The sequence below is a fragment of the Dermacentor albipictus genome, chromosome 1 (assembly GCF_038994185.2).
Source record: "Dermacentor albipictus isolate Rhodes 1998 colony chromosome 1, USDA_Dalb.pri_finalv2, whole genome shotgun sequence".
NCBI classification, from domain to species: Eukaryota; Metazoa; Arthropoda; class Arachnida; order Ixodida; family Ixodidae; genus Dermacentor; species Dermacentor albipictus.
This window is the reverse complement of record NC_091821.1, coordinates 15,110,411-15,182,499: the sequence shown is the minus strand read 5'-3', so window position 1 is coordinate 15,182,499 and position 72,089 is coordinate 15,110,411. Positions and strand designations below refer to the sequence as shown.

At 46.2% G+C, this 72,089-nt stretch overlaps 1 protein-coding gene across 1 annotated transcript; it reads left to right on the top strand.

Moving 5' to 3' along the window:
• The first annotated feature begins 21,273 nt into the window (after window positions 1-21,273).
• Window positions 21,274-56,401, top strand: LOC139054680 (cytochrome P450 4V2-like). Its single transcript, XM_070532096.1, has 11 exons — window positions 21,274-21,358; window positions 39,244-39,353; window positions 41,801-41,889; window positions 43,566-43,765; window positions 43,944-44,016; window positions 45,963-46,089; window positions 46,562-46,756; window positions 48,501-48,674; window positions 53,327-53,393; window positions 54,565-54,744; window positions 55,820-56,401. Exons 2-11 carry the CDS (start codon window positions 39,312-39,314, stop codon window positions 56,038-56,040), a joined length of 1,368 nt encoding a protein of 455 aa, XP_070388197.1. The 5' UTR covers window positions 21,274-21,358; window positions 39,244-39,311; the 3' UTR covers window positions 56,041-56,401.
• The last annotated feature ends 15,688 nt before the right edge of the window (window positions 56,402-72,089 follow it).

Here is a 72,089-nt window from a genome sequence, read left to right as displayed (position 1 = left end):
AGAGCATGGGTGTATTTGCGTATAATAAAACTTCTTGCGTGACCGTGTAACGTTTTCAAGCACTTTCGGCACGTTTACTACCTCATTCTGCCAACTCTTCTTTGCTGAGGGTCAATTTTAGCGTCATTCTTAAGCTTCCGTTGCATGCCGCCGCGATTTTCGACCAGCCACCACAAGCTAAGTAAGGAAAAGCCGACCAATCGCAGACGCCAGCACCACCCTCTTCATCCGGTTATCGGTTTTCAGTGCAGTGGCTCGGCGCCATCGAATCCCTCTCCACTTGAGCGTTCTCCTCGCTTCTTGTGAGCCAATTAGATACAACAAGCCGCTCAGTGTAGGCAATGTTATTCGTTTTTCAAGCAAACAAAAGGGACGTCCTATGAACGAGGAGAGCGTTTGATTGGTCTGTTCAGACAACCCTATGGGTGACCGCCCGGTGCTTGCGTCGGTGGTTACGCAAATTTGACGTCAGGAAATTGGAATAGAAACATATTGGAATAGTTTTACGTTATAGGGCCCCTTATCTGCTTTGCTTCAACATATTCCCCATTGTTCAGCCAGCGCAGTTACGTGGCGTACGTGATACCGACACTTAATGTCTCATAGGCTGCGAGACTTGAGCGCGTCGTGTCTTCTACAGCATTTGAACGCGTCGCCATTGCAGGAGCCTTATAGAAACTGAATTCGTATCAGCCTCAACCTGCGTGTTATCTTTTCAGATAGCAAGGCTGCGCTGCACATGTTACTCTGAGGGTTTCCCAAGGACAATTCCATTCGGCATGCATTACATGCACGTATATATTTAAAGAAAGTCGCATTTACCATCGTGTTCCAATGAGTACCGTCCCATATCGGCTTTGCAGGCAACGAGGCCACTGGCAGTATGGCACGCCAAGCGCTGCAGTTCAAACCAACGAAAACGGCTTCTAGGACGCAATAAGAACTATGAAGAAGGCCCCGTTAGGCTCCTTACGTGCACTGTGGTCTCCTGCGCATCATCGTCGTGTGATTAAGGGACTTAACCGAAATAATGCCAGTCTCCTGTATCGCATTCGTGCATAGTCAGCGCACACTCGAGCTTGGTGCTGCAAGACAGGACTTGAACCATCGTCGTCGTGTGAGCATTGTCAAGCTCTTGGTCACATTGAATATTACATACTGGAGAATATCCTGAATTTGAAGTAACACGTAATGTATTTATGGATGAACTGAAGCGCAAGATGTCGCAACACCTAAATTCAAGTGATATTTTCTTCACGCAAGGACATGGGATATTTAGGAGAGAGGTGCTTTGGCTCATCCTAAAGTCCCTCCGTGATACAGGGTTCGAAAGTGTGCGGTGAGCCGTGTGGGTCTATATTGGCCTAAGCCGCGATATCGGCGCGGCATGGACAATCGCGTAAGGGGAAACCGAACGTCGGCTTTTCCAACGCGCACCAAATAGCCGCACTAGTTTTGTTAAGCTGGACTGCGAAGTGTCTGAGACCGTATGGCGTTGGATAGGCGAAGTTCTCGAGGAGCAATTTCCGGCAACTTTTGCAAATCTAGGTCCGCCTGCAGCAAGCAACACCCCTCTTCAATCCTATCCTCCTCCCCTTCCCCTGAAAAAAGCTCCTTTTCTGTTTTTAGAATGGGGTAGGGAGTGGCATTTATTTTACAAGCGCTATGGACTTTACTTGAGTTGAAGAATTGAAGGAAAACGACATTGAAGGAAATGTCGCTTCCTTCAATTGAAGAATTGAAGGAAAGCAGAATTGAAGGAAAGCGACAGTTCTTCCAAACAAAATTAAGGCGATTGGGAACCAAGAAAAAGGTCAGTTATTTGATTCCACACAAGACCAGTAATGTTTTCAATGGCAGTCACAATAATTTCACACGGCATACGTGTGTGTGTGTGTGTGTTTGTGTTTGTGTTTGTGTGCGTGTTTGTGTGCGTGTGCGTGTGCGTGTGTGTGCGTGTGTGCGTGTGCGTGTGTGCGCGTGCGCGTGCGCGTGTGCGTGTATGTGTGTGTGTGTGTGTGTGTGTGTGTGTGTGTGTGTGTGTGTGTGTATGTGTGTGTGTGTGTGTGTGTGTGTGTGTGTGTGTGTGTGTGTGTGTGTGTGTGTGTGTGTGTGCACTGGAGTGGCTGCGACTGCTCGACTTCTATTCAGTACATTTCATGCAGTTTGGCCGCAACGGTACCTCATGGACTGTGCGAATTTTGTCTCTGCCAATACTAACAAATGCTAGTTCACATGTTTGGTCCATGGCATTTTCACTGGCAAAAAAAAAGGCAAAAGACAGAAATATCCTCTGCCATGGCCATAGCGGGCTTCTAGGTTTTCGCAGCCAGCGCGATCCCACAGCATGGTGTCGGCAGGCAAGTTGCGCCACCACCCCGACAGATCACGATACTTTTGCATAACACTGTACTATCGCAGTATGGCTCGAATTCAAAATCGTGAAGAACGTATTCTTAGATAGTTTGTAGTTCATTTGCTGCGTTATTCTGTGTAAGTGTAAATCATCGTGCCGCATGAGTAATTATCCTTCACAGCCGCCTCTTAACTGTTTTTATTAAATTTGTTCTGTTACTTCCCATGACTTTGTATGTCGCACTTGCCTTTTCTTTATGGTATGTTTTGTCTAAGTTTCTAAGTGCACCGGTTCAGAGGCTTCGTAACCGTTTCTGGGAAATATATTAAACGTCTTGTTATTATTGTTATTATTAGTCTCCAACCTCGCATTGGCATGGATCTGTTGTTTTCTTACTAATCGCTTCCTGTATACAGCTGTGGGAAATCATTGCTCAACGACTGCTAGCGTCATCCCTGGAGTACCACAGGGTTCCGTCCTCGGTCTCCTTCTCTTTCTCATCTTCATAAACGACCTTCCTAGTGGCATCGCAACCTGTGTCCGTCTTGTTGCAGATGACTGCGTAATTTATAGTCGCATTACAGACCCAACCGACCATGTAATGCTCCAAAAAGACACACACTTAACATAAACCTGGTGTTCCAATTCTTTAATGAAGCTTAACATCTCCAAATGTAAAGTTAAGCAGGTATCCAGTAAACGCTCCAACAAGGATCACCCGTACTGTTTAAACTCGACAGCCCTATCCACCATTGAATCATATCCTTATCTCGGTATCACTAGTAAGAGCAAGTAGACCTGGTCAGAACATATCAGAAAATTGCTATCGACACCACTAAATCACTTGGTTATGTCAGACGTGCCCTTGCCCTGTGTCCCTCATTCATAAGTAAACTAGCTTATGAAACTTTCATTCCAAGTAAACTTGAATACGCCTCAGTTATTTGGAGCCCGCACCAAGCTTACTCACTTAACATATTAGACTAAACACAAAATCGTGCCACTAGATTCATCACTTCCAAGTGTAGCCGTGAAGAAAGTGCCAATGCGATTGAATCATCCTTAGAACTCGAACCATTGGTTTTGCGTCAGAAAATCGCAAAGCTGTGCCTTTTCCAGCGACTATACTACACCTTCCCTCAACTACATGAAAAGCTTGTAATCCGACCAGCCTGTACTTCTCGTCACCTTTTTAACTCCTGCAGCATCCAGCGCTTCCATGGTTCAACATGTTCCTTTAATAAATCGCTTTTGCCTTACGCCATCGTAGAGTAGAACGATTTACCAGGTAAAGAAAGAGAGACAGATATAGAAGACAAATTTACCAGATAGTGTTGTCGACGAACGTAACCCCATTATCTTCAAACAGCTGCTTACTGATCACCTCAAACCCTAATCTTATAATTACTTTATTGTGTTTTTGGTCTTTTGCGATTGCCGTTTCACATTGTGACTATTCTGCTGATTTGCTTTTGCATTATATTCATGGCCTTTTTTTTTGTTCTCGTACGTACGAATCCATAGGCTGAGTTTTTTTAGGAAATTGTATTAATTTCTTTGTTTCTATTCTTACCTTCTATAACCCCCCCCCCTCTATGTAATAACCCGACAGGGCTCCTTTAAGAGAAAATAAATTATGGTGATGATGATGATCGTCACGCGCAACAGTATCGGCGCCTGATTTGTGTGATATTTAAAAATTAGAAAATTAGCTTAAATTCTGTGTTTCACGTACCAAAACCGCGATGTGAAGAGGCACGCCGAAGGGGGGAGGGGATCCTAATTAATTTTGAACACTTGGGTTTCTTTAGCGTGCGCCAAAAAGTACACAAGCGTTTCTGCATTTAGCCCCCATCGAAATGCGGCCGCCAACGCCGCGATCGAACAGTCTGCCTCAAGCTTAGCAGCGCGACGCCATAGGAAATGGGCTACTGAGTTGGGTTGCACAATAGTCTTGAACGCGTGGACTCTTGAGCAGGTTCGGTTTCGCCTCACGCGAGTGGCCTTAATTGACCTAGACCGAGATATCGGCGCAGCCTGGACAATCGCATGAGGCGAAACCGAACGTCGACTTTTGAACGCGTACAAGATAGCGGCCGCAGAACTCTTGGGAGGGACAGCAAACTTTGGTCTCATGCTGAAGACTCGACCGGCATAGTCCGGCAAAACTACATCACCGAAAGTGTGGGCGAGGTTGATGGATGTACGAGGCCTTCTTAAAATGAACGCACGAACATGCGGAAGCATACGCGCTACGTGTGGTTTAGCATTGCAGCTTGTTGGGGTAAACTGACTTGGAAAGCATATTGTTACGGGGATAACGAATATTTACAAATCATTAGGTTACAACAGCCACAAGCAGCGACGACTGATGCAAGGCTTTCTCGCGTGCCTCTGGCCACTTCGTCGCCGTCGTCTTCGTCCGACCGACAGTAACAGCTGTTCGCTGTCTCGAGTCATTTTTTTTGCGCCAGTGAACAAAGACCGAAAGAGGGACGATAGGTGACGCTTTCGCGGTTTCTTATGAATGTGAATGCGGAGATATCTACCCAGCGGTCGATTTAAGCATCTCTGGCCTCCTTGAAGCCCTTGGTTTCAGCGAGAGCAAGGACAAAGTAAACATGTCCGCAGAAGAGATTAGTAAACGGCGACTGGAAGAGATTGGTGGAAGAAAAGTAGGGAAACAACAAACAACGGAGGCATGCAAAAACATCGTTCGCAATAGGGGTTCAGAAAGTTTGGTTATGGGAATTAATCATAATTTTCTCTCCTTTCCTTTTCCTTTCTTTTCACTTTTTTTTCTTTTTTTTAACATAGGTAGTATACTAGGTACTATAATAACAAGAGCTTTGTGTCGCAACCCTCCACCCCTTTCCAAAGGGGACACTCAAAGCGTCCGTCCATCCGTCCACATCCATCCATCCACCCATCCATCCATCCGTCCGTCCGTCCGTCCGTACATCCATCCATCCATCCATCCATCCATCCGTCCGTCCTTCCGTCCGTTTGTCCGTCCGTCGCATTGTGTTCTCCTGTCCCTTTCTGTCCTTGTCCGCTGGCGCTAAAGATGCTTACCAAGTACGTGTGCTTGTTATGCGCCTGTTCTGCGTCCTCGTCTTCCACGCTCTTCCCTAAATCAAAGTGCCCTAGATCAAAGTAACAACTAGCACACGCCAGCGTCAGCTCGTCAAAACTACACTCGGTACCAGCGAGTACACCAAGATCATGAATATGATGTGTTTCGTATAACTTCCCCAAGGTCCTTGACTTAATATCGTCGAATGCCGTAGCTGCAACACAGAGCCTATGAATGCAACGCAAGCTCGACGGTCCGCTGATTGCAATATCCATGGCACTGACGGAAACGACGAGTCGGCGTCGCGCCTGTAAAGTTGGCTTCGCAGCGGTGCCGTTGAACATTTGACGCCATTTTCCACCTCGTGATAGCTCTCGGCGAATACCGGTGCAAGCGACGCCGGAAAAGTTATGCACAACTCTGCTCCCTGCGGGAGATATATTGGATATATAGGAACATTATCTGGGACCATTTTTCACCGCTCCGCCGCACTTGAAAGTACGAACCCGGCGGGCATTCGCGAGCATACAAACGGTATTTTTATGTCTCTGACCATCGTCTAAAGCGGACTTTTCGCGCGGATTTACGCGTGCCTTCAGACGTGTCGTTTATTCCTTGTTTGTTTAATTGTTTTATTTCTTTATTTTGCTGGATACAGATTGGTTCCGAGAACTATGCGGTGACTAATGCGTCATTGTCAAATGAATCACATTTGACACGATTATCTTTTTGATATGCTCACGATCAATAAGTACATCAGTTCCGTCTTCCATTTTAGAATATTAATAAACAATTCTTTGTGAGCATGTACGGCTATGCCGAAAGAGTATCTACTGTCTTCCCAAAAGTGCTGTTGTCGTGTTATTCAGTATATATATATATATATATATATATATATATATATATATATATATATATATATATATATATATATACATATATATATATATATATATATATATATATATACATATATATATATATATATATATATATATATATATATATATATATATATATATATATATATATATATATATATATATATATATGTACATCATTGCGTTTATTCAACCTTAAGGGCCCGAAGGCATTACACAAGGGGTGGGGGCGTACTTTAAGGTGGCAAAGCTTCATAAGAAAGTAACCAAGGAAAGGTGACATTGATTGTAATATATACAAAAGAAAGAGAAAAAATTACAAAAAAGAAGCAAAAGGAACCTATAAACAGTACCAACGAGGCGATAAATAAATATTAATAAGACAAGTGTGGTATTTAGGTGGTCACGTTGGTATTATCAAAATCGTTTAGTTTTTCGCGAAAGGTTCTGCGGTAGCTGCACGAAACAATATTATCCGGAAGTGCGTTCCGAAGTGTTACTGCACGCGGAAAGAATGGGCTGCTCATCGCCGTCGTCCGGCCCTTTATCGCCGCCAAGGGGCGAGTATGAGATAAACGGGATGATGTTCTGAACGGGCGTTTTAAGAGGGCGTGTCCTGAGTGGGTTAAGTAAGGAAAAGTGTGAAGAAGGCAAAGACAAGTTACGCGCCGTGAAGCAAGCAGTGGAAGAGACAAATTTGTTTTAAGGTGGTTACGCCCATATGTCTTGAATATTGTGACGTAATGAAGCGAGCAGCGCAGTTAATTTGTACGGGTTCTTGCGAGGGAGGCCAGATGTATGATGCGTACTCAAGTTTGGGTCGCACATACATTAATGGTATCTTCGACTGGTCGCCTGTATGCCCCGAAGCAGAGTCGGGTAGATCGGTCGTTTCCCGAGCTCAAAGGTAGGGGACAAGCGCGCAAGCCGAACGTGCGACTCGCTCTCGGAGGAGGAAACTGCCGATGCGAAACCACGTGACTACTGACAACGTCCGATGTTTCGCCTATCCAAAGCTCCCGGCGCTGCCGGAAAAACCGGCGGACGTGCCGGCAAGACGAACGTTCTTCGAGACGCCAGCATGCAGTGGCCTAGGTTGCCAAGGTTACGGTGGGCCGTCGCCAACAGCAGCGACGCGGCGCTGCGATGACGTTTCAATCTCGATGACTGCTCCGACGACAGGGCTCGGAGCGCCTCAGAGCGCTCCAAGATAGCGGAGAGCAATCGAGAAGAACCAGCCGAACGCATGGCGCGCACTCTCTTTCAACCAGCCGAAGACAACGCCGCTCGCGAGAGTGCTCCAGAGTGCTCAGAAACGACCAGCCGAAGATAGCATAAATGTGCTAGTTCTTTTTTTTTTTGACGATGTGGATCTTAAGTTACGTCGCAAATACCCTAGTGTGCGTGAAGCTTCACAGCTTCACGCACACTAGCTTCATGCTTCATATGCTTTACCCATGAAAGTAATGGCGTCATATGAACTCCTAGATATCTGTAAGTACGCGTGTGGTCGACAGCAACAGAGTTAATGCGATAAGCGTGGTGTATGGTGGTGTGTTTGCGCGGGAAAGATACTACTTTGCATTTAGTGAGATTTAGAGGCATATGCCATTTTTCGCACCAAGAATCGATAGTGTCAAGGTCGTGTTGTAGGGCGATTGTGTCCTTAGGTGTATGAAGAGGGTTAAGAGAACGTGATCATCTGCAAAAAGCCACAACTTCGTTGATATGTTAGTGGGTAGGTCATTTATGTAAATCAAGAAGCAACAGAGGAGATAAACCTGCGCCTTGGGGAACACCGGAAGTTACACTGGTAAGGGTTGACTGAAAATTGTTAGCATAGGTAAACTGAACGCGTCCTGTTAGAAAACTTTCTATCCATTTGATAATCTCGGGGTGGATAGCAAGGGAGGACAATTTTACAAGGAGATGACTGTGAGACACGCGATCAAAGGCTTTTGAAAAATCTAGGAATATTGCATCAATTTGAAGATAATCGTCCATGTGTAGTAGTAGGTCGTGCGTAAATTCGGCTAGTTGAGTTTCGCAAGACAGAGATTTACGAAAACCGTGTTATAAAGGGTAAAAATGAACTCACATATATATATATATATATATATATATATATATATATATATATATATATATATACACACCTTTGCCTTTGCATGCTCTTATCACAAGGAAGCCGTTATGGTTCATTTGCTGCACTACTACGTATGAATGAGCATGCGGCAGTATGCAAAAGAAACAACCGAAAAGTGGAGGACAAGACTAAAAAACTCAGGAAGCGATCTAAACTGGTTTGAACTAGCGCTTCGCAACACAAGACGTAGGAGATTTCGTGTTCACGTACTTTCTTGCACTCAATTGTGCCTTCGTGGTGCATTTCATTTAACTATACACTGCAACCTTGAAAAAGTATTGAGTTTCTAGCATGGCGTAATTGTATTCACAAGCTAACTGCCAATGAAATGTTTTGTTACATTTATTTTGCACCCTTTTTTTTGTTTTCTATAGCGAGCTGAACAATAAATAAAGAATTGGTGAGCACACAGTGAAATTTAGTTAGAGCCAGGCGATTGTAAATCAAATACGTCCATAAGCCCAATGCTACCCACAGTGATGGGAAAAGCAAAAGTTTTTTTCTTTTTTTTTTTACACTCTACACATGCCGGTAAGAATTTTCACGCTTCCAGAAAAACACGCGCGCGTCCCTTGCGATCGGCGTTCCGTGTCAGTCTCATCGACATTACCCGCGCCGATTAGAAATTCGTAAGCTCCATAGAATTGACATACTTTTTTCTGTGGGCAAGGCCAATAGACAGCCTCTACAAACTAGTAAGATCATAAACAGCGTTTTAAAGGCAGAAAAATCTCGATAATAACCGAGCACAGCGAAAGCTTGCGATGCGCGTCTTTGAGTTCGTAAACCTCTTTCGCCACCTGGCGACGGCTGTAGAAACTCGAGAGGGGCGGCAACGCGCTTGGGGCGCTCGTTTGGCCACCGCTCCTATTCTACCACCGTGACCTGGTGTAATACAATCGACTGCCATGCAAAGGGCCCAAGTACTGACGCTACGCGGCGCGCATCTCACTTCGCAAGGTAAGTGGCACGATACGATGCTAATGATGATGGTATCCGATTGGCGGTGACATAGTCACCTGGCCAGCTTTATTTAATCAGGTATACAAAATATATATATTTTCAATGGTATTTTTGTATGCACCTTTTTAAACTTCTTTTTTCTTCCTCAAACCTTCCTTAACTGCCTTGTACCACTCCCTGTGTTACTACATGGCTTACTACCTTGTGTAATAATGTGCAACTTCAATGCAAAATGTCCACGTATCGACACTACGTGGCGCGCATGTCACATCGCGTGTCTCCTTGCGCGCTAGGATGCGTTTTTAAGACATTTTTCCGCTGCATGCTAGCAAGCGCTGGCGTGGCTAAGTGCTTGAGTAGCTTACTCCCACGCAGTGGGCCCTAGTTCGCATCCGGCGGGACGTAAGTATCTTTTTGTCTCTCATTCCCGGCGATAGCTCTTACAGACACCGGAGGCGGTGGACACCATCGCCAACAGAAAGGGCTATCGGAAGGAGTCCGTAACAGCTTACGCTGCAAGAATAATATAATATCAATATTAAAAAGGAGGAGAAGAAAAACCTAGCAATAAGATATAGGTGCTTTCAGTCAGCCTAATGTTATTTTTTTTAACATAACGCAAACCAGCCGTGGTAGTTCAGTGGAGGCTTTGTGCTTCTGAGCACGGGGTCGCGCGTCCGATTTTCTGCAGCTGCGGCCGCTTTCTGATGTGGACAGAATACAAGACCAATTGCGTATTCAAACTAATGTGCACGTTAAAGAACCCCGGGTGGTCGAAATTTATCCAGAGTTGCTCAATACGGCGTCCCCCATAACCCATTGCGTAGTTGTTTCGGGACGTTAGCCACTGCAACATTAAGAAAGTATAATAATAAAACCGAAAGAAGAGAGGGCTAGCAAGCGTCTCATAAAGTGTGCACCACACCCACTTGCTAGAGAAGCCCTCTTGACGCTGTTTAATATGCATTTCAATAGTTTTCTGTGGAAAACAGGAAGCAGGTGGGAGATGGAAATTCAAAACCGTGAGCAAAACGAGAACAAGTTGAAAGCGGGAGCCAATGTTTCGACAAATGGACTTGTCTTTTTCAAGGTGACATATGCTTTCCTCGGCACAGTATATATATATATATATATATATATATATATATATGCTCGAAACCGCCTTAAAAGACAAGTCCACTTGTCGAAACGTTGGCTCCCTCTTCCACCATGTTCTCGTTTTGGTCGTAACGGCTTTTCTCTGTGATTCATAAAAAAATCAAGTAGATGTTCAGTATCTATTTCGCATTACTTCTATAAGAATAATTAGGAAAGCCGGTGCAATTATTGGAGCACATACGCACATATGAAAAAGAAAAGGTACCCGAAAGGGGAGACAGCACATTAGAACACAACCCACATGACATAACATCAAGCGCTTCTGCACCAGCGCATGCTCTGCACAGTTCTGCAGCCTTACCTTATCGAGGGCCGGTGACACACGAACTACCTATTCGACCGCCACCAAGTCCATCAAGAACGGCATTTGGCCAATTTTACGGAACCATGACATACATATATATATATATATATATATATATATATATATATATATATATATATATATATATATATATATATATATATATATATATATATATATATATATACCTTATCTATCTTTGGGCTTATTACAAGAAGCCTTGCAGCGGCTACATAATAAATCTGCAATGTAATTCTTTCGCCTTGTTCGACTGTAACTAACAACTAAGTTCTGGGGTCTTACGTGCCAAAACCATCATTTAGGCATGCCATAGTGAGGGACTCCGGACTAATTTTGACCACCTGGGGATCTCTAGCGTGTGCCCAATGCACGATAGACGGGCGTTTTTTTTTTTTCCTTTCATCTCTATCGAAATGCAGCCGTCGCCGCCACCGGGACTTGATCCCGCGCCCTAGGGCTTAGTAGTGCAATGCCATAGCCATTATGCCGCCACGGCGGGCGTTCCACTGTAGTGAACGCCGCAGTCTGTCACTGGATGTTACGTCTATTACCGCGCTCTAATGCGGCGTCCACTAATTCAAACTTTAAATACACGTAATAGCTTCTCTAAAAGCAAATAAATGGAAATAATACCAACAACTAAATAATGATACTACTAATAATAAAATTTAGCTAAGATGTTGTCGAGCTTTTTAAGCGTTCCTCTGCTCCAGAGATGCCAGCACTGCACGCAGTGTGTCAACTATGTACACAGCACATTTAGCTGACGCACACGGAAAACGCCCATTATTGAGCGCAGGAAGCATATGATCTGACGACCTGCAATCGACACTTCATCAGTAGGAGCACTGTGTACCGGAGTAGGAGCAGCACACTGCGACTTCTGGGCAGCCGATGCGTACGAAAGCCACCCGGGACTCCGCCTGGCTCGCGATGTTCGCCCGGAACAGCCTGAAGGAAACGGGGATATGTTTCCAGCAACAGCGAGGACACCGAGTTGTACTCTGCCTCTGGCGATAAATTCGAGACCATCTTGCGTCGCAAGGCCACAAGAAGAATGCTCAAGGCACCTTCCACGTCGAGTTTGTTTAGCCTGAAGCGCGTGCCTGAGCGCTGGCCCCATAAATTGTTGTGCATACCACATCATCATCATTATCATCAGCCTGGTTACGCCCACTTCAGAGCAAAGGCCTCTCCCATACTTCTCCAACAACCCCGGTCACGTACTAATTGTGGCCATGCCGTCCCTGCAAACTTCTTAATCTCATCCGCCCACCTAACTTTCTGCCGCCCCCTGCTACGCTTCCCTTCCCTTGGGATCCAGTCCGTAACCCTTAATGACCATCGGTTATTCTCCCTCCTCATTACATGTCCTGCCCATGCCCATTTCTTTTTCTTGATTTCAACTATGATGTCATTAACTCGCGTTTGTTCCCTCACCCAATCTGCTCTTTTCTTATCCCTTAACGTTGCACCTATCATTCTTCTTTCCATAGCTCGTCGCGTCGTCCTCAATTTGAGTAGAACCCTTTTCGTAAGCCTCCACGTTTCTGCCCCGTAGGTGAGTACTGGTAAGACACAGCTATTATATACTTTTCTCTTGAGGGATAATGGCAACCTGCTGTTCATGATCTGAGAATGCCTGCCAAACGCACCCCAGCCCATTCTTATTATTCTGATTATTTCCGTCTCATGATCCGGATCCGCCGTCACTACCTGCCCTAAGTAGATGTATTCCCTTACGACTTCCAGTGCCTCACTGCCTATTGTAAATTGCTGTTCTCTTCCGAGACTGTTAAACATTACTTTAGTTTTCTGCAGATTAATTTTTAGACCCACTCTTCTGCTTTGCCTCTCCAGGTCAGTGAGCATGCATTGCAATTGGTCCCCTGAGTTACTAAGCAAGGCAATATCATCAGCGAATCGCAAGTTACTAAGGTATTCTCCATTAACTTTTATGCCCAATTCTTCCCAATCCAGGTCTCTGAATACCTCCTGTAAATACGCTGTGAATAGCATTGGAGAGATTGTATCTCCCTGCCTGACGCATTTCTTTATTGGGATTTTGTTGCTTGCTTTATGGAGGACTACGGTGGCTGTGGAGCCGCTATCGATAATTTTCAGTATTTTTACATACGGCTCGTCTACACCCTGATTCCGTAATGCCTCCATGACTGCTGAGGTTTCGACAGAATCAAACGCTTTCTCGTAATCAATGAAAGCTATATATAAGGGTTGGTTATATTCCGCACATTTCTCTATCACCTGATTGATAGTGTGAATATGATCTATTGTTGAGTAGCCTTTACGGAATCCTGCCTGGTCCTTTGCTTGACAGAAGTCTAGGGTGTTCCTGATTCTATTTGCGATTACCTAAGTAAATAGTTTGTAGGCAACGGACAGTAAGCTGATCGGTCTATAATTTTTCAAGTCTATGGCGTCCCCTTTCTTAAGGATTAGGATTATGTTAGCGTTCTTCGAAGATTCCGGTACGCTCGAGGTCATGAGGCATTGCGTATACAGGGTGGCCAGTTTCTCTAGAACAATCTGTCCACCATCCTTCAACAAATCTACTGTTACCTCATCCTCCCCAGCTGCCTTCGCCCTTTGCATATCTCCCAAGGCTTTCTTTACTTCTTCCGGCGTTACCTTTGCTATTTCGAATTCCTCTAGACTATTTTCTCTTCCAATATCGTCGTGGGTGCCACTGGTACTGTATAAATCTCTATAGAACTCCTCAGCCACTTGAACTATCTCATCCATATTAGTAATGATATTGCTGGCTTTGTCTCTTAACGCATACATCTGATTCTTGCAAATTCCTCGTTTCTTCTTCACTGTTTTTAGGCTTCCTCCGTTCCTGAGAACATGTTCAATTCTATCCATATTATACTTCCTTATGTCAGCTGTATTACGCTTGTTGATTAACTTCGAAAGTTCTGCCAGTTCTATTCTAGCTGTAGGGTTAGAAGCTTTCATACATAGACGTTTTTTGATCAGATCTTTCGTCTCCTGCGATAGTTTGCTGGTATCCTGCCTTACGGAGTTACCACCGACTTCCATTGCACACTCCTTAATGATGCCCACAAGATTGTCGTTCATTGCTTCAACACTAAGGTCCTCTTCCTTAATTAAAGACGAATACCTGTTCTGTAGCTTGATCTGGAATTCCTCTATTTTTCCTCTTACTGCTAACTCATCAATCGGCTTCTTATGTACCAGTTTCTTCCGTTCCCTCCTCAGGTCTAGGCTAATTCGAGTTCTTACCATCCTGTGGTCACTGCAGCGCACCTTGCCGAGCACGTCCACATCTTGTATGATGCCATGGTTAGCGCAGAGTATGAAGTCTATTTAATTTCTAGTCTCGCCGTTCGGGCTCCTCCACGTCCACTTTCGGCTATCCCGCTTGCGGAAGAAAGTATTCATTATCCTCATATTATTCTGTTCCGCAAACTCTACTAATAACTCTCCCCTGCTATTCCTAGTGCCTATGCCATATTCCCCCACTGCCTTGTCTCCAACCTGCTTCTTGCCTACCTTGGCATTAAAGTCACCCATTAGTATAGTGTATTTAGTTTTCACTCTACCCATCACCGACTCCACGTCTTCATAGAAGCTTTTGACTTCCTGGTCATCATGACTGGATGTAGGGGCGTAGACCTGTACAATCTTCATTTTGTACCTCTTATTAAGTTTCACAACAAGACCTGCCACCCTCTCGTTAATGCTATAGAATTCCTGTATGTTACCAGCTATATTCTTATTAATCAGGAATCCACATCAGCATACCAATCAGCATACCACAACTCTATGAATAATCAGCGAGTCCTGAACAGGCAAGCTGTCTCCTTGTATCTTTAGAAAATACCGCGCCGACGTAACGAACGAGACGATAGCGGCGTTCGATAATATGCAGCTCCATGCGTAGCTGCTGCCTTTTTCCGCAGAGCATGCTGTGAACCTCGTTGGAATGAATATAACTGCAGTCGCCCAAACCAAAAATAAAAATGCGACTTACTTCACTCAGCCTCTTTGGATTCCATGCACATAAAGGCTGCCTTTTGTTGGGCGTGCTTAGCCTTCTCTATTCTTAGCGGTACGGTGCACGACCTTTACGACGTAGTAACGTGTATAACGAAGGATTTTGGAGGTCCTGAGAGTAGTTCGTTATAAAGGCGTTTGACTCGTTATCTGGAAATTTCGAATGTTCGCACACTCCTAGAATACCGCGGCACTTTTATTGATCTTTTTTTTTTCTTAGAGCTCACAGCTGCGCAGCCCCGGTGGGCTGACCGTGTATGACGTTCTGCTACTCAGAGTGCTGACGCGCGTTTGGCTTCTTGCTGCCCATTCCCGGACTCCGAAGCGGCCGAAATGCAATGCACCGAGAGTGTATTCATATTTCCGGTCACTAAATAACCCAGCTGCGCAAACGAAACCGAAGTGCTCAACCACGGTTCCCATCACACTAAATCGTGAGCGTTGATTCGTACCTCAAAACCCGTTAACCAATATAGCGTGACCTGGCCAAGTCTCAGGAATACTTGTTTTTTCTCTACTAAAGCAGCGAACGCAATTAGTATTAAGCAGTCAATGCAATCACCCTGCAATGGTTAACAAACGAACAAAAGAAAAAAAGAAATAATGAAAAAGCAACACCATACGTCGCTTGCTTGACAACAGCGAATAGCACTCAAGCTGTTCTCATACAAAGGCCTAAGTACATTAAGGTCACTGTCCTACTCATGCTTCTAAGGCAGGTGTTATCTATACGAGAAAGCACACACTGCCGCCAGATATGTCTTTTTTACACGCTAAGTGGCGTGAGTTGCGCGATTCACTTCCTCTGTTGAAGTCTTTGTCATCTTAAACGAGTGTATTGCGTATAGATTATGAAACGCTCTTCGCACTGACGCTGAACTCCTGACATTTCATAACTATGACGTCATCCACTGGTGAGTTGTCGGTGTGCAGGCTTCGCAACGTTTGCACGTACTCGCTGAGAAAAACATCCTTGTCACCACCACGGCCTGACGTAACTGCCAGCTCCGAGAGGTGACTTGACGCGCATACGCTGTCGCTCGTTACGCTGTGCGGCTCGCAATCTCCGGCTAAGCAGCGGCGTGGTAGTTCTCAGGGCACGCAAGTGCTGTGACGGTGCCACTGAGAGTCATCCTTCAACAAAATTTGCTTTCATTTTCTTTCTAGCGTGGACTTGAAAAAAAAATGTGCTCAATAGAAGGCAATGCGTTCGCCACCGCGGTCTAACTAATAACCTCGCCAGATCCCGTGGCATGCAAACCCTTATGCAAACAAAACAGCAGTTCAGGAAAATTCCGCAGTGGGCTAGTTGGTTGGACATATTTAACACTGTTGCGCAGAGCGATTAAGGCACAGGATATGAGCGAGAAAACAACACACGACAGCTCAGCGTAAACTACCAACTGGTTTATTTTTCCGCAAACGAAACATCCATATAGCCTACACGCATGCGCAGGGGTGCTTTTCCCGGTCTACCTAGACCCTATAGTGTCAGTGATTATGCTAATCCCTTCATTGCTGAGTAAGATAGACGGCGCACTGACACATAAACCCTGGGGGTCCATCTTGATGTTGTATGCTTCCACGACTTCTTTTCTTCTTTGGTTCCTACTTTTCAGCAGAGTCACCGTATTGTGGAAGATAGCCTCGCCCTTGCACGAAGCGCAATGTGTGTCTAGGTGCCATGGTGCTTGTATCAGGCTGCACTTGTAACAATGTTCGCGCAGATTCGCGCAACCAGGTGCTTCAGGTACGTAGATGACTTGCATGTATGCCTACCTGCAGAAAAATTTACTGAGAGCTGTAAGGACGAGGTGCTCAGGCTGTTCCACAATGAACACAGCGGGCTGCAGTTTACGTTGGAACTGCCGAGCGAGGATTCTCCTCAATTTCTAGACTTGAATTTACCCTTTGACAACAAGCACGCATGCTAGGCTTACAAGATCAGAAGGGAAAAAAGGATTGTGCTATATGACTCGGGACACTCAAAGGTAGTGAAGAGAAGTGTTGCCACTGTGTGCCTGCTGCAGGCTACAAGGAAGTCACGTGAACACACTGGGAATGTCGGTGTTCGGATGCAGATTGAGCACTTGAAGAGGAGTAAATACCAGCGCCATTTCATAGATTCCATCATGAATGCTTTGCTTTAAGGCAGCCCTGGTGAGCAAGGTCCCAAGGAAGATACGAAGGGCAAACCTTTCATAACCATGCCCTACATGAACACCGTATCACACCGACTGAAAAAGTAGCTGCTAGGTATGGCGTACGAGTGGTCATCACAGCACCACAAAAGCTAAAGGAAGTGTGTGCAAACGTAAATTGAATGTCCAGAGAAAGGAACACGCAGAGTGCATGCACTACAAAACACAACAAAAGATTTATTTACTGCGCGACAGGAGTAGTCTACAGGATGCCTTTGTCATGCGGGGCTGATTACGTGGGCCAAATAGGCAGGTGCGCAAAAGACAGACTGCGAGAACATCTTTAGAACTGCAGCCTGATACAAGCACTATGGCACCTAGACACTCATTGCGCTTCATGCAAGTGCAAGGCTAGCTTCCGCAAGACAGTGATTCTGCTAAGATGTAGGAACCAAAGAAAAAGTGAAGTCGTGGAAGCATACAATATCATGATGGACACACGGGGCTCATGTGTAAGCGCGCCGTCGTTCTTACTCAGCAACAAAGAGATTAACATAATCACTGCCAATAGAGGGCGTAGGCAGACCGGGAAAAGCACATCTGCAGGCACATGCGTGTAGACTATGTATGGTTCGTTTGCGGAAAAATAAATCAGTTGATAGTTCGCGCTCAGGGGTCGTGTGCTGTTTTCTCGCTCCTGTCCTTTCGTCACTCTGCGCAACAGTGTTAAGTAAAAGAGAAAGTTCACATGAAGATTAAAACGAAGTAATCTAAAGTGATCAAAGAAGTGGTGTCTCAGGCTGTAGCCGGTGTTTCGGCAAGAGGACTTGTCTTTGAGTTGAAAGTTGCCCTGATAAAGAGAAGTACCCTTGTCGAAACTTTGGCTACAGCCTGAAACACTCCTTTGACTGTACTGTCCATTACTTATAAATTAAACTATGGCGTTTTGCGTGCCAAAGTCACTTTCTGATTATGAGGCACGCCGTTGTGAAAGACTCCGGAAATTTTGGCGTGCACCTAAATCTAAGTACACCGGTGTTTTCGCATTTCACCCCCATCGAAATGCGGTCGCCGTGGTCGGAATTCGATCCCACGACTTCGTGCTCAACAGCCCAACACCATAACTACTGAGCAACCACGGCGGGTTGTCCATTACTTATAGGTACCAGTTATGTTATCCCAAGAGTTCTTTTCTGCTGCAGAATCGGCGGCATTTCTTAGAAGTGAAATCTTCAACTGACCATCTGTGAGTCCGATAACTGAATCTTCGCAGGACACTGACCATTTCATCGTTTATTCAATTATAAATTTCTTGCGATTCGCTTCAGGATTCACGTGATGGTCACCGGTGGACACCGGTGGCTACGAAGGACATGACAACCACTAAGCGTAGGAATGCCTTACGATATTTCACTGTGAAACGGTGTGTTCGCATTCTTTTGAGCTCACAGACGCTAACTGCTTTATTTGTTCACCCAAAGAATTTCTGCCTTGCTTTGATTTAAATATCCCCTCATCTGAGTGATTGTTCACAGCTACCTGTACTGCGAAGATTTCTAATCTGTTAGTGTCTAGGTCATAAGTAGCATAAGGGGCTATTCCAACCAGATGATTGGTGCTTTACATAGCGCTTGTGGTTTGAGAACATGTTCAGTATTCTGCGCCATTGTGGGCAGCGATGGATGTTAACGGTCTCATGATGAGGTGGCACACAAATACATGGGAAATTTTATGAAGTCAAGCGTAAGATCAGGAAGAAAGGGTTTCAATCTGCGCTAGTGGCATGTCATCGCGTCTTGTTAATTTCCTCTATTCGGTGCAATCCAATGCAAAGACAGCGATGGTTAATAATTCTTTTAAAATGAAAGAATTCAATTCATTTTGACTTTGTTCGGTTTCAATCTACTTTTGGCTTCTTCCCTTGTAATGTTATTTATTTATTTATTTATTTGCATACCAAATTATGAAGCTCAGTACTTACATCACTCAATTCTAAACTGAACGTTCTGTGGCTCAATCGCCATAAGGGTAGTTATATGCTGCCAGCTTTCACGAATGATTTTCACCGATTTCATTTGCCACACTTTCCAATTGTCACACTGTCATCGTGTGCCCCTGTTCCTTGTGAGTCTGCAGAAACTGCACGTTGTACTCCAAATAAATGTCGCAGAAGCCCTTCTCACTTGACGAATATACGGTAGGAAATTATAAACCAAAGAGCACACCTACAATAACAACAAAATAGAGGAGGCATCAGCATTCTCCCATATCTTCAAATTATTATGGCCCTCAAACACGCGTCATGAAATTTTTTTCCCTGCTTTACTTACTGCGAGTATAGGTTGCGAGAAAAGCACTCCTACAGAGATACATCGGCGCGTGTTTTGACGTCTAGTTTGTCGATGTTTCTTGTGCAGGGCAATTTCATATTTGTGTGAGAAACCTGTACCGGCTTCCCTTACTAATTTTGCCTTGAGAAAAGCAACATGTAGTACTGTTGTTGTTCACATTGTTGGCTTGAGAGTATCATTGTAATTGGGGGGCGGGGGGGGGGGGGGGGGGGTCTTTCAACTGCTATATGATAATGTCGTTCAGTGTCCATTAACGGTTCTTCTGCCCTTTCTTCTGGAAAACAATGCACAAAAGTGCACAAAACTATATATCTAACAGTACCAGCTGTTCAAGAGCCAAGGAGTAGCCGGTTCCGTAATTATGCGCCAACATCTCCTTCCACAAAATCAAAACAGCCAATATAAGAGCAGCAACAGCTTAAGAACTCGTCGGCCTACGTAATATTTCCGTCTGCATATATAAACAGGTTGTGAGTACAGTCTCTTCGGAGGTCAGGACAGCGCCTAACACAACGAAAGCTCAGTTTAGGCAATAGAGGTCACGTGTGTTTTCAAACGTAGACTTCAATGATGACAATGTAAAATTACTTTTTTGTCCTATTGCCATATGCCTCACTGACATTCCTAAAGCCATGGCCGTCAAGGGTGCTCTTGTCACAACAAACAAGAAAAGAAGCAGTGTTACTCAAAAATATCACAAGTGCGCCCACCGGGAAAGTAAGTGTCAGTTCAAGAGCGCTAACGTGGGACACCCCAAAGCTGAAGGCGTGAAGAAAATTACAAAAGTCTATATAGGCTCTGTCATCACGCAGTTTCATAAGCGAGGCCCACGAACAGAGCGCTATAGCGAGGAACGTGCGACGCTCTCGGTGATGGACGGGGCTCCAAATAACAGGTTAGACGAAGTGGAGGCATCACCGCTTGGGAAGAGCGAGCCCATTTACGCAAAGTCGAGTGACTTCGTACCTTCGCCTCAGATGACGCCGGCCCTGGGCTGAGCACAAGAACAATACATGCTGCCTTCTGTGCGGCACAGAGCGATTCGCTCGCAAACGGCTTTAATTAGCAGATGGCAAGCTCGTTCTCGGCTTCTCGCAGGAATTCCCGCGCTACGTGCGATAAGGAAAATGACTCTCACGTGAACAAAACACATTTCCGGCGTCAAATGCGCCGGCGGCAAAGAGTGCGAGACATGCGCGAGTTTCCGTTCTCACTAAAAATGACGCAGGTGCCGATGAAGAACAGAACCATCAACGACAGTCATGGAGTCAAGCGAGTGACGAGAATCTTTCCGTTGACTGGACACTGTTATTAACCTCGAGAAAAAAAATCATTAGGCACTGAGGCGCTGCGATCGTGGCAGACGTCTTCCCGTGAAATCTTGTGCAACAGTGAAAGGCATATATGGCGGAGCGACGCCATCCCGGCCCTTTTACTGCGAAGCCTGGCGGACACCACACTCGTAGATTGGTGTTGCTTCCTCACGGGTGGGAACAGCTCTGCCTTCGGGACACCATGTTCAACATCTGTGCGCGATAAACCCGAGTCAAACAATTGACATCAAAGAAGGGAATAGTGAAACGTGTTTCGTCCGCTGCGTTTGAAGGTGCTCATCACGAAGCTTCTGGTTGCTGTAGCGCTCACGCTCGATTACTCTGTCAGTGCCCACGATGCAGGGGAGCGTCGTTGCTGGTTATTCGACCGCTCGGGCCAAGTTTCAACTGCTGGGTGACACATTTGTGTGGCTGGTGTTCTCCTACTTAGCCTGGGCCCTCGTCTTTCATCCCACAATTACGTGGCTGCGCAAATGGAGGGCACTGAGACCGCTGCCGGGACCGTGCGATGGGCTCCCGTTCTGGTATTCCATTCGCACCTATTGGGAAAAGAGCCGATCGAATTCTGTCAAGGATGCAACGTATGGTAAGTGTCCGTGCTGCTCTTGTTGATGTCGGCCATCCTTGTGGGTGACGCTGCGCATAGGGACGAACGCTGCTCGGTGGGAGAAAGTATCGACCCTCGTGAACACCTTTCGGCCCAGCTGCCCAAATTCGTTGCACGATCTCCTGATCGCTCACAGTGAACAGAGGCACAACACTTTTGCGCAGGAAATTTTTCGTGATCGTGCCAGCACGTTTTATTGGTTTTAGGCATGTTGCGAAATTTTTGATTATGATGTAGCCGATAAGTCATATTAAGAGATCCTGTCTGGTATAGTAACGTTCGAATGTCAAGCCTGCCTCCTTTATTATGCTGCGTTTTTCCGCGGGGCATTTTGTCACCATTATGGGCTAGCTAATATTAGTTTAGCTTATTAACCATTCAACACCTTTGACATTTAAGTCATTGTCAAGTGATGATGCCTATAAACAATCGCTAAGGCTCAGGATCAACTGGGAGCGTGATCGCTCTGAAGAGAGAGAGAGAATACAGAGAAAGGCAGGGAAGTTAACCAGACGTAGGTCCGGTTGGCTACCCTGCACGGGGGGAAGCTTTAAGGGCGATAAAAAGAGAAGAGAGAGAGAGAAAGGCAAAGGAAAGACAGGGAGGTTAACCAGAGATTATCTCCGGTTGGCTACCCTGCACTGGGGGAGAGGCAAGAGGATGCAATAGGTGAGAAAGAAAGAAAGATAAAAAAAGGAAAAAAACCTAAACACACACACGCACCTACACACGAACTATTTCTGTGGGCACTGTCACGCAGCCCGCAAAGGCATTCCTAGTCTTACGCAGTGTCACCGTACAGTCCTACGTCACACAGTGTACAGTCACAATTTGTTAGAAAGTCCCGTGTCTTTCAAGTATCGCAGCAGCGCCTTCATAGCGGATCGCGCTGATGTTCGCGTAGGCCAGGTTCCAAGGATCTTGTTTTCTGTCATTGGGGCGCTTGTCCAGTTTGTCTAAGGTGGTTGGGAGGACTGCTCTCTGTGGGTTAAAACGAGAGCACTGACAAAGAATATGCTCGATTGTTTCATTGCACTCGCAGAAGTCACACAGTGGGTTGTTGGACATTCCGATAAGGAAAGAGTAGGCATTTGAAAATGCTACTCTAAGCCATATACGGACAAGAAGGGTGCAGTCACGTCGAGGAAGCTCGGGCGGAATACGAAGCTGTAAATAAGGGTCCAGGGTATGGAGACGTGCACTTGGGAAATCGGATGAATTCCATTGGGATAATGTCAGGTCACGCGCAAGTGCGGAAAGTTTTTTCGCTGCGTCAGCTCTCGAAAGAGGAATGGCAACGCAGTTGACGCCGTCATGGGCAGATCGGGCAGCTGCGTCTGCTCGATCATTGCCATGTATGCCACATTGACTAGGTAACCACTGATATATTATATCGTGTCCTTCGTCAACTAGTCGATGGTAGACTTCTCTGATCTCTGCGACGAGCTGCTCATGTGATTCATGGCACAGTGCTGAGAGTACACTCTGTAGGCTTGCCTTGAAATCACCGAAGACTGACCATGCATGGGATGGTTCCTCCTCAATGAAATGAAGAGCCGCACGCCTGGCTACCAGTTCAGCAGCTGTCGTTGATGATACATGTGACGTCTTTAGCTGTATTTTGACGGATCTTCTTGGTATCACCACAGCGGCAGCTGCGCTTGCAGATGTGACTGAACCATCGATATACACGTGTACGCGGCAACTGTGCACCTCATGTAAAAGTTCTAATGTGGCCTGCTTAAGGGCAAACGACGGCATGTTGGCTTTCTTCATGATTCCTGGGATGGTGAGGCGTATTTCAGGTCTGTGCAGGCACCATAAAGGTGAAGATGGTCTTGCTGCAGGCATGTAGTTCGATGGCAATGAGGTACGATTGGCAACAACTATACGACTGAAAGTTGCGTGTGGCCTTTCTGTGGGTAGAGCGGCAAGATGGTCAGAAGGTAGTCGGGCAACGCGCCGAATATGCGCCCTGAGAGCGCCGGTTGCCAAGTACGTTGATATTGGATGATCTCGAGCTATGACAATCATTGCGGCTGTATATGCATGACCGACACCCGTCCTTAGGGCTTGAGCTTGTAGTCCCTGGAGGACACGCAGGTTTGTTTTGCAGGTGTTACCAAGCACAGGAAGGCTGTATCTTGCGTAACCGAGGACCAAGGCGTTATAAAGCTGCAGCATTGACCACACCGATGTGCCCCATGACTTTCCGCCGAGAAATTTCAGGAGATGTATTATTGTCATTAACCTCTTCTTTAGGTATGAAACGTGCGGGCTCCATTACCCCTAAAAAGCGGCGTTTCCGTGCATTTTCAACTGCTTGCACATTGACCTTTACAGTGTAATGCGTCATTTCCTTCCGAGTGAATGTAACAAGGCAGCATTTCTCTGAAGACAGCTCTAAGTTCTGTTTTCGCAAGTACTACAGTGATGTTATCGTAGCTGCCTTTTGTAGCCGTGCTCGTGCCTGCAGTCGTGTTACAGCAGACGCCCAAATGCAGATATCGTCGGCATATATTGATACCTGAACTGTGTTGGGCAAGCATCGGACTAGGCCAACGAGCACTAGGTTGAATAGCGTCGGGCTCAACACTCCGCCTTGCGGTACTCCATGGTACGTTTGGTGTTAAGTCATGGCGCCATCCTCGGTCATCACGAAGAAATGCCTGTCGGTCAAATACCTGCACAGCCACTGAAAAGTGCGGCCACCGATTCCGGATTCAAACAGAGCATCTATAATGCCATAACGTGCTATATTATCAGAGGCGCCTTTTATGTCTAGGAATAATGCAGCAGTGAGTCGTTTCAGGCGTTTTTAATGCTGAACAAATGTAACCAAATCGATGACATTATCTATGGATGAGCGCCCATGCCGGAAAGCAGACAGAGCATCTGGGTAGACGTTGTAATTTTCCAGGTACCATTCCAGGCGTATCAAAATCATTCTTTGCATTATTTTCCCTATGCAGCTGGCCAGAGCGATGGGGCGGTACGATGACAAGGTTAAAGGTGATTTACCAAGTTTGAAAAGTGGAACCAAGCGGCTGCATTTCCATTCACATGGAACCAAACACTTGCGCCAAGACTCGTTGTAATGGTTTAGCAGCATGAGTCGTGCTTTCTGCCCAAGATTGGCGAGCGCCGCATAGGTAACCCCATCCGGGCCAGGTGACCAAGAGCATCTGCAAGTCGCCAGTGCCGCTTCAAGCTCCTCCACCGAAAAGATTACATCCATGCGGGAATCTCGTGGCACAGGAGTGGCACATGGTGTAAGTGCGCGTTGTAACTGCAAGCTGGCAAGTCTTGAGCGAAATTCTTAAGCAATGTCAATTGGTGCAAAGCGGGGGATTTGAAAGCAACACGCTGTTGCGGTGATACGCGAAGCCCACGCACGGTTCTCCCTATCTGAAATAATCGCTGACGTGGATACAACGACTCACAGAAACGTTTCCATCTTTGAGATTGTAGTGCATCGATGCGACGTTGAATCTTCTTTTGCATCCGCCTTGCTTCTCGGAGATCATGGATGGATTTTGTTCTCCTGTATCTTCTTTCAGCCCACCGGCGAATTGCTCGTAGTCGCTACAGTTGTGCTTCAAATTCTTAATATTTCGGGAGAGGCTGGAAACTACGCGTAGCCTCTTGCATGGCTTTTTGAATTTCGTGTTCCAGACTCGAATAGTTCCCTTGCTGACATACTCCTTCCATGTGCAACCGAAACGCCAACCAGTCAATTCGCCGGAGGGTCGTGGAGGAGCATTCCGATAGTCCCTTGATCTTCAGGAACATCGGAATGTGGTTGCTTCCATGTGATTCGATGTCTGTAAACCATTGCACGTTTCTTTCAAGACGCCGAGAAACCAGGGTCAAGTCTAGGCAGCTGCTGCACGTAGGCCCGCGCAAATATGTCGGACTACCATCGTTGAGGCAGTAAAGGTCGTGCTGTGTGGCAAAGGATACTAGTCGCCTTCCCCTGGAGTCCATCTTCAAACTCCCCCAAAGCGAATGGTGGGCATTAAAATCTCCTATGAGAATCGTCGGGCCGGGTGTCGCTGATAGCACGTCGTGCAGTCGTTTAGAGTCGAAGCCACTTGAAGGAGCAATGTAAACAGTGACGAGTGTGAACGTAAGCTTATTCATTTTCACGATTAAACAAACGGACTGGTTGTCGTCGTGAGGCGGGACTGGGTGCACAACGTAAGTCAGATCACATCTAATATATACAGTTACCTTGCTCACATCACCACAGGTAGAGGACATGAATGCCTCATAGCCAGAAATGTGTATAACATTCTGCACGTTGGGTTCGCAAATTACGAGGTTTGGAAAACGGTTTTCGAAGTCAAAATGTCTAAAATCTGAAATTCTCGATTTGAGACCACGGGCATTCCACTGCAGTAAAGATGCTTTCGTGACTTCCTTGTGGAAGGGCAGCGAGGGGCGGGCCATGGTGCTATGCGATGCTTTCAAGTACTGGAGTCAGCGCGTCCAATACTTGCAGTGGGCTACGAACAGCCGGAGTGTCCATGTTCGTCAGTTGTAGACGCATGACATTCGTGAGTGATTTGAGCATAGCAATCACTTGCGAGTCCTTGGGCGCTATAACGTAAAACTATTCCAAACTTTTCTATTCCAATTCTGCTATCAGCCCTCCATGATTGGTCAAAAACATTTTTCAACCACGCCCACTTCAAATGACTGTCACGCGACGTCACGAAAACCGCGATACCTCCCCATCTGATATGATTTGTGCACACTGATTATGCATGATTTGACAGAAAAAAGAAAAACAGTTATTTCTGATTCGAACCCTTTTCGCCATTAGCCCTCGGCTATTGGTAAAAAGTTTTCGGGCTGCACCCACTTCACCTGCCTGTCACGCGACGCCACAAAACCGCACAAACACACCGCGTCAAAGTGACGTGTACGCGATAAAGATGCATTAATATGCCGAACAAAACTGAATTTTCTTCGGAATAGCCGCAGGCTGCCCCGTTCCGAAAGGAATAAAAGATGGCTGCCGCCGCTTGCTGAGACGCTGGCTACTCGCACCTGCCGGAGAGCATGGGTGTATTTGCGTATAATAAAACTTCTTGCGTGGCCGTGAAACGTTTTTGAGCCCTTTCGGCACGTTTACCACCTCATTCTGCCAACTCTTCTTTGCTGAGGGTCAGTTTTAGCGTCATTCTTGCGCTTCCGTTGCATGCCGCCGTGATTTTTGACCAGCCACCACAAGCTAAGTAAGGGAAAGCCGACCAATCGCACATGCCGGCACCACCCTCTTCATCCGGTTATCGATTTTCAGTGCACTGGCTCTGCCCCAGTGAATCCTTCTCCACTTGAGCGTTCTCCTCGCCTCTTGTCAGCCAATTAGATACGACAAGCCGCTCAGTTTAGGCAACGTTATTCGTTTTTCAAGCAAACAAAAGTGACCTCCTATGAGCGAGGAGAGCGTTTGATTGGTCTGTTGAGACAACCCTGCGGGTGACCGCCCGGTGCTTGCGTCGGTGGTTACGCAAATTTGACGTCAGGAAATTGGAATAGAAATATATTGGAATAGTTTTACGTTATAGGGCCCCTTGTCTTGCATTTGGTCAACTGTAGTGACATTTGACTTTGTGTGGCGAGTCATTTGCTGTGGCTCTGGCACGTGGCATGTCCTCGGCAGTGCTGGCCACACCTTACTTGATGAAGCATGGCCACTTCTTTCGTTGGAATTCGTGCTCTTACTGGAGACAGATGGAACGTTAGGAAGCGGCGTTGCCGGACGAGACATTTCCCTTGAACCGGAAGAGGATTTCATAGACTTTCGTCTCCGGGAGCGATGTCGCCTTATCGCTTTAGAAGCATCTCTGTGTAACGATCCGTCTCTGGCCATTTTTCTCAAGATTTTCTGCTCTTTCTTTAGGCGTGGACAGTGTTTTGAGGATGCAGCGTGCGATCCTTGACAATTTGGGCACTTGAGCTCTGTTGCACGGCAAGTTTCAGTGTCGTGTTGTTCGGAACATCGTGGGCATATCGTTGTGTTTCGGCAGACAGCACTCACATGTCCAATTCTTTGACACCTTCTGCACTGAAGTGGTTTGGGTACGAAAGGTGGTACCACATGCCGAAAGTGGCCGACCTTTACATGTTATGGTAGGCAGTCACCTTTAAACAGGAGCCTTACACAGGTCGACTTGCCAAGGCACCGAGCTTGTAGTAAGGCAACACCATCTGTCGCAGGTTTGATTAAAATTGGCAGGTCGCTGTCGTTAATGGATGTGTCAATGTCATAAACAACACCAGCCGTGGTTTCGTTGTCCTGCGAAATGAGGTAGTGGACATTGATGTTGCCCAGGAGCTTTGCTGCCATCAAAGCATTGATTGCGCTTCGGTTGTGGACGTCAATAGCCAGGACGTTCTTTCGAGTATTAAATCTGATATCTTTGATTTCTCCTGGGACAAGAGCCTCCAGAGAAACAGAAATCGCTTGTAGATTAAGGCAGTTGAGGTTGTCGGCAGGTGTGTCCGGAACGAAAAGTATTGTGTCCGCCGATGGCCTTCACTGTGGAACGACGTTTGACTTACTTGACGAAGACCCTCCGCTGATGTTTCTTCTCTTGGCCTTCCGGTGTACCATTCTTCCGAAGCTTTCGTCATCTGAGGCGTCATCGCTTGAGCACGAGTACAACACAGTGTCCTCACTGTCAGCTTGAGTAGGAGGGCAATTTCTCTTCCTCGGGCCGGTTCCTGCCGAAGCAGTCATGTCGCGTCGGCATTCTGCCCTCCACTTCCATTGCCGTGGCGAGGGAGCGGCGTCTCCCGGTAAAACGCGAGAAAAAGCCGATAATACTGCAGCGCGAAGGGATAGCGGTCTCGACGAGAAAGAGAGTGGAAGGGGGGATAGAGAGAAAGCGAGACGAGCACTAACAAAGCGCGTACACTATAGAGCAGTAAGGGGCGGCGTTATTAAAGTCTATCGTTAAACCCCCTAGACCGCATGAACCTTAATAACGCGAGTAAGGCCTTCGACGGGAATGTTCTTTCAGAGCACTTACCTAAAAATATCTCAGTAGCAGTAAAAGTGGCCACATGCGTTGCGTGAGTATGCAGTTTGCCATGTGTCGCTAGACACTCTCCTGAAACACTGTGGTATATTGCAGGATTAGAAATCTCACTAGGTTGTTCACAGTAGTCGCGAGTATGTATAAATAAAGCAATTATTTTTGGTTGTCATTAAGCAGAAGGGAGAACATTGTGGTCTAGCCCACGGTGGTAGAATAGGACCATGGTCCGTCCTGTTAATTCGTGTTTCTTATTTTAAGGATCTTTACCTTCAATCAACAATTTCGAGGCAGTTTATGCGGCACTTCAAAACCATGCGTCTATTTACGCCCTAGACTAACTCTTACTTTCACTGTCTTCGTCAAGCTACAGGTCATTTTTAAAATTAGATTATGGGGTTTCACGTGCCAAACCCAACATTAGATTACGAGAAACGCCGTAGCGGGCGACTCCATATTCATTAGAACCACCGGGGGTTCGTTAACGTGCACCTAAACCTAAGTTCACGGGTGTTTTTCGGAAATTCGCCCCCATTGAAATGCGGCCGCCGTGGCCAGGATTTGATCCCGCGACCTCCGTGCCAAGCAGCACAACACCATAATACAGGTCATTTTTGATGCGGAAAGTTAAGGCTTCCTCAAGCATAATCCCTGGTAATGACTAAACTTCTCCTTAGCAAACAAATCATGTGAAGCAGCCATGAATCCAGGAAAAGCATAGGTGTAATTGAGCGTCCCTTATTAAAAATTAGAATTAATGATAGCGAAGGTCTTGACTCTGACAGCCTTGTTGCCTCGAGGCATCATGCAACTGTTTATTATCCGGTCATCTACTCCTAAAATAGCGCACTATATGCAAAGTCTGCGGTTGAAAGGTACCTCCACATCGTTGTCATGGACGGGAGTGGCGCTGGCTGATACTCCTAGGGCTACGTTTATGTGCATCTGTACGCAAATACCCAAACAAGTGGACGGAAGGACAACCACCGCCATAGGTGAATTGGTATATTGCAAGCGTCATGCGGAGGTTGTAGGTTCGGCTTCCACCGGCGGTAACTTGTCTTCCACCTTCATTTTTTTAAAAGCGCAACTCTTAGGCGCCCGTTCCTGCGGCGAGCCTCGGCCTCGGCGAAACCGAGCGAACGAGTACAGCGAAAGATGAGGCAGCGAGCGCGTAGCGCAGCGGGGGATGAAAGACGCGAGGATTAAAGCGGAGAAGGAGGACATGGCGAGAGGGCGAAAGGAAAAGCGTAGTGCGGCGACGATGGCTACGACATGGCTGCCGGAGCAGTGCGCGTCGCCTGGGAGGTCTGTGTGCGGCGGCTGCTCTGAAGGGCAAGATATAGTCCGGCGTAACGCGCGCGCGCGGCCACGCGCGTCGCGGTTAAGCGACGTCGGTGAAAAGCGCGCACTCTACAGTCCGGCGTCACGGCGTAGCCGGCGTGCCTGGCGCGCTTGGCGAGCACAACGCCGCTGGCGCGGAGATAGAGCGTGTTCTATTTCACGCGGCTGACGCTAGACCAGAATGCACTGCGCGCTGTAGCGGCAGCGAGCAGAAGGCAGAATGGCGGCCTGCGGTGCGCGTACTGACAGTGCTGCTGTGGTTTTTTCAACATCCGTGTGGGATGACAGCGCGAGTGAGGACGCCTGTTTGAAGCGATTTGCAACCTTCCATGTGTATACGATGTGAAACGCATGGACTACCGCGACACAGAGCGCAAGAACAACACGTGGGAAGCTATACGAAAGCAGTGTGGTCTCACCACAGGTAAGCTGCATTTCGCAGCTCCTGTACTAGCTGGGGGTAGTCGCCGAGTTGAGGGCGCTTGTCGAATAGCTTTCGCATGTACATACATTGTCCGCTTCCGTTTTTGACGTAGCCGAAGTACTAGCAATATGAGTGCGATGTTCTGGCTGTCAGGCACGGCGGCCGCATTTCGATGGGGGCGAAATGCGAAAAACACCACCATATTACGGGAAACTAGGCATACAACCGCGTGACTATATTATTAAGGACACATCTCGAATTTCCCGCCACAAACACAGCCAGTATTTAAAACCGATCTTCGCACGAACAAACCTTTTCAAAAACTCATTCTTTCCGAAAACAATCAATGATTGGAATGCCCTACCTGGAAATTCCCACTGGTTACAGCCACCCACTTGATGAATCTTGTTGACTGTAGCCCTTGTATATATTGTATGTTTGCGTATGTTTGCTGCGTAACCAGTGGGGGTTTCCTACCTGGAAATTCCCACTGGTTACAGCCACTCACTTGATGAATCTTGTTGACTGTAGCCCTTGTATATATTGTATGTTTGCTTATTTTTGTATCTGCTCACGTAGCCCCCTCCTGCTTGGACAGATGTCCGCAGTATTGTGAAAATAAATAAAATAAAATAAAAAAACACCCGTGTGCTTAGATTTAGGTGCTCGTTAAAGAAGCCCAGGTCAGAAAGAAAGTGGTTTTCGCACGTAAAACCTTATGTGTTTTTTTCTGGCTGTCAGGACAAGTTAACGCCATCCCGCAAAAGTTTTCATTTTAGCGCACAAACAGCGCGCGGAACGAGAAGCGCGCGCGCTACCCGAACGACGCGCATGCGCCATGTAAACAGCTGTTCGCCGCGGCGAAGTTGCGCTCCCGGACGCACAGATGGCGCCAGCCTCGAGCTACGCGCGCACGCCGAACTCTAGAGGAAGCAAATTTCTTGCACCCCTGGCGTCGCTAGCGCAGCGTATCCGACTTCGCCTGCCGCGGCCTGGCGCGCCGAGAACGCCGGACTATATCTTGGCCTTGAATCGCGCCCACGCGTCACCTACGCGCCGCATCTCACGATCTCCCGATAAGCGAGGCAGTCGCGCCACACTTCGCTCCGCTTGCAGTGTGCCGCACGAGACAGATTATCCGTTCCAGCCAATGTATCGCGAAATGAAAACACGCATAGAGCTGCGCTCAAATTTCGCATTGGGGATTGTGGTGATCGTCGGCGAATTTCTTTTTTCTTCTCTTTATTGGTGGTATAATATTTATCGCAAACATAGCCTCTTTTACATAATTATTTCTGCAACTGAAAAGAAATAACAACTAGCTTTTCATACAATTCATTGGGCTTCATTGCCTGTTGACTTCACGCCCTACTTACTAAAAATTGACTCCCTGCATTCATGATTCACTAGACTCCATGATTCATTTCGGTAAGCCATTTGGTGTCATCCTAGTCAAAAATGATTTCCGGAAACAGAATACTCTTTCAAAGTCTTATGAGAAGCTGCATCGGTCTCCCGGTGCAAGCAATATTCTAAGCTTTCATATCTTCTGAAAAGTTATAGCAAGTGCGACAATTTCCTTGAAACATTTTTCGCGCTCCTCCTATAAGAGACTATTTCTGACTAAGCCGCTTCATTTTACAGATTATAAAAGTGGAAACCGTGGCGCTTTTTTTGTTTTTCTTCGCCATGAGTCTAAAAATGAAATCTTTGTGTTTAGTAAAAATATTTAAACGAATGACCATCGAAATTTCGCTATAGGCACGACGACGCTGGCATTCTATTCTTTTCTTTTTTACCAATAATATGAGTGTTGGGGCACTCACAGCACTATCATTCGCCGCGCTCGCTTCTCTGGGCCTTGGACACCGTCCTCGGGCCCTTTTTCTTGTATGTAGTATTGCTCCCTCACTGCGGTGCTAGCGCTGCAAACATTCCAAGCGCCAGGAAACGCCCCTTCCCCGCGCCACCACTCACACACATTCCTAAAGCGCCGCCAAATCGATGTTGAGACTTCACAGCTATTTGGCGGTCAACATTTTGCTGTCTTTTTCACTCACTTTGGATGGCGGTAGTTATCGGCATCTCCTGGGGTGTGAAGGCCAGTTTTTTCTTAGATTCGGTGCCCGCGGTATTACCTCGAGATGCGTTCAGTTGTCACCACTTATTCAACGGTCACGCGCATCATTGTTGCTTTGTTAGTTCAACCTTCTTTGTTTAGACTGATCTATGGACCAGGAAAGGGATTCGGTTCGAGTCAGCTAGCCATATGCTCGAGGAACGAGTTGGGGTAGTAGAAAACACCAGCTGCGTTTAACTTTTCCTTTTGCTTCGTTATTTCCTCGAGTGAAGAATGGCCGCGGCCCTGGCAGATCCTCGGAACCATGTACCCGTGATATGGGCTAGATAAGGTGGAAAACAAAATAATGCGAAACAGCGTCCATCATCAAACTCTGCAATAACCCTTAAGAGGAAGCTTTAATTCGGGCCTAACTCCGACGCGCCCTATTCAAATACATGTAAAACGCAAAAACGCTTTTTTGAGATAACCCCTGGACTGATTTTAATTAAACTTGTTGCAGTTGAGAGAGAAAGCTCAATTCTAGTGACTGTTGGAAGCGGAATTTTGATTTATGTCCTGAATTTTTCCGAAATATTTGTCCGAAGTCATGTCCGAAATATTTTCAACAATTAGAAAGTTCGAAAAGAAATAGACGCACGAAGTTTATAAATTAATAGCTTTGCATGAATAACAGACACCGCGGTTTTGTAAACCGCGTTCATTAGATTTACTGAAAGCGGACAAATTCAATACGTCAATTTGTATCTTGCGTGAATTTGTTGCGTTGTGTACAAGAGTCAAGCAAAAATCTGTATTTCCATATTACTGAATTTATTTAGATTCATGTGTAACATATAAATTTTATCCCCTTTAGATGTAACATCAGATGCAATTCACAGAATTGTGATATTATTTTTTCCTTGCTGAGTTAGAGAGTTGTAAACTTGATAGTTTCGATCTCTGAAAATTTTTAATTTTTTGCCAATTTGCAATAAAAAATTGACAATCTAAATTAAAAATTGCACACCAATAGTCACTAGATTTTAAGTTTATTTTTTAAATGCAACAAACCTCGTCAAATTTGGTGCCGTGGTTGCCGAGAAAATGAATTCTCCTTTTACATTTGTTTAGGTAGGAGCACCCGAGCTAAAGCTTACTCTTAACCCCACAAGCAATATGAATGCCACCTTTGACATCGTCTGGTTTCTATCTAATTGTACAGCACTTTTCGTGCAAAATTGGCAACTGGAAACAAGAGCCTCAAGGAGTTGAGAAATTAAGCGATCTACTAAGGGGGAGAGCCAAGGCAACAGCCAAACAGGAAGAAAAAGCGATTAACAAATTTAACCGTTGTTTATGAAAATCGTTATGGATCAACATCTTAGTTAAAAAGCAAGTACAGAAAACGCCGCCGGAAGTGGAGAACAATTCGGTGAGTTTTGAATGACGCTTCTACAGTTATCAGTCGAGCCGCCTGACGTAGGCACTTCTCTGCTCTGCTTATGTATAGGTGTTTTTCAAACCTTCCGCGGTGGGCGCAGTACGTCTATAACCGCAGCGTTCTGCAATACACCTGCGCACTACGAGCAAGGTTTGTACCATTCCACCTTGTCCGTGGACGTTATGTGAAAATCGCATGCGGTCCTCCGGCTGCCGCGACCAAGGGCAGCGAACCTGCGGCGCATGTACAGCGTAGACAACGCCACGGAAAACGTTAAATCAAAGTTTCCTAAAACTCGTATCTATGTGCGTGTTCTTTCGCAATGTTACGGCCTGATCTTTCCCCATGACTATTTTCCATGCATCGGCTCCTAGAGCTCCGCATTCACTTTCCTAGTATGGGCAGCCAACTTAGATTTTTCATACGTCTCAAGTTTCCACGAGAATGAAGCTATATGGCCGTGTTTCTTACAGATCATCCACTAAACGTCCCCCCGTAATTTAGGCCGACGTCTTAGTCACTTCACCTGTGTTACGTGCGCTCAGCAGGCACTGCATGTTGCTCTGGATATATGCTGGCAGCAGAGAGAGAGAGAGAGGGCTCTTTATTAGAAAAACAGAGAATTTTGCCGGCGCGTATGTAACCACTGGCATGCTACTCTGTATAGGGATGGGGAATGGGATTAAAAGATTCCAGAAAAGAGTGGGAGAAAAAAAGGATAAAAATAAATATGAAATGTCCGAGTGGACCTGATACTAACATTTACAGGTGACATGGCGGGTAAATTTAGGCTTTTGTATAAGAAGGATGCAATTTTTAGAGCTTTCCTATTTGACCAATTTCTGTCAGGTATTTTAACAATAAATCCAAAACCCGTCGCTGGCAGCAATAAGGTCATAACTGAGTGAGAGGGCTGCAGATTTGGTTATGGCTCAACGACGTAAGTATCTCTCTCATAAATTCATATATCTGGCTTAGCGATGATTTTCCAAGGAAGAGACTATACAAACTGGTGTGGCATGCAAAGTAATACAGCACATTAAGCTTCCTCTATTCATTTTATGTCTTGGAAGTCGCTGGAGTTACCTTTTTTTATTTGTATTTTTTACGGTACTGGAATGGCCGGAAAAGTTTTTTCAGCTCTTCTACGGCAATTGAATGTCAAATAAGGGGGAAGGAATGACGTAAAAGGAAGTGAACAAAAGCAGTGGGCAGCATTTCAAAGCAGTGGTAAACTCATATGACGAAATCTAAACGCCTTCCATTCATGAAAAAGAAATCGCCGTAAAGTGGTTTTCTCCATGACCGCTGTCTACGCTAAGTGCTAAGTTCCGATATGTAGACACTGCCGACGTATCGTCCTGACGTCAGTGCGATGTATGAATGATTTCCCAATTAGGTGCACTTCTTTCGCGGCGGAACAACGAAGAGGTGATTCCCGCTCTTTAAGGCCGGTGCCCCAAGCGACAGAGAAAAACAGTCCTTTATCATTCGCTTTTTCTTGTTGTTATGGCCACCGCGAACGTCACGTTGAGACAAAAGACTCATTATACGCGACATGTACCTCACTCGTTTTTTTAGCACACAACTAGAGACGCCAGCCAACGGTTTCTCCGAGTAACGTGAAAGACGTTCGAGTCAGACATGCGTCGCCACCACGCAAGAAAAAAAGAAAAAGTTACATGAAAAGAACAATTTATCCTTGCCTGAACAAGGAGACCAACGGTGAACTATACACCGCTGAGGAGGCAAGGTTCGAGAAGCGAGAGAGCTAAGATAAGGCGCGTTCGCGTGTCACGCAGTGAGAAGCGCGTGGACGAGACGGAGGGGCGCCAACTCCCATAACCACGCCTCAAACGCTCCAGCACGTGCCGGAACAAAAGAAATGTCTGGGAACCAGCTCCCGTCAACAGAGCCCCGACAGCCTGCGCTCCGGCACACGCAACCGCATTTTGTGAGATAAGCGTTTGCTTTAACCCTCTGTCACCGTCTCATATGAGCAGGTTGGAGCAAAGGCAGCTGGGCGAATTAATATGTTCATGAACCAGGAAAGACACCCCTGGCAAGTAATTATGGCCGTCTTTTCGCTATTTTGGATACAATCAAACGGCAACTGGGGAAAACGGAAGTTGGGGGCGGACAGAAAAAGAAGGAAAAAGTGAGAAAGGACATCGGGCTTCGGTTTCAACGTGCTAGCAAGCGTTCTCGAGAAAACGTGCTGGCTTAGCGGCGCCACCAGCACCTCTTCTTTCCCGTTGCCTCACGTCTACTCTCAGTGACCCGGCTTGCGGTAAGACGTGAGCTGGGTGCCCTAACGAGAGTGCATTTAATTGCGCTTAGCAAACATTTGCCCTCTCCCGTTGTATCCCTTTCACCTTCCTCCCCCCCCCCACCCAATATGGCCAAAATAAGCCCGCGTAAAACCTTTAAAAACCCTGCATAAGACAAATGTTAAAGCCATCGTGTAGCATCCACTCCGAGACCCGTACAGCCGCCAGCGCCGTCGTCCCCTGGTGCGTTGACATGAAGTCTGTAGACGTGCGGCTCATAGGACTACAGAAAATGGTCTGAACCAGCGCTGTCTTCGGGAAAGTGCGACTATGCTGTTCACTTGATCTGCTCTCTACCTGACCGACGGTGAAAACCGATCCACACTTACAGTGCGCTCTCCACGTGAAACACCCACATAGCGTACACGCATCGGATCGCATCATGATCGGCAGCGCACTGATCTTGGGCCGCTCTCCGACGCACACCCGTTTCCAAGTACTGTGCGCGCGGGTGAGCCTGGTGCTCGCAGCATACCTCGTCTGGAAGCACGTCGTGCGGCCCTGCATCGCTTGGTTTAGCCAGTGGAAAGCCCTTAGACCCATGCCCGGACCCAGTGACCTAATACCTTTCTGGCATGCGGTGTCCGTGTATTGGAGATGCGCGGGCAGAGTTCAATACAAGGACGCTTCTGCGGGTAAGTATTTCGTTGGGACTAGACTTGGACTAGACGAGAAGATGCACCTAACAAAATAACCCTTATAATTCAGCGCTTGTCCCATCCTATCGTTTCCTACCTGTGTTGCGCGCTGTTTCAGGCACACCAGTGAACTGTTCCAGCGTACAATGACGTACATTGACGCTGTAGTTCAGAACAGGGAGAGGCTAGCCGTTTCTGAGTGAAATAGCACGGTGTCGGGGGCAACAGTTGAATTCGCATCTTCTGTCGAACGGGAATAGGTCGTTGTTCCCGTGCCTGACCTCACGAGAAGGATGACCTGTTCGCCGTGGTGTTCGCGAACTGGGCTTATAGATGCGTTATTCAGTGGCTTCTCGAATTATTGAAGGAACTATCGCGGAGATTGGGGCAAATATGGAAGTTCAACAACGCATCCGCGAATTGTAAATTATGATCACTGCTCAAGAAATGTTACTACATGCACTGGAAGTCATAAACAGTATCTGGTAAGTTAAGAACCGTTTTATTAATGCAAGCCCAGCAAGCGACGCAATGCGGTTCACATTTTCAGCATTGTGTTTAGGCGTTTTTTTTTTTCTTAATATGTCAAGTGTTTTTACAGACCCCTTCCGAAGTGTGGTGCTTGAGAAAACATTCTGTGCTCGAGATGGTGGTGCAACAAGCAGGGTTAGCTTGGCGTGCTTGGCCGGCAAGTTTTCCACTTCAACATATCTTACGATATAAGTGTGGGCGTTTCATGAAACGTTCGCCAATTCAATGACTCGGAGGGAGGAAATCAATGGGCGTAGAACTATTTTCCTGATCACTCGGAATCTTCGAAGATCGTGTATTGAAGACTCCTGTTCTGTATAGGCGGCCAAGTAGCACTCTTCTTTTCTCGTCTAACTACGGGCGCAACCAGACCGAGTGTTCCACATCACCATCCTTACCACATAATTCACGAAGTGGTAAAATGGATCGTGTATTCTTACATAACTATGACTGTACGTAGACGGAGCAACTTCTAACGCGATACTCGAGGGTAGCTTCGAGATGCCGAAATTTCCTGCATTATTTCTGGTACTATGTGTTCTCACGTGTCTAGCAAACATGCTTTGTGTGGCCGCATATTTGCTAGCCGTTAGATGCATGGACAGACCAGGAATGTCCCATTAATTATGGCAGGCAGCATATTTTGTGATGCAGAACTGTGTTCGTATAGGTGCTTATAAATTGTACACTGCTCGAATTGCGCCTCTCCGTGCTAGATGTTAGAAGTGGTCATTCGTTTTTTTTTTCTCTACAAATGAAGAAATTCAGCCATATTTAGCATTTATCTGCAATGTTCTGCTTGACGAAAGAAAGTGGCTTCAAGGTGAAAAAGTTGTATCGCAGGGTATGTGGTTATAGGGTATTTTTGCTCGTGATTCCTCTGTCCATGTACCGTGTCAAACTACTGTTATGTCATTTAAAAAAAGCACGTCCTGTCAATAAGAAAACAGGAGAAACATAACGAGTGACGAAAAAATGACACCGCGTAAGTTCTTTGTAATCCCTAGCTGAGGGCGTACTTCAATAGCCCGAAAATCTCCCGGATGCAAAGCTGAATTTTTCCTGACTCTTGCCTGATTTGCCCTTTTTTTGCACCTCGTTTTTCTATTTCTAGCTCGTTCTGCAGTATAAATACTGTGGCGTGTAGCGTTTACCTTCAGCAGCCAGTGATTCGAAAGACAATCTTTGATTGTGTAAAGGCCAGCTTCTATTTTAACTTGTTTCGCCTTATCAAGTGCGCCCCTTCCGCCTTTGCTGCTGAGAAAACGAGTGTCATACCGACCAAACATGAAAGTCGGAAGGCTCCTGTAGGTGTCCGTGGTCGCCCTCTGCCTAATCGTGCCGTTAAAGCATTCATTCAGGGCAAGACGGCGTTCCACAGCATGCCAAGATCAATGACTGTTTCCTTCCAGTGGAGAGCTTGGCACCAGAACACTGCAAGCCACCCTGAGCATTACTAAGTTTCAATGCACTTCCTGAACCACTCCCCTCACCGGGTTCTTCGCATAATGCGGCTTTTTATTTTTTCATTTATTCCCAGAAATCTTTCGTTTCCCTGCCGTTTGTACTTCGAACTTCACCATACTGAAGCTGGTAGTATAAATGAGAAAATTACAGCTTCTTAACGAAGAAAGCCAATCCACCGTTTCTTAGATCCGCGAAAAGACTTCCGAGCGTGAACAAAGTGTTTAAATTTTATCTTACATAATCTGTGTGATCTTACGTTTTACGTCACCCTTATTTTTATAAGGGTGACTAGGTAAACGAAATTGTGGAGGGGCACAAGAACGCTACAATGCAGGGTTGCGGGTCAATGAACCGCATTGCTTAGCTGTCAAAACGCCTAAAACAAGGTGATGGTGTGGTGCAATTCTGGCGCAACTGTGGCGTGGACAGCAAGTAGGAGGCACCCAGTTAGCTGCGCCTTTCAACTTGGTATGCCGCGTGTGCCAGTCTCGTTGCACAACGTCTCAGGATGCCATTCTTTATATCCTGTTATGCGCGGGTTTTGACTCTTTGTTTCTCTCTCTCTCTCTTCTGTCCAGTGTTCTTTCAGATAATTTGCGACGTGTCTCAACAGTACAGGGGAACGACCTTCAAAGCCTATCTCGGGATGACACCGGTTGTGATATTGCACACTCCAGACGCTGCGCAGGTAAACGTCATCTCCGTCTCCTTTTCACTGACCGCCCCCCCCCCCCCCCCGCTCATTAACCCTATACAATGCACGGATGGATAGAGGCGCGCGTAAGAGCGCTTAACGCAGGGCATGTTAATTAGTGCGGTCACTTTGAAGCACAAACGACAAAGGGCCTTTGTTTCCATTTATTCAAACATTACTGCGTGAACTTATGATATCTGGATGTAGGTTTCTTGGTTCGCAGCATATTTGGCCGGAGTTAGCTGCAGTGCGCAAAAATTAAAGAATAAATGTATTGCTGAAAAAGTCACATTCCTTACTTATGGTTTATAGGGCCACTTGTGGCGCTCGGATGCATCGATGGCCACTCATTCTCACGCGACGTAAAAAGAAAGAAGAAACAGCACCTGTATGCGACGAATATAGTTGAAGTTCCGCAACATTTACTGTTTCAGCCGGCCTACTAGATAAGCTGCACAGTTCTAAAACGCACACATTTGGTCACACAGTGACTTGTAGATCCGGAGAACGTATCCGGCCAGAACAAAACAGAACGTATAAATTCTGTGAATGTCTAGCGTTTTTGGTTAAAACTGCAACAACCAAACTGACAAACAAACAAAATACACTCGCGGAAAAATTGTGAACTTGTTTTCCGTTAAAGAGTACAGACAGCGTGATTAGCGTTTGAGAGCTATTTCCCAAGCAGTAAAAAGCAACCTCAGGCAAATATGCAAATTTCGTGCTTCATCGCATCGAAGCACCATAGACTTAGACGTGAATCTGGCAAGCGTTAGGACTAGAGCATGGATGCAAAACACACTTGCGTCTGTTTCAGACATAAGTTGAGCTTCATAAACATGCAACATCAGGTTGAATTCAGGACTGAAGGGGTTTTTCGAGACTAATATTGTCTGAAGGTCGACAACGTTGTAGAATAGGGTTAAGCACAATGAAGACTACCATATATTTTTTGTGTACAGTGATTAAGCAAAAACTTTACACTTTCGAGTCCAAGGTAGCTACCGATGTTGTATATCATCCTAAATGTAGTCAACTCAACCATACCCACGCAAGCTTGTCGCCACATATCTACATAAAAGAACCACATTTCGTGGTTTTCACTTAGCATGGTTTCAAATGCTTGTCAAGGGCAAGGAGGCAGGCATATTTTACATTCATTATAAAAAGCTTTCTCCCCCTAATAAAGGCGAACCGCCACCGGTCAAAATGAATTTTGTTATTTTTACTCAGAAAACAACTAATTTATTAAGAAAAAAAAAACAGCGATATATTTTAATGTCATAGTTGCTGGAAAACACCGGTACGCTTTCAAGTTAATGAATTAGTCACTAAAAAAAGAAAGCCTGGAAATTTGGTCACTGGATATATCGGAAGCAATAAAAGTGTTCCAAGTTTTCGAACAATTAACGCTGAAAATGCTCACCTCTAGTTTTGTGGTGCAGCTCTGATCCATGAAGTTTCACTGAAGCGCAGCCAGTTTCACAACCTGCATGACACGTGACCTTTTATGCCGATGGTCGCGCTTTGTCGTCACGTGTGTCCTACAGTTTCGTTGTTCTCAACTACAAAATACTTAGTGGATAAACATGAATGAAAAATCGACAATTTCTTTCCTCAGCTAATTCAAGAATACCCAAGTGAGTGTCGTGTTTTAGTTTACCTAAATATTTCGCCCTTCACTATTATCTAACAGTACGCGAACTGCATGACAATAGTTTACACAGATGTAAGATCAATGTTGCAGTGACAAAAACACTGCATCTAGAACACTCCAACATAATACTTCAATTGCTGTTTCATAAATTTATATGAGGGGCCCTTTAGATTTACGCTTGTGCCATTTTCGTTCCTGTTTAAAACTTCCTGTGTGTTGTGTTTATGGTTACTACTCGCACAAGTGTCTTTACTACGACAGGGAACAACTTCAAGTGCTAAGCAGTCAAATGTCAACAACACTAAAACCAGTACTCGGTAAAATCTTGCAGGAAAAAAAATTCGAAGGATTTTTTCCAAGAATGAGTAAACGATGAAATCATAAGGAAGTAAATCGACAAGACCGCGTTGACGAGTGTAGTGCCGTGATTTAGTAAACGCTTAAAGATATTCAACAATATTAAAACTTACATTGCAGAGTACATTTAGCGTTCTTTTTAATACAGATTCATCGCAAAAGAACATTCGCGAATAACTGGCGGGACAAAAATTAGCTCTCCGGCTTAGATTGACGATGTAGTTCGAACATGGACATAGGCTATCATTAGGCTGTTCAGGCATTTCATCAAGACTTCCTTTGTTTACCGAATAAGCTTCGTTTCAAACATATTTGTGAGAATCTCCTTTAAGTGCATCAGGTGTTCTACGTTCTTCTTCTGAGGTCAGCATTTATATATATATTATAGCAGTTTGTCGTTATTTGAACCTTTTTTTTTCCACATCAGACCCTTTTGACGAGCAAGACAAACCTACGTAAACCTGTGGTATACAACTTCCTTGCATCGTGGCTGGGCCACCACAATATCCTCACTGCGTAAGTATCTATAAAGAAACACAACGAGAATTTCTTTTTCACGCCTTCTTTAGGATTCCAATCAACTATCCATGTGCCTATTTACCTCAAAAAACGTTTGTCTTAGTGTTCGCACGTTCGTCGTTCGTAGGTACGGGGTGAAAGCACTTGTAAGCGTGAGGATCCTCGCTATTCACGTAATAGTAGCTAGCAGGTGATAGCAGAACTTACCACTGCAGAAGTTCCTAAAGCTAATGAGATGCGTCTCGTGATTACCAAATTCAAGTCTGTAATCACCATATTGTCGACCAGATTTGGGGTCCCTGGGGACCCCAAATCTGGTCCCTGGGGGGTCCCTGGGGCCAGGTCCCTGGGGACCGGGAGACAGCAATGCGGCTACTTGCAGCAGAATAACACATAATTAAATTGCCTGGATTCAACGACGCCCCGGAACTGCAGAATCGGTGCAGTTTCAGATGTGAGGCCGTATTGGAATACTCCGGCATAATTTTAACCACTTGGGGTTCTTCGATGTGCACCTAAACCACAGTACGCGAGAGTTTTCTTTTTTTTTTATTTTCCTTTCCTTCCGCCCCCATCGTAATGCCGCCGCCACCACCGGTAGTTCAATGCTCGATCTCGCGCTCAGCAGTGCAGCGCCCCGGACATTGACCCACCTTGGCGGCTGAGTAGTAGAATGTGCGATCCTTGCTCTCTGGTATTGCCGCTTTAAACACCGTCTCGCCAAGATTCAGTGCAGCTAAGTATAACAGCACCCAGTGCCAGACGCGCCACAACGCGTGGAAATTTATTCCTTCATTTCGGCATTCATGCAAAGGTGATCAGTGTAAAAAATTTGCAGTGATAAGGGAGCACCACGCACCGCGGTTGGCGCGCGCCGTCGACAGCGCTTGCGATTCGCGGGCCCCGCGAGAGGGAGCTTTTCGCCCTCTCGCCAAATCTGCTGGTGCGCGCGCGACCGTCATGGGACGCGAAGATTCCCGCAAACTCTGCGCCAAGAGATTTAATTTTTCCTCATCTTTTCATGAAAATGAACGGCACAGCTTGCCGGGAGACAGGCCAGGCATATATAGCGCAATGACGCAGCGGGGTCGAAAGTCATTCCCTCTCTTGTTTCCTTCAGCGAAACAAACCAGGGAGGAAGGTGTCCAATTTCAACTAAGCTAGCTAAGCGCAAAGTGGTGCAGAGGCACAAAAAGAGAAAAGACAAGAACGAGGGGTGCTACAAATTGCTACATATACGCTCCACGAATTATGCCTTAAGGGCAAGCCTTCATCGCAATAAAAAAAAACAAATTGCTTGCTAACAGGTGACCTGCCACGTGTACTATCCGGAGTGCAAACGCCCCGTCACATCATCGCGTCACTGCGGGATAGTAAATTTATCGCCGGTGGTCTCCCATTAATAAACAGGTGCTAGCAGCGTTCGTCCGTGTCGGTGTTGTGTCTTTGTCTGTCCGCCGCTTTGCCTTCAGTTAGCGCAGTCAGAATACAGCAGCAGCTATCCCCACAGTCCATCTTTCTAGAGTGGTTTCTGGCTGGCCCTCATGAGAGCCCCTTGTTTGCTGTATATGGAAGTCACTTATACTGGAGATATAAAATGGGGGTGTAGAAAGTTATGTTCTCGAACGTTATGTTTTCCTGCCTTAACGCCTCGGATACGTGCGCCATCGCAGCGTCGGCGACAGCTGGCGGTTCAAGCGGCGCTTGATGACGCCAGCGTTCCACTTCAAAGTCCTCGATGACTACATAAGCTCCTTCAACTACAACGGCAAGCTGCTCGTGGAGCGGGTGGACAGGCTGACCGCAAAGCACCCGGGCGAGCCTATACCCGCATTCCGCCTTTCTCAGAACTGCGCCCTAGATGTCACCACAAGTGAGTGCCCTTCCCAAGTTTCCCGTTCCCCTGGGCATTGCGAGCTTACCACAGGTATATACCGTGTGGTGTGCTTAGGGACATGACACGCGTTCTTCCAGCACGAGAGTATACATCTCGGAATGCTTCAAAAACCATTTTTCGTATTCTAAACTCGCTTCTTCTGGCCTCCTTGCAGAAGTCCTGATGGGAGTCGACCTGGATTCGCAATTGGAGACAACAGAACCGACATTCGCCAACCATTTTAACATGTGAGTATGCCTGTAGCATTGACAGGATGGCATGTGCAGTCTCGGAACAAGCATGTCGAGCCGTTTCGTTGGAGGGCGATCTAGGGAGGTCATTCACCAACAAAGGCCACCAACCACTACCAACCACCACCAACCACTGTCCACGAATTGCGGGCGCGTGTCAGAACTAACCTACAGAATATAATAGGATTCGGTTCAGAGTAATTGGGGTAGTAATCAAGCAGGAAATTTGCGTAGGTATGGTGCAGAATACCTGCAGGTTGATGGTGTTTCTATAAATGAGGTAATTTAATTAGAACTCCCTCAATAACTTCCTAAACAAAGCCAGCCCTGCAGCCTGGGGAGCTGGTGCAGAAAGGCTTAGGGCCGAGGAGGTGGCACCTGGCACGTGTCTGCGCGTCATTTTCGTACTCAAATTACCAATTAGGCTTTAAAACAATCGCCGCAACGCGTCTCCTTTCAAGCGTCCACCGAGTGATCTTCTTTACGAGCTAGAAAAATGAAGCATTGGCACCTGATGGGGCCAATGTCAATGCCAAAATGTTAGCCGAGAAAAATACCAAGAGAAAAAAAGAGGTAACGAAAAAAGAAGACACGATCGAAAGGAATCCATAGATAACGAAGGAAAACAGAAAGAAAAGTGCCAAACGGTAAAACAACTCGCAGCGTCAACACAAGCTTGCCCTACGACAAGTCTGCTCTCTCGTGGGGCGCGTTCCCTTGCCCTACGACAAGTCTGCACTCTCGTGGGGCGCGTTCATCGCCTAGGTACGCTCAGATGTGAAGAATGACCCAGCCGACGCCTCTTTATCATCTCGCGCTGTCCATTCTTGCATGTTCAGCACATGCACTATGTTGACAGACGCGTGGAAATCCCCTGTGCCAATGCGCATGCCGTGCGCTCTGATTTCGCGTGATGAATTGCCGCTGCAACTTTTGATATAAGCCACCAGAAGACGCTTAGATTTGCAGAGACCTTCAGTTCCTCTCGGCCTTCCTGCCTTTGTATGTGGGTTTTTGGAGACGTACGCAACGCCATAAGTAATAGATAATTTGTGTATCGAAATCACATAAATACGAAAGCTACTAGCCGCACCGCGAGCTGAAAAAGAAAGAAGAAGCTTATTTCGATGTGACTGTAATAAAAAGTACTCTCTTGCGGTATCCCTTTTTCTTTTTAGATATATAGCAGCGTTTGCTTCGAGAAAGGCGACCTATTCAAACAGCGCTCGGCCTGGCAGAGATAAGAACATACTCGCAGAAAGTCAGGCTATAAGAGCGCGTAGTGGAGAGTAAACAATTAATTAGCCGCATGAGTTGAGTGAAAGTCTACAAAGGGAAGGAAATCAAGTATCGTGGCCTTAGTCTAGTTGCTGGCTATTTATTATTATCTTTTGGAACGAAAATGACTCAATTTTTCTTGCAATCTTTAAATAATGTTCATCACGTGTTTTTTTTTTCTTTTATTTTTTTAACTCTTCGCGACGATTGGTCCTTTGGACATGGACGCGTCTCGCATATCTAGTTGGGTTATACATTTGAAGCATGCAAAAGAGCTGCCATGCGCCTGTGAAGTCATACTTGGTAAAGGCCGGTACCCGGCCGGAACATCGAAATAAACTTGCGTTTTTCAACCCGGACTTACTCAAATGCCCAAGCAAAAAAAGAAAACATATCTGTTCAGTGCCTAGGGTGCTTGTCTAACTGTATGCGCTATATGTATAATAGATTATTTGAGGGGTAGGTGAGCAATATTTCTTAGTGGAATTTACACTGAGAGCCAAGCTACACAAGCTTTTAATGTTTATAGACACCTTATTAAGCACGTGTGGGTGACTGAGTGCTCTCACCACCGAAAAAAATGCCCAAGAAACTGTAAAGTGCACATAACTAGTTTCTTGTTGTTGTTGTTGTTCTTTATTTTTCTCTCCGCTGGTGAAACGCAGGTTGATGTTCTTGATCGGCGTGCGCATCTTTCGTCCCTGGATGTGGCCCGACGCCTGGTACGACAGGACATACGAGGGTCGACTCTACCATAAATCCATTCGGGAGATGGAAAAGTACACACTAGAGGTAAGCACAATCCAGCATTAACTGCTCAGCGCACGTTAACTGGCCGCATTTAAATAGATTTTTCTCACGATACCACTGTTCTTAGGGGCAGCTGCCGTTCAACCGTGAAGTAAGACGCATTACTAGCGAAGGTCATCGGTCAGTGGCAAATGCGATTTGCGAACGAGCTTGCCGACTTCGTGAATTCAGCCCCAGGTCTGTCTGGCGCCATTGCAGAAAAACTAAAAAGTGGGCCAACGCAGCGGCGCACGGTCCGCTGCTTTTGCGGCAAGATAAGAAGGCTGGCGGGAAATCGCGGTGCACACAACGCGTGCGCGACGCCGTGTCTTCTAGGGAAAAAGTGCCGCGATCGCGCCCCAGGCTGAACAGAAGCACCGTGCAGTTCGCCGTTTTGGTCCGTTTGTTTTTTGACCCAGGGTGTGCTCGCGCTGATTCCTTCTCTCACAAAATAAAACGCATGTGCCCTCACTAGGTGCTGGAACGGCGCAAGGGCAAGCTGCGACAGATCGCCGATGAGTTGGAAAGCGTGCCGGGTGACTATGGCGGGGCAGGAGATGACGAAGCGCAGGACTCGGTCATTGTGGACCGGTTTCTGAAGGCTCACCTGCAAGACAGTCGGTACAGCATCGACGAGGTCAAGAAGGACATCGACTCCTTGCTGTTCGCGGTGAGAGTTTCCGGATTGTTGTAAGTCTGTGATAAGTCTCTGACAACCCAAGAGTATGCAGTGAGAAACGCACCGCGGTCTGGCTCTGAGCCTGTTTGTATAGATGTACAGGCCAGCTTCACTCGCTAGTTTCCGGTACGTCGCAGTGCAGGCTAAGGCTTTTCAATACCTGCGTCTCTCGAACTATCTTGCGGAGCGCGCAAGCGCATACAGCACCTGTAGTGTGGCTTTGTATGCGAGGCTCGTACTGAGTTCACAATTCATTCTGAATAGTCACCAACTAAAGCAGACTGACCAGAAGTCTTCGTTGTGCCTCCAAAACGCTGAACAATCAACGTCGTAGAAATAGCATAAGAAGCCAACAAACAAAGACACCAAGGACAACATAGGGGAAATTACTTGTACTTGCTAATTGAATTAAAGAAATAATAAATTAAGGGCAATGAAACTGTATGAAAATACAACTTGCCGCAGGTGGTGAACGATCCGACGTCTTCGCATTGCGCGTGTGATGCTCTAACCAATTGAGCTACCGCGGCTCCCTTTCCCCATCCGCTTTCTTTGGTATTTATGCTTTTACTTCTAGAACTAACCTTGGTAGTGTTGGCCAGTGCCGCCACTCACAAACCTTGGCGCCGGATGTGGAACTTGCTTTCTGCCGCAGGTGTCATGAGTACAGGATCTTTTTGGGTGAAGGCAACTGGTCCATAAACCAACATATGCTACCTGAATCAATGTTGCCGCATTCGGGACCCTCGTTATGTAACGAACGAGAAGAAAGGGGGTTAACCGAGGGGTCCGATTTTTATTAATCATATCATAAGAAGCCAACACACAAAGCTTCTTATGATATGTTTAACAAAAATTGGGCCCCTTGGTTAACCCCATTTCTTCTCGTTCATAACGACGTAGAAAGTATTTCAAAGGGCTAAACTTATTCTGACCGTGTGACTCAGTTCGCTGTAGTGGCGAAAATCAACATACTAAGATTGCTCAGGGAAATTGGAAGGCTTCGGCGTATGGGACATTGCGATCGTCGTGCTACCGGCGATTACAGCAATATTAGTTTAATCAGCGTAATTATTAGACATAAATTGGCCAGCCAAATAACGTGTCGAAAAGTTAGTGTTCCCGTAGGGACAGCGGATATTGCGCAAAGAAGTGTCAGGCATTATTCTCGCATTTCTGCGAGAGACAGGACTGATGTACGCATGGTGACATATTTGGCGCAGAAAGGAACGCTCAGCCGGACGAATTGCCGGCCAGTTCCGCCACGCTAACCCCACCTGTAGCAACACAATCACCACCACCCCCAAAGTACCGACAATGTTTTTTTTTTCTTATCGTAGTAGTGGATACGTTTCGCGTTTCAAGAGACGTGTCGAGGAATTTCGGTGATCGTCGCTCTATTTCATGCTGCTGACAATGTCATTAAATCACGGCAGTTTACATAAATTAGGAGCCTTTTCGGATACTGTTATGAGCAAATAATTCGTTTGTGTTGCTTCAGTACTGGCCAGTTGTGCAATAAGTAGCATTCATATCCAATGTCAAGTTTTCTGAGAAGCGTTCGGTGCAGAGGGGAAAGAATTGGCAGGGGCTACTTACCTCCTTTTTCGTCATTTTTCTGTGCACTTGCGTACAACTTGATTCCTCGTGCACGATGTCTTCTTGCCACTGCAGTTTAACTAAGTTGCTTTTAAAAGGGTGTGCAGCGGTCACCATCGAGCTTGTTTTTATGCAGGGCACCGATACTACTACATCGGCAGTTGGATGGGCTTTCTACATGTTAGGGTTGCATCCTAAGGTGTTGGCAAAGGTCCATCAGGAGCTTGATGATATATTTGGCAGCGACACCGAGAAAGACATCACAGGGGAGGACCTCAAGAGGATGAAATACCTGGACATCTGCTTCAAGGTTACTACCGTCCTATCACTGTTTGATACCTTGAATATAGGCCTCCAGTGGCACATTTATTCGTAGCGAATTCCTTTGGCATATAGATGCAGGGTGACTTGATACTCCTATTTACTCCCACAGGGACTACAATTAACGTTTATCTTTGTTGTTTTCGTGCAACATGCTACGTGAAATTGGAACAGCGCATAAAGTTTAAAGGGAGTCAACTACCAAAATATCAGATCTTGCCTCTGACTGACCAAATGAGCAAGCCTTCTAAACAGCGCAGAAACTAAGAATTGTTCCTGATAGACCTGTGGACTTCACCCTAAATACAGACCGCATGGCAAGTTAGATATTCTGCAGCGTCACTCTACGATGACGCCGCGCAATATTTTACTGCACATATGGGTGAATGGATCAAAGATCACTCTTGCGTTACCTTTTGCATCCTGTCCATGGCATCTCATTACAATAATACCCGCATTACCTCTACGTCACAGATCTATTTTGGAAGCGCCTCTCGCTATGAACACCTCAGTCAAGGTCGATCCAAATAAGTCGCGAAGCTTCGGGCGAAAAGCGATTCAGAACAAGTTCTCACTGACATCGCCAAGGGTGGTTAGGGGAGCAGTGATTGCAGCGCGACCATGTGAGAAGGGAACAAACAATGGGGAAAAAGAAAAAGCGTGTTTTTTCATGAACACACGGCACAGTTTGAATCAATCAACGAAAATAAAATTCCTAATCAATTTTATGCGCCCGTTGCGAGGAAAGAAAATATAACTCTGTTTTACTTTGTCATTATGAATGCAGTCAAATGTAGTGAGTTACAACTACCAGATCATTATTTACTTTAGCTGCTTTCGTGCGGCTGCGATGGCTGACGGGCTTGGCGTCCGACGATGGGGCCAGTACTCTACAGTCAAAGCTTTCGTTGGCCTCCAAAGGAAGTATGTTCTGTGCAGGGGTGCTATTTCGACACCCGTGCGGCTGACCTTCTGCTGCATCGCTTTTGGCGCTGAAAGCTCGAAACGCCCCTCAAGTCTAATGCCGGGGCAATTGATATTACAGCTGTTATAGTAGACCTCCAAAACAAACTGCGCGCCATTGAGAACAAAATGACGTCACTTCAATGGCGTCACATTACACTCCAACAAAATTTTACACCTTTTGGGGTGTATATCTGCCCCACAACGATAATTGTCATCTGCCTTGCTTGCGTTTCCTTTCTTGAAAACGCCGCGCCCGCTACTTCCCTGTCGGCAATGGTATGTCATGGTGATAACGCGCATGCCCATCGTTACTGGGAAGTACTTCGCTCGCAGCGTTAAAGAAAGGAAATGCGGGCAAGACAGATGACGTTTATTGTTCTGTGGCAAGATACGACCGAAAGGGTGTAAACATGTCTTAAAGCGTATTTCTTCTTCCGCTGGAAGTGTTCCCTCATCACACAGATGGCGCTGAGCCCCATGAACCACCGATGAACAGCCATGTTTTGAACGTATGGGCCTCTATGGAAGCTTCGCTACCTGGTATATTTATTTTCCCTCAGGGGCCGAAGAAACGTGAAGAGTCCGGAAAACAATACAGAAGGGGGAAATGACTTTGGGCGTTCGTTTTATTGCGTACATGGGACGACACGCATACCGCACGCAAGATGAGCTTTAGTTTAACCGATTACGTCTTCCAATCACTAGCAAGCTAACACCCGACGTGCTTCTGGATACCTTGCCTAAACTCTAACCTCTCAACAGAAATTTCGGACGCGCACTCACGAACTGCTATTCAAGCATTAGACCAGTGACCCTTGACAATTTTTTTTCAAGAGAGAGAGAGAAAGGCAAAGGAAAGACAGGGAGGTTAACCAGAGATTATCTCCGGTTGGCTACCCTGTACTGTTTTTGTTTGTTTGTTTTTGTTGTTGTTTTTTTTTTCAAATACTGCCGGCTGCCCATTAGCGGCCAAGGCAGGAGTGGTTACAAGTGGAAAGTAAAGCTAAAGCAAACATACACTACTGGAGATAGCATAAAGTTATAAAAATGAATAACGTCCATGACACAGAGCAAACAACATTGACAGAAGTTAAGCAACACTAGGGGATTCACCAATTAGGACAGCAGATAGAATTTATAAAAAGTAAGCAAAAGCACTCATGCACCAACAAACATCAAAAAAGTCAAAAAAAGTACTCACAGTTACTGAGAACTACTGCGAACAGATATTGAACAAGAGCTGAATGATTTATTCTACAGGTAGCGAAAATTAAGGCAATGCTAGCATACGCTGTCACATAACCTTTCAAAACAGTAAGGAAGGAATCGATTGATGGCACGTTCACAATCTGGTGGCAGAGCGCTCCACCCTGCTATGGATCGGGGAAAGAATGAAAAGCGATGTGCATAAGTTCTTGTCTGAGGCATTATAATTGTTTTATCATGTTTCCATCTCATTGGTCTGGCTCTGTTAAACCGCATGTAAGTGTCGAAGTCTAATTTAGTCTTATTGTTGATTATATTGAAGAGCATTTGTAGCCGATGAATTTTTCGTCGCGTTTCGAGTCTTGGAATGCCGTTTCTGTTCATGAGATTGCTAACCGATATGTGCCTGCCGTACGCGCTGAAGATGAATCGTATTGCTCTTCCCTGAACACTTTCGAGCACGTTAATACCTGATTTGGTATGCGGGTCTGAAACGACGTTAGTATATATCAGTAAAGGTCTTATTAGTGGTGTATAAGTGACTAACTTGGTGTGTTGAGGCGACCAACAGTGTTGAGGCGATGTTTCAGGAGCCAGAGTTTTCTTGAAGCCACTGAGACAATGTACAATGCGTTTAATGTGACTACTCCAATTTAAACGAGAAGAAATGGGGTTAACCGAGGGGCCCGATTTTTATTAGTCATATCATAAGAAGCCAACAAACACTGAAACCAAAGACAACATAGGGGAAATTACTTGTGTTTAATAAATGAAACAAAGAAACGATAAATTATAGGAAATTAAAGTGGGTGAAAAAACAACTTGCCGCAGGTGGGAACCGAACCCGCAACCTTCGCATTTCGCGAAGGTTCTGGGTTCTGTTCCCATAGATAATAAAAAAAATAGTTCGCGCGCCACTCCGCTCATCTGTAAAGGACAATATTGAGTGCACTATCTGGACCGGTAGAATTTTTGGTGTTAAGGTTCAACAGGGCCGAAAATACACCTTCAGAAACATCGGATACAGAAACTCCTTCACATGCAGAAACGTTTGGACAGTTACCTGTCCTCTACGCCATCGCTACACCGTGTGAAAATGCTTATATGCTCCGAACTCCCTTTCTCCTCCGCCCACGCCATTCCAATAGGCGTTATTCATTTACATATTTAGTGCAGCACTGTTTAGAGCAAATCAGTTTTGCGGAAGCCCGCAAGGCCGCTGCAGTTTCATGAGATGGAGAAATTGCCATCCATCTGAGAGTAGCCCGAAGCTACAAAGGCAACCCACACAACAGCTATGGAAGGTGGTGGTGGTAAACATTTATTGCTTGAGCCTTTTTACAACATTACTTGTGAGGGGGCTCAGGAGCGCGTAGGGTGCCTGGGAGTTTGTGGCCCTCGGCGACCTTCAGAGCCAAGTCCACCAGCCGTATTTGGTCGGCTGGGTTGGAGCTAGACACCGCGGTCTCCCATCCCTCGACATCGGTGAGTTGCCACTCAGAGGGTGGCTGGAGCTCAGGGCATAAGAACATAATGTGATGGAAGTTAGCTCTAGGTGCACCGCAGAGCGTACATTCCTGTTGATATAGGCCTGGATGAACCAAGGCGAGAAAAGCTGGAGAAAGTAAAGTTTGTGCCTGAAGCTGGCGCCAGGTACTTTGTTGGAATTTTGTTAAGGATTTATCTGGGGGAGGGTATCTCAACCGTATTTCGCGGTAGTGGAGGGTGATCTCGTGATATTCGACCAATCGGTCTCTGGCGTTATCCAGGTCATCGGACGGCGTGGCTCGGTTGACGGCTACTCGATCGATAGGATGGGCCATCTCATTGCCTGGATGGCCTGCGTGCGCGGGCACCCAGATGAGCTTAATTGGTCTGAGGGGGGTCTGATGATTGAGAATTTTCAGTACCGGTTCATGAACTCGGCCTTTCGAGTAGTTGCGGATTGCAGTTTGGTGTTGCGTTGCTTCACTGCACCCAGTCATCACTTCCTTCCTGTTTCCTTCTTTCTATTCCCCCTTTCCCTCACCCCCAGTGTAGAGTAGCAAACCCGACGCTCGTCTGATTGACCTCTTTGCCTTTCCTCTCTTTGCTCTCGCTTTCTCTCATACGGGTTTCTCAAAAATAAACCTTCGATGTTGAAGAAAAATTTGTCCTGCTCCGAGGATCTAAGCCGGGACTAACGCCTTTCCGAGGAGGTTCCATTTACAGCTTCGTGCTACAGTTCAGATATATGCAATTTTTTTCTGTTTTACTGCACTATTTAGAATATTTAAATAAAAGCAGTTTTTCAAATATTCAGAAACGAAAAGTAGCCAACTGTAGGTCCTTTTTTATTTTTTACCAGAGCTGCTCTTTTTTCTTTTTTGGGAGGGGAGGGGGGGTTCATCAATTAAGAAATTTAGAAACAGGAAGTTGGAAGCCTATTTCTAATGGGCTTAATGAACGTCTTTCTTCTTTTTTTTTCAGGAATCACTGCGGCTGTTTCCGGCTGCTCCACTCATCGGAAGAGTCTTGGACGAAGACTTAGTAGTAGGTGAGTAGGGAAGGCTGCACTAGCGAATTACAATTTTCTCTCCCACAGGGACACACCAACTTGTAATCTGAAACGATAAAATCACTTTGGCTGGTAAATACACCACCATATTTATGTCCAACAAAACTTCATTTCAGCAAAAGCGTTTTATTGCTTTGTGACCCTAAATCAAATCATTCATGCAAATGCTGCAAACTGGCCTGGAATTGATCGTTGCATATTGCCTTTGTAGATCTGCCGCGATAATTGTCTGCTTTTCATAACATTCTAAAGCAAGGAGTCGGTAGTAAACAGCCATGGTGAGAACTTTTATTTGCAATGAAATTTTATCTCGCAAGACGCAGTGATTCATTGTAGGCATTTTCATTTGAGGCAACCTCACCAGGGCTGCCTGCCTTACTGTTTATCGGCATGCATGCGATTTCATCTACTTTATTGTTCATGTAGAAATGTTTTTGCCTTTCTAACTAGTGTGTTTCGTTACTGTGGCTGAGAAAAAGCTGCCTGATATTTTGATGACGTAGTGGGATGTTACGCTTCATTCATTAACTCGAAACTTACTATGTCATCCAACGACTATCGGCGAAATTCGAAAACCTTTATTTTTTATTGATATGATATAAGGAGATGTTGGCGCGCATTTTAAGGCGCCTGCTACTCCTTATCTCTTGGGTGGTTCCGTCATGCATTATTCAGGGTTCACGGTTACATATCAAATAATCTTTTCACACAAGCACCAGGACTTATAAAGCAACGTTTCCACAGCAAGACTATGGCAAATGTCTCCACACCTATGCAGCCGAAAGTCTCAAAAGTACGATCGATACTGTCTCCTAATAACACATGTTCTAGTCAGCGGGTCAGCGGGTACATACAACATACATGGCAAATGTCTCCACACTTATGTAGTCGAAAGTCTCAAAAGTACAAACGATACTGTCGCCTAATAACACATTGTCTAGTCAGCGGGTAGTATATACATCGTGTAAATATATTAGCACATACAGTCACAACAGAGCAGTCAACATAACATAATTCCCATGTCTTTAAGAAAGAAACTTAGCGCGTACATTCGGCATTTCTGAAAAACATCGGTGCGTCATAAAATGTTTTGCACGATAATAAACTCGCAGGAAGCTTTACTGACCGTGGGGCACGCTTCTCGTTTCAGACGGATACAAGATCCCTAAGGGGGTCACGTGCTTCGTCAACATATACAGTCTGCATCGCAACCCTGAGTGCTTCAAGGACCCGGAACTGTACATTCCGGAGCGTTTTCTGACGTCAGAAGTCAGAAATCGCCATCCATTCAGCTACATCCCGTTCTCCGGGGGCCCCAAAAACTGTCTAGGTAACACATCCCACGCCCTGACATTACTACACATTCAAATGTCATAATACTTACGAAGCGCTTCTAGGTAGCTCGGGACTACTGAACACAAGATCGCGGGTTTGATTCTGAGACCCGACGGCCACATTTTGTTGGGGTTGTAGGGCGAAAACGCTAGTACACTTAGATTAATGCACCCGTTGAAAAACACCGGGTGCTCAAAATTATTCCGGAGCTCTCCACGGTGGCATCTGTCATGGCGGCAGTGTTTTCTTTGTAACGTTAAACCCCCCTCACTCAGGCGGTCGGCAAAGAAAAATGGTGTCTTTTTCCTCTATGGGATAAGCTGCCGATCAGGTTCAGCCGTAGGTTTACTGAGGTCGCGCGCACACTACTGGCCAGGGCACGGACGATTAGTAAAGGAACATGTGGACTAAAGGAAACAGTAAATGTAATGCAAGAATAGGTAACGCACACGTAACTTGGTAAACAAATTAGAAAATATAACAACGTAAATGTAAGCGTCATTTCGACTCATGAATGGAAAAATTATCTTCATAGTGTATAGCGTTCGGGATAATCGAAAATGTTTTCACTATATTATGTATCGTTTTTTTTTTTCTATGACCGTTACGTTGAGCCTGCGTATAGCAATGACTGAGCATGTGAGGGCAAGGCGCGACTAAGTATTAGTTTAATTTGGTTTGTGTAGTAAATATGAATTATACTAGTGTCTTAAGGCTACGCATACATGAATATTTGGTACTTTTTTAGTTCGTTCGACGTATGCATTAACACTTTGTTACGTGCAATCTGTAAATTGTGAAATTGACCGGAAATCGAGTACATGTTCTGCGGTTGCTTCTTCAGTGCCTAGTTTCATGGGGCAAGCGTATAGTCAAGCTACTGCTTAGCAACTTTTTTGTGTTCGTGCTAGTATTTCTTTTTTGTTCCGTCTCTATACGATGCGACAAAATGTTGAACAAACTGAAGTGAAGAATTCTATAGCGCAAGGCACGACACACACTTGTGTCCACACGGAAGGCGACTATCTACCAAGTAGGTGTAACTGTGTTACTGTCTGTTTCTTTTGCAGGCCAACGTTTCGCGATACTGGAGGCCAAGACGCTTCTGGCGAAGGTTCTGCTCAAGTACACGCTCGAGTCCACGAGGCCCGTAAGTGAGCTGAGGATCACGTATGAAGTGATTCTCAAGGCCAGAGGAGGACTACGCATCTGGTTCCGAAATCGGACTCACGCTGACCGCGCGGCCAAACTTGCTGGTTTCGAAGAGACAGAAACAAACTATGGATTATGAGTGGCGCTATTACAGTGGCGGTGCTCACATGTACATATTTGAAGTTTAAGTGTTAATGTTGTCGGGAAATACATGTGATGTGTGTTGTATTATGTGCGAGTTGTGTTTATGCGACGTGTGTTTATGCGACGTATGTTTTGCTAGTGCAGTGACCTTACTTCATCCTAAAGGACTCGAGAAGAAAAGCCTTCGGGACGAAGTTCAGTGGCAAGAAGCCCGTCTTAGTGCTACCTATGCCTGCGCGTCCTATATTTCAAGAATGCATGGGAATGAGTTGTGCCCATTCTTATATTGCGACAAATGCGGAAAGCATTTGTAATGTAAGCCCTGTGATAAAATAAAATGTTTCATGAGTAAAAAACGTTGCACGAGTTCTATAATTATACCGGTGTTGGCGGCGGCGGTTATTGTTCTAGGCCAAGGATTAGTCGCTTTCTGTGGCACAAAGAAGTGTTGCCACGTGTCCATCAATTTAGTGCCATGCAGAAATGCGAGAAGCCGCGAGGCGTCCTTTCACACACACACACACACACACACACGCACACACCTGTTGTCCTGCTAGCGAGACGAGTCTGCGAGAACAAGTAGCTCGTCTAAGGTCGCCCGGCTACCGGACGCAGGAGTTCATCTCAATCGCAAGCAACGTGTTAAAGGAAATGTGGAACCCCGATGGCTTCCCTCCGAACGCGTCAAGGAACAAGCAGGAACTGCCAGTAATTTCTTATCTAAGGTCCCACACGGTGTAAAAAAGGTGACCAGTGAGGTCGGTGTGAAGGTGAATGGTTCGGCGCCGGAAAAGTTAACCCGTCTGTCTTGGCTAACTGACCCTGATTATAAAAAGCCAAGAGGGTGCCAGAAGAAGCCTCAGAACCCTTTCATGCTCTGCCCAGAAGGAGTGGTGCACAATGTACCACTGTCATGTGGCGGAACCTACATCAGCCAGACAGGCTGTTGTGTAAAGGATCTGTCAAGAAAGTACAAGCAAAACGTTGGACGGTACAGAAAGGGACACCTGTTCACACATTCTAATGACTGTGTGCTCAGTGCCGTTGCGACTCGGGATTCGAAGACGTGGGACCCTCTTTCCTCCTCGGACGATGGACCCCTGGCAGCCTAGTCCCGGGCACCAACATCAACAACTGCTGGACAAATAAAGTTTATTCCTATCCTATCCCATCCTATCCTCTTTCCTCGTGTAGGGGTAAGTGAACGTGAGGCGGGTCCGATATTCAGGATGTTTGACAAACACGTATATATATATATATATATATATATATATATATATATATATATATATATATATATATATATATATATATATATATATATATATATATACATAGGTACCAAAAAAAATCAATTCCCGCACTGGTCATAATTCATCTGTGTCTAGAACCATTTTGACGAGGCCGTCGGGCCGTTCCCCATAATCGTGCGAGCCATGACCGAGGGGTGTCGCGGGTGAACGGCCGATCACAACAGCGCTGCTTTAAACCTGCCGCATAATTAGCTACTCCAAAGATAAATGTACGCTTAAAATTATATAGATGAGAGGCACAATCAGCGAAATGACCAATTGTGTCCGTACACCATTAGTTATGTTGTCGCAAAAATAAATTAGCTTCTTAGCTGGTCATTAAGACAGATAGGACGCGTCACATGTCTGGACGACGATGTATGCACGAATATGAACACGGGAAGTTTCAATAAACGTTAGTTGCTAGAGGGTTTCCGTATGTTTCTCTGTGTGCCTTAGTCTGTCCTCGTCTTCAAAGCATACCGCAGCACAATATAAAACGAAAAAGCGCTGTAATATAGCTCACCGCTTAAGAATTACCTAAGACCTTAAAAGATTTCCTTTCCTGCGGTTGTGATCAATTGTGATTCCCCGTTACCTCGTTCACTGTCACAACTGGCCCGTGGTCATTTTCTTACGAACCATTCCGGCACATGAACAGCGCTGTCAATGCAAACTTCGTTTCTTTTTTTTGTGTGTGTGTGTGTGTAAATTACTCCTGTCCAAATATTTCACTTGAAGGCTGTAACAAAGCTGATAGGACCAGCTGAAAAGTGAAATTCACTTGTGCCTACATTTCAGGCTAACACACTTTCTCCAAGGCCCCTGCATGTAATGCAGGTTGCAGCCGCTTCATTCTTCTTAAGGTTTCACGGGCGCTGTTTCTAAAACCAAAGTAATGTGCATTAAATACGTGCGCACAAAATAGAAGTGAGTGCTTCGGTACTCTATGCTAACAGCATTTGAAATAATAGCCAAGTTCGTCCTTGTTCACACTTCGGTTGTTCTTAGAAAAATAATGAACGCTGGTACCATTTCTCTGAGATGGAGAACAATGGCTTAATTGCCTGGTCCGGAGGCCCGGTCTAGCCGCACGACAAAGTTACGTACATGCGTAGTTCCAACCATGGCGCAATAAAAGTTTGTTTTTCCCATGCATTTACATACTCCGCCAGGCGCACATTCACTAGGATCGCGAGTTCTTTCTTGGATTGCTCATGTAATGAAAAACGGGACATGTAAAACACATTTCTGTTCTTTTCAGAGTCAAGCTGTGGCACTTAAGGGAATCGTAAATTTCAACTACGCCCCTCTATCGCGACAATTCTCCTGTGTTTCTCTGTTTCGCCTTATGCGGCATACTACAAAAGAATGGTATTCTTTTTACTTGTTTATATATTTTTCTTCATTTGCAGCCCAGTCTCATTATATTATTCTTTCAAAATACAATCCATTAGATGCAGAATGTATATATATCTACAAGGGTCCCAAAGTAGAAGACAGCAACGGGACCCTTAGCTATAAGTTACAAGAAAAAAGCAACTACAGAAGCAGCTAAACTAAAAAAAAGGATCAATACATATGAACACCCGCAATGCTATATGTGACTACGCATATAAATATTTATACAAAACAAGATACAACAGGGTGAATAATATATGATTAGCAATATTGCATATACAGAAGCAGTGAAACAGCGCATGTAGAGCGGGAAATCCTATATAGACAATAGAATGACCGAACTTCAAATTCACATGTAAATACCACGCCCACATTTCTCACTTTGGTTAAGCCAGTAAATACGTTCTGAAATTAAACTAATTACATCAACTAAGTTCTTAATTGCAAGCTTTATGGCTTGTGTTTAATAGACAAGAGAGAGAGAGAGCAAATGATAAATGAAAGGTAGGGAGGCTAACAAGGACTGAGCCCGGTTGGCTACCCTACACTGGAGGAAAGGGAAAGGGGGACGGAAAGATTAAAAGAAGAGAAAGTCCACTGGGGATATCATTCGGTCACTCAGTCCGGATCACAGACGCTGACTCAACCCGGTAGCTTTCAAATATCGCAGCAGTGCTTTTGTGCCCTTTTGTAGCTGCGATATGCGAGGCCATGGTCCCAAGATCTTGTTCAAGGTGAACGGCTTTGTAACTGATTGAGTGCTGTGCAGAGGTCATGTTTTTAATTTTCAAAAGGTGGGCCGTAGCACAGTAGATGTTCTATAGTTTCCTCGACACCGCAGGCATTGCACTCGGTGCTATCAGCCATTCCAATCAAACACGTATATGCATTGGTGAATGCGACGCCCAAGCGTAAGCGGCGCAGCATTGTTTCCTCAATACGCGGAAGCCCTGGTAACAGCCGCAGCTGCATAGAGGGATCAAGAGAATGCAATCGATGTTGAGTGAATTCAGGTGTGTGCGACTTCTCCGATGTCATACGGTGCGCTAGCTTGCTTAAGTGTTGGGCTGCGTCAGTCCGCGATAAAGGTACAGAAACAAGGGTTGCTCCTTCGTGTGCTTTCCTAGCTGCTTCGTCAGCGAGCTCGTTGCCGGAGATACCGCAATAGCCAGGCAGCCACTGAAACACGACCTAAGTGGGCGATATTCTGCGATTCGAAGCCGGCCTTACAATGTCTTCTGTTATCTCCACCTCGCGAGTCCTGTGAACAATTCGTGTCGGAGGTACGATAAATGCACAATCATATCATAGACAAGTTGAAGGGAATCGTCAGAGGTCTACTTCTGCGTTACTACATTTCAAAATGTCGATGCAGGTAGAAATAACTTCCATCAAATTATACTTTCAACTTTCCCCGTGGCGCATGCAGGAAGGCGAAGCGCTAATCGCAGATCATAGTCCGACCCTCCTGCGACGTAATAGGCTGGCGTAAAATGAAGCTGCTGTCCCTCTTCCCTTTTACCGCGAGCTGTTGCTTTGCGCAGCTCCCGATTGAACGCATACTTAGTTCAGCTGGAAGGGTGAGGCAAACCGCCCTATATCGGGGTATGCCATGATTATATGAGTACTCGGCTTTTTCCGAGTACTGGCGCCCTATAACGTAAAATTATTCCAGTATCTTTTTATTCCAATCGCCTGACGTCAAATTTACGTAACGACCGACGCCAGCATCGGATGGTAACCCGGAGCGTTGTTTGAAAAGCCCAATATCGTTTATAGGAAATCACTTCTTTTTTTTTGCTTTCAAAGCCAACAGCATTGCCTACATTAAGCAGATTTTCTTATCGAATTGGTTGACAAGAGGGGAGGAGCACGCTGAAGTTTCGATGGGGCCAAGCCAACACAGCGAAAGTAGATAACTGGATGAAGAGGGTGATGCCGGCGTCTGCGATTGGTCGACTTTCCCTTACTTAGCTTGCGGTGACTGGTCGAAATTCGCGGTGGCGTACAGCGGACGGTTAAAAATGCCACCAAATGGATCCTCGGTGAACAAAGAGTTGGCAAAGTGGTGTCGTATACGTGCCAAAAGGGCTCGATAACCTTATACTTCCACGCAAAAATTACTATTATATGCAAATAAATCCATGCTCCGCGGCAGCTCCGAGTAGCTAGTGCCAGAGCGATTGGCGGGCAGCCATCTTCTATTGCTTTCGGAACGGGGCAGTCTCTGGCTATTCAGAAAATTTTCCAGTTCGGTTCGTCATATTAATGCGTCCTTAACGCATACACGCCACTTTGACGAGGTTAGTTTTCGCGATTTTGTGACATCGCGTCACAAACAGGCGAAGTGGGCGCAACACGAAAACGTTTAATCAATAGCAAAGGGCAAATGACGAAAAAGTCGTCTAATCAGAAATAATTATATTTTTTGTCTGATCATGCATAATCAGTGTGCACACATCATATTAGATGGGGCGCTTTCGCGGTTTTCGTGACGTCGCGTAACATACAGGCGAAAATGGAGGTGGGGGCGAAAACGTTTTCACCAGTCATGGAGAGCTGATTGCAGAATTGGAATAGAAAAGTTTGGAATAGCTTTACATTATGATGCCTCTGCTACTGTATATGGCCACGAACCTCCATTTATAGTCGACACGATTCTGTCTTGCCAACCTGACGCATCAGAGTACACGTTCTTGTCTCAAGCTTCCAGATACGCCGAAGAATGCCACCAAATTGTCCACTCCTTTACGACTGAATACTAGTGGCGCCAAAAATTTCGTCCCCACGACAACCGGTGCAGATTTGGATGTCACCTGGTGTCCTTACTCCGGCTCTCTCTAATCTCCTCGCCAAGGGCCACGGTCGCTATCGTGTTGTGCAGCAGACGCCACCTGTGAACTAGTACATCGAGCCACTGACACCATCTGGTGGTTCGCGCAACCATGGTCGAGAAACCTCGTGCATGGGAGAATGCCGTAGTGCAAACTAGCGCAGTAGAGAAAAATCAAAACATACTACAACCCGTAATTGTCGTCTGCTCTTTTTGAGACATAGAGTGAGAGGCGAATAACTGAAAGGCAGTCTGGTTAACCAAGACTGAGTCCGGTTGGCTACCCTGCACTGAGGAAAGTGCAAAAGAGAAGAAGAGATAAATACGAGAAGAGAAAGTAAATATTTGATTTTCCACTGGAGTCACCGACGTTATGAAAAATATCAGTGCTGTCACAGACGGTCTCCAGGATCCCCGTTGAGTCGCCAAGATGACTTCCTCTTCTCCGGGGAGCAGTTGTACCAAAAAGGACTGGATTATGCGTTAGACAGCTCAGCAACGCCCCACTTTAGCACAAAGTTGGCGCGCTCACAGCCTGATCATGAATCAGCAGACAGGTGAGCGCGTCGTTCGTCGCACTCATTACACCATGTTAAAATATACGCATACACATACGTATAGCATATATAACAAAGCAAGAGAGAGAGAGAGAGACAAAGAGGAGGAAAGACAGGGAGGTTAGCCAGTGTAAGTACTGGCTGGCTACCCTGTGCTGGGGAAAGGGGTAAAGGGAGTAAAAGGAGAAAGAAGAAGAAGAGGAGAAAAAAAAATTAAGGAAATTCACGCAGTACCGCGATACTACACGATACAACACTCAAAGGCGATCGCACAATTCGCAAGTCCTTAGATACTTCAGCAAAGCCTTTAAGGCCTTGAGTGCCGAAGCCCGTCTGGACCAGTGTCCTAGAGCCTTCTCCTCTGTAAAGGGGCGATTGTCCAGTTTTTCGAGCGCGGTTACGAGCACTGTTCTTGGCACTTTGTAGCTGGGACAGTCACAAAGGAGGTGCTGAATCGTCTCCTCGCAGTCGCAGGTTCCGCAAGTAGGGCTGTCGGCCATTCCAATACGGAATGAATAGGAGTTCGTGAAAGCGACGCCGAGCCACAGGCGGCACAGAAGTGTTGCTTCCGCTCGTGGTAACCCTGGTGGTAGCCGGAGTTGCAGACATGGATCCAGTCTGTGGAGACGTTCGTTCGTGAACTCACTGGTGTTCCACAGATTCTGCGTAAGCTCGCGGGCGAGAGAGCGAAGACTTGTGGCTGCGTCTGTTCGTGACAGTGGTAGTGGTACAACGCGGGCACCGTCGTGGGCCGATCGGGCGGCGTCATCCGCATGATGATTGCCCGCAATTCCGCAATGACCCGGTATCCACTGGTAGATGACGTTGTGCCCTTTGTTGATTGCTTGATGGTGGAGTAGTCGGATGTCTGCCACTAGTTGCATATTTGGTCCGTGGTTGAAAGGGGACATCAGACACTGGAGAGCTGCCTTCGAGTCACATAAGAGGGACCATGACTGTGACGATTTGTGACTAATAAACTCTAAAGCAGCACGGATAGCTGCGAGTTCTGCAGCCGTCGATGATGTTACGTGAGACGTCTTGAACTTGAGGGTGACAGACTCTGCGGGAATAACCACTGCTCCAGCTGAGCTATTAGAGCAGACAGAACCATCCGTGTAAACGTGGATGCGTTCTTTGTGTTTGTCATGAAGGAATGAAAGCACGGTTTGTTTGAGGGCAAAAGATGACATCTCCGTTTTCTTTTTGATACCGGGAATATGAAGAAGAGCCTGGAGTGGATGAAGGCACCACAGCGGTAGAGATGGTCGTGCTGCAGGCGTGAAGCTTGATGGTAAAGTTCCGTGGTTGGCGGCAATAATCCTGCTAAACGCTGAACGAGGTCGAGTGGCAGGAAGGGAGGCGAGATGATGCGATGGAAGTCGCGCGAAGTGTCTGATATGCATCCTTAAAGCGTCGACTTGAAGATACGTATCGATGGGGTGGTCGTGCGCGATGGCTATTGTTGCTGCCGTGGATGCACATCTGGGAAGTCCAAGGCAAATTCGCAGAGCTTGAGCTTGTACAGACTGGAGGGCACGGAGGTTGGTCTTACTGGTCCCACCCAGTACAGGTAAGCTATAGCGCAGGAAACCGAGGAACAGTGCATTATAGAGTTGGAGCATCGCACTCACAGACGCACCCCACGACTTTCCTGCAAGAAATCTGAGCACGTGAGTCATCATGAGTAATTTCCTTTTTAGGTACGAGACATGAGGACTCCAGGAGAGGTCTCGATCTATTATCACCCCTAGAAAGCGGTGCGTCTTCTCGTAGGCAATCGGATGTCCATTAATTTTGACAACGTACGGTTTCATTGCTTTGCGCGTGAAAGCGACCATAGAGCACTTCTCGGAGCACACCTCCAGGCCTCGCGCTCGAAGATAGCCTGATGTTAGTGTGGCCGCTTTTTGAAGTCTGGCGCGCACCTGGGGACGCGTCGCTCCTGATGACCAAATGCATATATCGTCTGCATAGATCGACACATGGACGGACTGCGGAAGGATGTGAACCAGGTCGATGAGCACGAGGTTAAATAGAGTGGGGCTCAAGACTCCACCTTGTGGTACGCCACGGCAGGTGTTGTGTTGTGATGACGCACCATCCTCTGTTTGCACAAAGAAAGACCTGTCCTTCAAGAAGCTGAGTATCCACCGAAAAACAAGGCCGCCTAGGCCGACATTGCCCAGAGCGTCTAGGATGGCTCGATGGGTTACGTTATCATAAGCGCCTTTAACATCCAGGAACATTGCCGCTGACAGCCTCCTTAGGCTTTTTTCGTGCTGAACAGACGTGACAAGGTCGATGACGTTGTCTATAGAAGAGCGTCCGCGTCGAAAGCCTGCCATAGCGTCAGGGTATAACCGGTAGTGTTCTAGATACCACTCTAGCCGCGTCAGCACCATCCTCTCCATCACCTTTCCGAGACAACTGGCCAGAGCAATGGGACGATAAGACGCCACGTCTAGGGGTGATTTACCTGGTTTGAGCAGAGGCACAAGGCGGCTGGACTTCCATGCAGCAGGAACCAGTCCTTCACGCCATGAATTATTGTGCACGCCTAGAAGAGCATGCCGGGCTGTCTGACCGAGGTGTCCGAGAGCTGCGTATGTCACCCCGTCAGGCCCAGGCGATGAGGAACGTCTGCACGCTGCCAACGCCGCCTGCAATTCCTCGATGGTAAACGGATTGTCCATACGTGAATCCCGCGAGATTGGAACATCACCGGGATCACGTGTAACGAACGATGGCGGCAGACCAGCAACCTTGACACAGAAGTCCTCCGCTACGTCGATCTCTCGGCGACCTTGGTAGAGAGCCAGACATTTGAAGGGGTGGCGTTGTTGCGGTGACGTTCGAAGACCACGCACCGTTCTCCAGATATGTGACAGGGGTTTATGCGGATCAAGGGAATCGCAGAAGGTTTTCCATCTGAGAGACTGCAGGGAGTTGATCCGACGCTGGATCTTCTTCTGTATTCGTCTCGCCTCCCTTAGGTCGTAGATGGACTTGGTGCGCCTGTACCTTCGTTCCGCGCGACGGCGGATTGCTCGAAGCCGCTCCAATTCTGCTTCGAAATGAGAAAACATGGGAATAGGCCTAGAAGCTCTGGTGGCTTCTTGAGCAGCGGCGTTAATTAGCTTTTCGATGTTGCCAGGTAGACAGTCCTGAATCTCTTGGCAATTCTTCTCCATGAGCAGCGTGTATTGAGGCCAGTCAATGTGACGAAGAACTGTGGTCGACTGTGTCTTGCGTATGCCGTCAATTTTAACATATGTTGGGACGTGGTCACTACCATGCGTTTCGTTGTCCGTGAACCATTTCACACTGGCGCTGAGGCATCTTGAAACAAAAGTCAAGTCCAGGCAGCTGCTGTATGTCAATCCCCGCAGAAAAGTAGGACTGCCATCATTTAGGCAGCAGAGCTCATGGTCCGACGCGAAGGATAGTAGGCGTCTTCCTCGGCAATCCATCTTTAAGCTTCCCCATAGCGGATGATGCGCATTGAAGTCGCCGGTAATAATCCATGGTCCAGCTGTCGCTGTTAAAATTGCACTTAGTCTCGCGTTGTCAAATCGACTCGAAGGTGAAATGTAGGCACCTACGAGCGTGAGTGCGACGTTCTTGCATTTTATCGTCAAACATACGTACTGATTGTCGTCATCAGGTGCGACTGGGTGTGAAACATACGTCAAATCGCATCTGATATAAACGATGACTTTGCTGCGTTCGCTACAGGTAGCAGACATGAAAGCTTCATATCCTGATAGGCGGATGGCGTTGTCAATGTTTGGTTCACAAATGACGATTATTGGAAATTTGTACTTAAAGACAAACGGACGAAAGTCCGAGATGCGGGATTTAATGCCTCTGACATTCCATCGGAAGAGAGACGCTTCCTTGACCTCCTTAATGAACGAGTGTAGAGGAGCAGCCATGGTGCTTCTCAAGACCGGACAGTACTGGATTCAGGGCGTCCAGTATTTGAAGTGCGCCTCGAGCCGCCGGAGTGTGTATGGCGGTCAGTAGTACTCGTAGCGTGTTCATAAGGGCCCTTATCATGGTGACAACTTGTTTGTCGTCGTCTAGGGTGCTACCTGAAGGTGAAGCATGATTCGGTGAGCGTGCTACATCCTGTCGCTCCGCTGGTGGATCTAGCCGTGGCAATGGCGGCCACTCCTCGCTTGAGGCAATGATATTGGAGCCTTTCTGCTGAGAAACCTCATTGCTGCTATTGCTAGTTGTATGTGGAAGTTTCTGGACTGTCAGTGGACGCGGTGCATCCTTAGCAATAGCAGTGGGTTTCCTAGATCTCCGGCGACGTGAACGTCGACGTCGCACCTTAGCGGCAGCCTCCCGGTGCGAGGAACCATCCCTGACCATTTGCCTCAAGACTTTCGCTTCATTTTTCACGTGTGGGCAATTCTTTGAAGTTGCATCGTGAGAGCCCTGACAATTGGCGCACTTTTGGTGTTCTGTACGACAGGCGTCGGAGCTGTGCGACCCAGAGCAACGTGAGCACACGGCAGCATTTGTGCAAACCGCACTAACGTGCCCTATCCTTTGACACTTCCTGCACTGAAGCGGCTTTGGCACAAAAGGTCGTACTATGTGTCTAAAGTGACCGACCTTGACGTGTGACGGTAGGCTGTCACCTTTAAAGGTTAACTTCACACACTGCGAGTTCCCCAGGCGACGGGCATGCAATATGGCAATTCCCTCTGTCGCCGGCTTGATGAGTATGTGCAGGTCAGCATCGCTTATCGAATTATCTACGTCATATACAACGCCGGCCGTAGAGTCGTGATCGTCTTGTTTATAGCAGCGTACGTTGATGCTATCCAGGACCTTAACATTGCTCAGAATGTCTAGCGCGCTGCGGTTTGCGACATCTATAGCAAGGATGTTCTTTCGGGCGTTGATCCTTACATCTTTGATCTGACCCGGAACAAGTGCCTCGAGCGACACAGATGTGGCCTGGCGGTTGATCCGGTTTAGATTGTCGCTAGCAGCCACAGGCACAAATAAAATTGTGAGGTCTGATGGCTTTCGCGTAGGGATCACAGTTGCCTTACTTGTGGACGGAGATGTCCTGACGAGCCGTCTCTTTGCTTTGTTCTTCACTACGGGCACGAAGTCACTATCATCCGAGGTTTCATCACTGGTTGCTGAGTAGATCACAGTGTCCTCGCTGTCGGTGTCACTCGGGTGACTAGACCGCTTTCTCGGAGCGGCCGCTGTTGACGTAGAAGGACCAGGGGCCCCTCCAGGTGACTCCACGTCCATCGCCGTAGTTAAGGGAGCGGCGTCTCCCACAAGGTAGCTTCAAATTCGCAGAGACAAAAAAGCAGCGTTCCACACAGTGGACACTTCGTCGTCGTCCCAAAGCAAAGCAAGTGTACTAAAGTAGAAATGGTGCATAGCTGGAGGGGGGGGGGTGTAAAACGTTCTAGAATACTGAATACTTGCCTTTGAAAACACTTTCATGAACGCGTTCTTTTCACATTTGTATTTTCACCTCAAGGGAACGGGATCTAATAAATTAAACAAAATTCTGGGGTTTTACGGGCACAAACCACGATCTGATTATGAAGCACGCTGTAGTAAGGGATTCCGGATCATTCTGACCACCTGGAGTTCTTCAACGTGCACCCAATGCATGGTACACGGGCGTTTTTGCATTTACCCCCTATTGAATTGCGGCCGCCGTGGCCAGGATTTGATCCCGCGACCTCGTGCTAACCACTGCAATGCCCTAGCCACTAAGCAACTACGCCGGTTCGTGATCGACTCGCACTTGCAGTACGTCTGACGCGTAAGAATGCCCGAGGCACAGTGCAACGCGGCACACTACTGGCATTATATAGGGTGGATGCAAGGAACCTGGCATAGACGTAAGATGATAGAACCAGAGTAAAATTACTAAAACGTCAATTTCGCGATCACGCTTGAGAAGAACTTTTGGGCTATGCGGATCTTCAATCGACCTATTTTGATTCTCTACGAGGGGTTAACTTTCGGTATGACAAACGGGCTGATAGCCCGAGTGGCCTTCGTATGAGAAACATACTTGCCCCCCTCAGTTCATGACGAGGGAACAACCAAATGATTCACGTTGTTTCGCATGGCTGTTCTCTGCAGTTCTAGCACCCTTGCGTACATTTCTGCCCTAATAAGCTCAAGCCTTCAGTTTTATTTCTCTGAAAACAACGAGAGAAAAGGGAGCCAGGGCATTGTAATTGGGAACACACATTCACCGCGCTCCTCGAGGTTCTGCTCAAGCTAAACAAAATAATTCAGTCAGGAAGACAGAAAGTGAATTGACTGCGGGTGCATAGCTTTCGTGAACTTCTTTTTAAAACAAACATGTGGAAATTCATTTCGGCTTGTGACAATAAATCAATATAATGTTTTCAATGAGACTGGATATCGCGGATATTGCTATTGAAGGTGTAGTTTCCAAATCTTCGTTTTCATTGTTAATATTATTTGCAGACCAAATTCGTGAGTCGATTCGTAGCTCGCGTTAAGCGAATATCCGACTCTCTGTACTTCCCTCGCGATAATTTCACTTACGTAGCCATCGCGGCAAACAAGAAGAAGAAAAAAAGCGATTGGTTATTGGTTTTTGAGGTCATGAATTTATCTTGAGAAGGCATAGAATAACAACCGGTGATGAAAATTAAAGAAAGCCGAAAAAAAGACTTGCTAAGGGCCTTGAGGTTAGCATTTAATGAGACAAGTGTGACTAATTCGTCGTGTATGGCGGAGGTGTAAACATCGTTACTTAAAATTCAAATACTGTCCACCTGGCCTATACGTTGGTCTAGCATCTCCTATATCTGGGAATTTAGACTTGAGTCCGCTATACAAAGGCGACAAATGGATTAAAATAGCGACCATGGATCGATACCCGGTGGTCATCCGGGTCAGGAGGTGATATGAGACCTCGAGGAAGGTGCTTTCTTCTCATGACTTCTGCGGCAGATTTCTTCCAACGAAGACGTAGCGCCTCGACCGCTCCTTCTGTGCCGTTGCACTTCGAGCGTGGGAGCCTTTCATCTTGTTCCACGAGTTTTGAGGACGCTACCACCAACGTTCCACGATGTCCAATGTGAGTGCAACCCCAAGTCGAAGGCGCCGCCGAGTCACTTCATCATTTCTTGTCAGGGGGGGTGGGAGTAGGAGCGGAACAAGATTGAATGAGGACACGTGCTTCTCGTCGTTCTCCTGCAATTCCCCAATGCACTGCCTTGTATAGTTAAATATAAAAATTAAATTATGCAGTTTTCCGTGCCAAAACCACGATCGGATCATGAGGCGCGCTGTAATAGGAGACTGTGGAATAATTTCGACCCCCTAAGGTACTTTAACATGCATAGAAATCTAAGCACCACGGGTGTTTTCGCATTTCGGCTCCATGGAATGCGGCCGCCGTGCCTGGGATTCGTTCCCGCGACCTTGTGCTCAGCAGCCCAACACCATAGCCACTAATCAAGCACGGCGGGTTGCCTTCTGTGGGGTGTTGACAACATGTATGTCTGTTGCGGTTCCGCAGTCCTTCCAAAAATGACATTCGTACCACTTTCCAAGAACAGACTCCTCAGAAGCGCCCTGGGTACATCGAAAAAAAAATCAGCTTAAGGAGCGTAGGTTAAGCAAGTAGGCTTAAAACTTGTTAACATAACCAAATTTGTTTGTTCTTTTGTAATCCTTTTAGAATCTGCTAGAGGAAGAGAGTTAATGGTTCGTCACCGTACCATTGTTTTGTAACTGTCTCCTTAAGTCTCTTACTCAAACTCTCTCAAGCGAAAGTCTCTCTTACGCAAAAGTCAGCCCACGTTTCTTTCAAAGAATCAGCGGTTTTAGTGAGTCATACCTACACACTAACAAGAAGTTCAAGCCCATTCTTTCTCATACTGAGAGGTTCACAGTGTAGCGTGTAATCTCTCGCTAACCCATTTAGTAGGCACCCCACGTAAGGTCACATACATGGAGCTGGGCCTGGTCCGGGTAGGTTTAGGTATTACACAAGCCTCGGTAATTATCCTGTGAAAAGGTTGTTTTGAAACTCCTGCGTTGTTTTTCGGCCAGTCGTGCATGAATAAGGCCTTAATTATTTCAACCTTGGTACGATGAAAGATTTAGAATATGTACGCTATAGGATCTCCGTGGCAGTATGTGAAAGCTTTTTTTTCGCACTTTTCCGTGCCTTTTCACATTCTGAAAACTCACTATTTCTCACTCTGTCGGACACTAGCTTACCTCGGAACATATTGTAACATTTCGTGTGAGAATATGTAAAATTTTACGTGTATATAACGCCTCTCTTTCCGAATCACTTTAAGACTGGCTGTACTCGAGACCATTTTCTGAGTCAAAGACACTCGGATGGTGGCCATTCATTGCTGGCGCAAAAATTTATTCGCGCACTAGTGCATTTCTTGAAGTGCAGCGGCCTGAGTGACCACTCACAGTTCTCTGCATCCTCCCGCGTGCTCGCTGTGTTCCTTCTCTCCCTCTTTTCGCCTTTCTCTGCCCCCTTTTTCTTATCCCCTGTGTAGGGTAGCAACCCGGAGGCTCGTCTTGTTGACCTCGCTGCCTCATTATTTCCTATCCGTAATTTCATTATTTCGTACCAGTATATGACTTCCATGTGTTTTTATTCTTACAAGCTTGAAAGAAGGCTTTGCGCTTACCAGTACAAGCTCACATCTTTTGGTCCGCGTCATTCAACACTAACACTTGTGACACATTTCCTCACCTGGTTCATTCAGCGAAAAAATAAATGGTGCCATTTTATGCGCAACTCCCCATCGGAGAAGTGGGCAGGAACCAATACGTGGACTGGTTTTCACCGCTTACTAGCACCTAAAATTCTCACCATACAACAACTATACCAAGCGTTTTAGTGAATGACAAGTCGCAAAAGTTAGAGCAATCTTGCTGATAATTTTTAGCGAAAATAAAGGAGAGGTGATGGCGTAATATTGTTTTGTTAGAATAAGAATGCAGGCGACTGCATGTCACTTAATACGCAGAAAAATCAATAAGTTTTCCACAGCCTTTTAATCATCAAACAACAACCTCGCCCAATTAGCTCTTCATGAATAAAACCGAAAGTTCTGGCAACATTAAAAATACATATTCACACTTTGACGAAGGCGAAAGTAGCTTCTTTGTATGACCAAGTTACATCTTTGTAGTGGTCGGCATAGTCCAGTTCGGCATAAGCCGCGTTTGTATATGAACTACGCAACCATGACATGGAAGCCAACCACTACGGCGTCCATCATATCCCACAGTGCAGGCCAGAGTCATGAAACCTCATTATTCAAATAAAAATTCGAAAGGGTCACCTAGACTTGAGGTGAGCCGTACAGTTGAGGACTGAAAATTGGTTTGACTCCCCCTCCCCCCCCCCCTCGCATTTCGTTGACGGGCAAAGTAAATCGAGAGGAGCCATCCTAGATCGCTGAATAGGGTCCCCATGAAAGATGGACGAAAACACACAAAATAAAACCAGATATCGATGGCACCTAATATCACGTCAACCCCTCCTCCAACCACAAGACAAACTCGCGGTCGCTTCTAGCATATGTATTCGTGTATTTCATTATAGACACTCGATTATACATTGTCCGCAAAAACACATTTCAGTGATGGGAGACGCTACTGTAGGAACGTGCTATTTCACCGCTTCATATACCCTTCATTTGCGTATTATGACGCAGTGTTCGTAATTGTGTCAAAGTTACAATATTTTATCTTAAAATGCTAAAGAATTCATTGAAAGAAAGGCGACAGGACGACGCTTTCTGCACCTTCTACTGAGCCCTCATAAGTACACTGTAATTGTGTCGAGATCTACCGGACAGTCACTCGCGTGGCGTTCTTGCATCAAAATAATAATTAGATCACCATCTTTAAGGGTATACGCGAATTTTGGTCCATATGTATT

Bases quoted from the DNA above. Each gene is read 5' to 3' on its own strand.
- LOC139054680 (XM_070532096.1), top strand. From the start codon at position 39,312: ATGACACCGGTTGTGATATTGCACACTCCAGACGCTGCGCAG. The intron at 39,354-41,800 runs GTAAACGTCATC...TTTCCACATCAG, and splicing joins ACACTCCAGACGCTGCGCAG to ACCCTTTTGACGAGCAAGAC. The intron at 43,766-43,943 runs GTGAGTGCCCTT...GCCTCCTTGCAG, and splicing joins CGCCCTAGATGTCACCACAA to AAGTCCTGATGGGAGTCGAC.